Source organism: Rattus rattus, chromosome 1 (genome assembly GCF_011064425.1).
Source record: "Rattus rattus isolate New Zealand chromosome 1, Rrattus_CSIRO_v1, whole genome shotgun sequence".
Taxonomy (NCBI): domain Eukaryota; kingdom Metazoa; phylum Chordata; class Mammalia; order Rodentia; family Muridae; genus Rattus; species Rattus rattus.
In genome coordinates this window covers 256,229,790-256,301,878 of record NC_046154.1, presented here as the reverse complement: position 1 = coordinate 256,301,878, position 72,089 = coordinate 256,229,790, and positions in this window count along the sequence as shown.

Here is a 72,089-nt window from a genome sequence, read left to right as displayed (position 1 = left end):
AGAAAGGGTTTCATCTTATGATTCCACATCACATTCCATCACTAAGAGAGGTCACTGGAGGAGTTCAAGTAGGAACTGATAGAGACCGTGGATGGGTGCTGCTTACTGGCCTGCTCACCATGACTTGCTCAGCTTGCTTTCTTCTAGAACCCAGGGCCTCCCACCCACAGTGAACTGGGCTCCCCCACATCAATTATCAATCAAGAAAATACACCACAGGCCAGTCTGATAAGTTTATTTTCTCACTTGGGGTTCTCTCTTCCCAGGTGATCTAATTTGTGTCAGGTTGACATAAAACTAACCAGTATGTTACCTGACATGCACCTTTGACTTCCACATGCATGCATACATGGGCATGCACACATACACACACACACATACACACACACACACACACACACACACACACACACATGCACGCACAAGTACAAGTTCATTCTCCCTATAAAAAGAAAATAGGCCAGACCAGCAGAAAATTCTGGTATCACAGATACTCTGTTGTTCCAGTTGGTGACCTAAAACAGAACAGCTCAGGGTACAAATCCACACCCCTACTGCACATGGAGTCTTGCCCTAGTGTCTGCAACTCCTCCTGTATGCCCACCCAATCTGTCCAACCTTACTGACTGTGTTATTCGCCAAGATCATCTTGACAGTGACTATTAGCTTGAGAAGACAAAGAACCAGTTCCTTTTCTAGCCCTTCTGGTCTACCATGGGGACAGCAGTGGCATTAGACACCCTGGCAGCTGGTGTTCCTGCACAGTGTTGAGTCATCCAAGTCCCCCAGGCAGCTGGACCTGGTAGAGCCATCCCATATCATGTTCATGTGATAGCACAGGCCTTCCTTCCTGATGAACATGGGCCGCTCTGCACCCAGACACCAGGGCACTCCTGTGTTGCCTAGCTGGTGCCCTCTTGCACTGTATCTCCCCTTCCCATCCCCAAAGGGAAGAGGCTCCACTTCTCCACAGCATGTAACCAGAGTCCCAGTCTGTTCCTAGGCCTGTTCTCTCCTCTCGCACTGTTCCTGTGGTACGCCTACACTCTTCTTCCTCCAAGTTCCCGTACCCCTGGCCTTGATGCCCATCTCACCACTATGGCCAGCCGCTTCCTGCCTGCTCCACAGGCTTAGATCAAATACTACAAATTTGCAAGGTAACTCCCTGCCCCCCGAGTCTTGCCTTCCTCTAAGCTACCACTATTCAGATTCTACTTAAATGCCCATGACTTGGGCTGCTCATAAAGAAAAACAGATGTCCTGGAGTTGCTATGGAGACCAAATGCATCAGGGAAGGGCCTGCTCAAAGCCCAGGCATAACTAGAGGCTGCGTTGCTAGTATTAAGTGTCTCATGGTGTGTTTGGTGGCCCACTCACTCATTCGGGGGGAGACGTTTTATTCTAAGATTGTATTTCTTGGGACATGGGTGGACAGTGACGGGGTGTCTGGTTAACAGTTTCTTTCTGACTAACTGTACACTCTGTAACTGCCAGAACAGACTAGTTCAAACCAGGTATTTTGAGACGGCAGGGATTGATTCTCTACCATTATGAAAACAAGGAGTATATCATTAATTTTCTATTGCTGTATAAAACAAAATGAACAAGGTAACTTATAGAAGCAAGAGTTTATTTGGGACTTAGAGTCCCAGAGGGTTAGCATCCAGGGTGACAAAGCAGAGGTAGAAGGTGACAGGTAGCAGCTGGCAGGTAGCAGGTGGCAGGTAGCAAGTGGCAGGTGACAAGTGGCAGGTGGCAAGTGACAGATAGCAGTTGGCAGGTGACAGGTGACAGGTGGCAAATGGAAGGTGACAGGTGGCAAGTGACAGGTGGCAAATGGAAGGTGACAGGTGGCAGGAACAGCAATTAAGAATTCACATCTTCAACCACAAGTAGGAAAAAGAGAGAGCTAGCTAAAATCTCAAAGCCTGCCTCCAGTAACACACCTCCCTCAGCAAGGCCACTATACCTCCTAGTCATCCCCAAACAACCATCAACTGGGATCCAAGTATTTCATTTCCTGAGGTTTATGGGGCACATTACATTCAAGTTATCACAGAGGGGTAGCCAGGGCTAGACACTATATCCCCTGCCATAGAGGTCCATCCCTCCCACATCTTCCCATCCCTGATGGTCTGGAATCCATTGGCCTATGACTCCAGCCTCAGTCTCCGGCATTACCTGATCTCTGCAGTTTGTTGTCTTTTCCTGTAAGGATTTATCATCAGACTCTGAGCCTAACCTAATCTGTCTCACTGTTCTTAGTTTAAATATATTTGCACAGACCCTGTTTCCAAGCAAGGTTGTCTTTATAGACCTGGGATGCAGGTTTTGGAGGTCTCTTCTGGAGCACATTCAGCCCACCATGTTCCTCATAAAGGAAGAGGATTTTTCATCTGACTCCTTAGCCACCGATGCCTGTTCTGGCCACACCCACCCTGAGCTGAGTGTAGGTGGAAGTGGAGGATCAAGGAAGGGGTGGCTCTGACTGATGGAAGGTGGCCTGATTTGCATATGGAAACCACACCTTGTGGGTAGTTGAACACAGACCCAGGAGGGCTCTGGGACTGAGGTAGTCATGACCTCTGCCTGGGCAAGCCGCTGGGACACAGGACACTCATTCAAAGTGAAAGCCACAGGACTCACAAAGCCAGGCAGGAATTTTGGGGAGTTGCTGGGGAGAAGAAGAGGAGATTGTGTCCCAAGCTAGTGGAGCCCATAGGAAAGAGTTGACCGTGCCTAACACAGAGGCATCAGAGAGGCATACAAGGAATTATATTTTTAGTGTGGAAATGGTAGGCTCATCTGGGGAAGAGAGCAGGTAAGCTTTGTGGTTGCCAACACTGGAACAGTAAGGTGGTATGTGGGTGTATACTGAACACATGTTTCTAGAGATGGATGGAACTGCAGGGGACCTCAGAGGTGCTGCCTCCTCTCACGGGAGCCCACAGATGAGTCCACAGAGCTGCCCGCAGCTGGGACACATGATCTATGTCTTGTAAGGAGCAAGATAGACAAGCCTGTGACAGCAGTTTCCTTGGCTAAGCTGCCTGAGGCTAAACAGTGAATCAGGATGGGACCTTGTCTGCCCAAATACGCTCTCAAGGGTGGTCCGAGCTGATGAGTGAAGGGTAGGTTGCACAAATACGTTTTTAGTATGACAGTATATAAATATTCCATGGAGCACAGAGGTAACCAATACTGAAATTCAAATCTAACTGGACAGGCTATATCACATCTGCCAGTCTTAACACAAACACACCCCTACATAAGTCATGCATATACCAAACACATCACATATAACACACAATCTAGATAATGCACACATACACCTATACCACGAACATAGTACACACAAACATACAATGTACCTAACATACAGAATATGCACAAAATACCACATACAACATGTATATCAATGAAATGTGCATGATGTATAGCTCACAACATGAGGGCACACACACAATACATTCATCCCACCTAAGAAATGAATGCAACACCTGTGTCACACATATGGCATGTAACAAATACACATGATGGTCATGCACGTAGGACACAGAAACACCCATAGAATATCTGGAACACATGGACCCACAACACACATGACCATATTCACTAGACATGTCACAAGCAACACAATAGCACAACCACATACAATGCGCATGCAGCATCCACAACATACAGCAATGCACTAGCAGAAACTGTGCATTTCAGCAACAGCTGAAACTGCTATCTCAGCAACAGCTCTTTCCCTCTGTCATGTGGACTTCACATCACTACTCCACACTGCTCCATGCTCCCCAGCTCTTTCAACAGATGTCGATCCAGGGTCCAACCTGAAACATTCAGATGATAGGTCTAGTCCAACGTGCCCATCCTCCAGTCTAGTGAGAGATTTCTTGGATCTCAGCAGTTCCTGACTCCTCAGTCATCCAAGTCATGGGGTCCCCACTACTGCCCCATTTTTCCCACTTCGCCTGCCTCTTACTTTCCTGCCAAACCCTATCTCTGAGGCATTGATTTATTCAACAAATTCAATCATGGTAAGTCTCATTTAGAAGCTGGGAATACAAAAGATGATATAGGCAAAGTCACTCACTTAGGAACTACGAGCTCCAGGCTCCTCACCAACTCCGCTCCCATGCCTGTCACATAGTGAAAGTGTCATGTATGTAATGTTCCATTCTGCATCAGGAGTTGGGTGGGGGATGTGGGAAAGCTTCTACATTTCACTGTGCCTGACAGTTCTGTAATGCCTCTCTTCATCCCTTTGGAGACAGGGCTCACATGTAGCCCTGGCTGGCCTAGAACATGTCTTGTAGACCCGACTGGAATTACATATTCTCTAGTCCTCCTGTCTCGGCTTCCCTTTTACTAAAGGTAAAACTGGACAGACATCATCAAAGCTGCTGGCTAGACATGCCTGGTACCCTTCTCATGTGTAGAGGAAGAAAACAAGAAAAAGATAACAGCAATTTCTACAGAGCCTGAGGCAGAAGACTTGAGTTGCAAAGCAAAGGGGCAGGGGTGTTTCAGAGCAAGAAGACACATGGTAGCTCACAGAAAGAAACTAATCTTAATATATCTACCTTTATAACACTGAAGAAGTAACCTGAGCCCAGAGGGACGTGGCATGATGGGCAGAGGACAAGCAGGAGACCATCTCCAGACAAGCAAGCAAGAGACCATCCCCAGACAGAAAGCAAACAACAGACCATCCCCAGCCACAGGGCAAGCAGGAGACCATCCCCTGCCAACTCTGTTCTCACCATAGACACCAGGACACTCACTGCAAGAAGTTCCGGGGACATGTGCAGCCTGACCAGACTGAGGAATTAGACTCCATAACTGTGCTGCCCCAGCATCCCATGCAACTCCCATGTTCAGCTGTTGCTACTTGGAGATTCTCTGAGACCATGTTCACCCCTCCCATGGCCTGGAAAGTATCAGGTTAGCCCATCTTGAGACCTCAGTCTGCAGAGTACCCAAAAAACAATCATATGTTTCTACCTACCTGTCCATGGCCCTAACAGCATCTGTGGAATATATCTTGAGTAGTTCAGTCTTGCAGTCATGGAGAAACAGTTCAATAACCTACCCATTGCATGAGAAGCCCCCAGATTCCTCCCCTTCCAATTGTAGGAAGAAGCCAGGTGCCCTCACCCAGACATCTTTAATCCTGGAAACATCTGGACAGACAGTCTTGAGCAATTTTGCTCACAAAAGCTTACAGTTCAGAGGAGTGATCCCACCCAACCATAACCATGGGGGTCAGCTGAGGATCATCTTCCCAATGACTCTAAGAAGCACTACTCAAGTTCCTCTGGCCCCAGAAGTAGTTAAGCTGCCTATTCTAGAGTCTCAGCACACGAAGGACTGAGAAGCAGATGGTTGGTCTATTTACCTGCCTTTGAGACAGGACTTTATGCACATACTAAGCCACACCATCACTGTAAGGCTACCTGTGAAGTCTTGGGTCCATCAATTTGGCTCATCCACTGGTTGGCTTTCAGATACTGAGGAAGGCCAATCAATACCAAGCAGGCTGTGCCACAGCCATCTATGCTCACCAGCCTGCTTTGTTCTCTTAGAAGCTTAGGAAGTGTTCAATATCCAACGTCTGCACCTAAGGAACACCACATCTAGACCTGCCAAGAACTTTCCAGAACCTGAAGAAATTCAAGTCTTCTAGTCTGTGCAACCTGGTCCATGGTCATGTGACATACCACCAGCCTTTACTGCAGTTGAAGGATATATATAGATGCTGCATCCAACCACTAACCAGGAACTGGGGCTAACACAGTCTGTACAGCCAGAATCTACAGCCCACCACCAGCAGAAAGCCCTTTCCTATGACAGATCTCCTATAATATTGGCAATGCCTGCTGACCCACTAGGTGGCAGAAGAATTTGAGAAGCATATAAAAGCACGATAGCTCCAAAGGAACACAAAACTTCTGAAGACAGACCCCCATGCCCCCAAGCAAAGGATAACCAATACATTGCAAAGAATTCCAAAGAATGATGCTTTTAAAGGGAAATTAACAAGACACATGAGGATGCAGCCAGATAACTTACTGGGATCATAAAGCTGGTCACATATGGGGAGAGAAAGTCCACAGAGAGATCACAAAAAGAACCAATTAGAACCCTGAATAAGACAGACAAAAACATGGCGAGCTTCAAACATGGACCTGGTCAGGTAGAAGAAAAAGAAAAGATCTCAGATGAAAGAAATATTTTACCGAGCTAAAATAAGTGGAGGAAAAAAAGTGTTGTGCCTTCATTTGTTTTCTGTTACTGTGATAAATTGCCATGATCAGAGACCAACTGGGAGAAGAAAGGTTTTGTTTCACCTTACAGTTTACAGTCTATTATGGAGAGAAGGAACTCAGTGCAGGAACCTGGAGGCAGGAACTGAAACCAAGACCATGGAGGAACCCTGCATACTGGCTTGCACCCCATGGCTTTCACCCCATCTTGCACCCCATGGCTTTCACTCCACTCTCAACCATTTTTATACAACCCAGGATGACCTGACCAGCTGGGAGCATTCACATCAATCATCAATCAAGAAAATGCTTCACAGGCTTAGCCATAAGCCAATCTTGTGCAGGCATTTCCAATTGAGGTTTCCATTTTTCAAATGAGTCTGACTTATGTTGAGTTGAAGAAGAAGAAGAAAAAAAGAAAACCCTAACTAATACACTCAGAGAAAACCTTTGAAAGCTATGGGAAATCATTAAAAAGCAAAGAGTGTCTTCAAAAATATCACAGAGGGAGAAAAGGATAGGAAAGGTACAGAAAAGACTCATGAGCCAAGTGCTTCTCAAAAGTTTCTGAATCTTGGGGAAGACATTAGTTAGACATGAAGGAATCTCACAGACTCAATCAAGGAGGATCTCCTCTGAGCTGTATCTGAGTTCAAACCCCATGCAGACAAGATACAAGGTAGCAACTGTAATAACAGCCAGAGAGGAAGGTTGACTCCCTTACACAGAACCCATGTTAGACTCATGGCCAACTTCTCAGCAGGAGGCTCACAGGTCAGAAGAGAACTGGATGAAATATTGAAGTGCTGAATGAATGGGAATATCCACACAGGAACTGGAAAGGTCATGTGTTCCAGACTGAAGGAGTTGATTGCTATCTATAGAAAATGGTTACCCTTTAACCTTGAGTCAGTAGGAGAGAAGCCACACTAAAGTAAGCTTCACAGTTTATCGTCAACTGATGGTGTCATGAGAAAATAAGAGTCATGCTTCAAAGAGAGTGATCAATGCTATTAATTTCAAAACTTAATTTTTGTTCAAACATTATATAATCTCATCCAAATAGCCAACCCCCCCCCAGTCTTTTTGTACCTCTGAAGCTTCACTTTCAAAGCATGTGTAGGTTTCTGATGACAGTAGGCTGTCATCCAAGAACCTTGGACATAATCTCACCTTTGCCGGCCATGTCAGATGTTCCCTGGGGAGGAGTCCTTACCACCTAGAGAGGCGATTTCTGGAGCAGGTACTTGCTGAGTTCCATATTCCCATGGCTTTCACTCTATGCCTGCAAGAACTATCGTCCAGGCTAATGTCTTCAACACAATGGCTATTTTAATTAGCTTCACACACATGGGGCATTGCTGACCAGCAGACTAGAGAGCCCAAGCTGAAATCTAGGTTAAAATTATTACGTGTGCTGAACTCTTCTGGATAAACTCCACTGATTCTGACTTAATTATTAGCAGAGAGCATCCAAATGAGTTTTGTGATTTCTTAGGTACATAGGTCAAGTGAGAGTTGTTTCCCACATTTGTACCCAAAAAGTACATGCCTGGACATGGACACACTACTTCTGTGGTCATAAGAGCTGGCACAGACCAACATCTGAAGTAGGAAGATAGGATATAGATCCATTGCCTGGCCAAGCAGGACTAAAGCCATAGGGCAGCTCTCTGAAGATTGGGAGCACACTACGCCTGGAGGGAAGCCCTCCAAAGCAGCTGCTGAGTGATCATTCCTGGGGAGCCATGCAGATGTTTTCTTTGAACCATGTTTTCCACAGTTCTCCTGTGGAAAGAGTTACATAGCAAGAAAAAGCTTAAATGTGGAAGAAGTTGTTTGGACGCAGGGTTTGAGGGGATAAAATCCATCATGGTGGGGAGGGTATGTGGTAGCAGTGGCTTATACCTCAATCCACAGCAGTGTGAGGGTCTTTACACACATGTTGGCTGACCTACCTGGTGTGAAAAAGAAAGAGAGAGAGAGAGAGAGAGAGAGAGAGAGAGAGAGAGAGGAAAGGAGGGGGGAGGAGGGGGAGGGGAGAGGAGAGAGAAAGAAGGAGGATGGAGAGGAGGAGGAAGAGGAGGAAGAAGAGGAGGAAGAAGAGGAGGAGGAGGGTTGGGAGGTTTCTGTTTATGGGACACAGGCCTCGTGGCTTGTGGGCAATTCCTTTGGTAGACTGGCACTTCCTAAAGATGCCACAACTTGTCAAGATAGCATCGCCACCTGGAGACCCGTGTCATCAAACATGTGAGCCTTTGGGGGACATTGCCCATTCAGGCTTTGACAAACCTTAAACAGGAAAGAGAATATAGTTACATGAGGGGATGCAGTCACATCCTGTATTCAAAAAAGAAGCAGTATTGGCTGATGTTGCATGACATAAAGCAAGTCCTGACCTCAATGGACTCATTGGATCCAGTGAACTATGGGAGCCATAGGCAACAAGTGTGAGACAGATCTAGAGCCTGATTTTGGAAGACTGGGGGTGCTGGGTGGTATGATGAGACTATTGAGAAAGAGAAGGAGAGAGAGAGAGAGAGAGAGAGAGAGAGAGAGAGAGAGAGAGAGAGAGACAGAGAGAGAGAGAGAGAGAGAGAGAGACAGAGAGAGAGACAGAGAGAGAGAGAGAGAGAGAGACAGACAGAGAGAGAGAGAGATGGAGAGACAGAGACAGAGATAGACAGAGATAGACAGAGAGACAGAGAGAGAGAGAGAGAGAGAGAGAGAGATCAAATTCTGCCAGTGGTAAATATTCACACAGGAAACTGTGGAATAGTGCCAGAACCCAATGGCACTTGGTATTAGCAGATGAAGCTGCTGGCTGACATTCCTGGTGATCTTGCTGTCCAGACACTTAATATAATTAAGATCCATTGCCATGGAAACAGTAAAATGTTAGGCTCCTATGTAGCTGTGTGTATTCTGCAAAACCGATGTCGGAAGCAGCTCTCTCATGTCTGCACTGGAAAAAGAGAGCTGGTGGGAAATCACAATCCCTCCCTTCGAAGTGGCCCTAGCTCCCCCCATTTCTGCCTGCTGCTTCCTTCAAAGTGGAGAAGGTCAAGACTCACAGCCCCATCGTGACTGTTGCACCTACACTTGCTCACTTCACCTTCTGTTGGCCCTTAAAGAAAGGCTGTCTTTCAGGTAGCCATTTTTCCTTGGGAGACTGACATCCCTAGTACAACAGAGTTGCACAAATTTAAATGTTCACAGCTCTTTTGTTGCCATGAGTCACTCATCCACACACCTGTGGAGCCTCAGGCACCCTCTGCTCTAACTCTAAGCCCCTCCCTAGAAATTTATTTCTGGGGAGCAGCAGAGGATTCCGTGAGCATGCGCATCGCTTGTCTCTCTCCTGGCCTGAGTCTCTGTTCTAGTTTACATCGTCTAGTGAGCATGACCAGTCATGCCAGGGTTCTCTCTCTGGGAAACTCTCTGAGTTTCCATGGCAATAGACCTTAATTATATTAAGTATCTGGACGGCAAGATCACCAGGAATGTCAGCCATGGACATCAGCTCCTCCTCTACACAGGGTCTCCATTTCAGTGACCTCCCAATCTTGGACTGGATCCGCACTGAGCTCTGAACAGATGTGACATGTGGCCACTGTCCTTATTCTACTACATCTGGGCACAGGAGGCATGGCAGGTGCCCCCCAGGTTCAAGGGTTTCATAACGTTATTGTCCTTGTGTCTTAGCTTCTTCTCGTGCCGCTGTGATAACGCTTCCTGACAAAAGAGGCTTAAGAGATAAAGAGTTGGGTTTGGTGCAGGCTAAGACCCATCCTTGAATTCTCGAGATTGTATGGAGATGCCAGAGCCTCCACCATCTTTGCTCTCCCTCAAGAGCTACGTGGATAGACTTCCCAAACGTCTTTGCAGTTGGTTAGACCTGTGAAGGACAGTGGTGTCACGTGGGCTGAGGCTGTAGACATCTGTCTATTTGTCCTTATTAGTCAAGAGTCTCTAGTTAAACAGAACTGGGAGAATAAACTGCACACACACGCACACACACAATCGTAAATGCTTATGTCAAATAACATAAAATGTGAATATATTAATTTATGGTTTACTCATGTGGCTTACAGGCTGTAGTCCAACTATTCCAACAATGGCTTTCTCTCAATGGGCAGTGCAAGAATCTAATAGCTATTCAGTCAGTGAGGCTGGATGTCTCAGCTGGTCTCCAGTGTACACCAGGATCCCAGGAAAGGAATGAACTTACCAGTAAGAGTTAGGGCAAGCAGGCAAAGAGCAAGAGCTTCCTTCTTTCATGCTCTTTCTATAGGCTGCCACTAGAAGGTATGGATGAGATTTAGCATTGGTCTTTCCATCCACATAATTCAATCAAATAAAATAAGTTTCTCATTGGCGTATCCATCCATTTGGGTTTTAGTTCATTCCAGATGTAGTCAACTTGACCACCAAGAATAGTATTCATGTTGTTCAATTCTTACATCAAACCCCCAAGAGGAACATCCTGGATCTCTGAGCTACCACAGGAAGGGAGTGATTGAAAGCCACAGACCCAGTTTGTTGCTACAGAACAGCCAACTCTTGTACTGAGCCATGCAGGCTCTCAAGAAAAGATCCCTAAGCTTTGCATGAACCATGTGACTATGCCTGATGCAAGACATCAGTTGGAGAGCAGGGGTGAGTTTATGAGAGCCCAGTAATAGCAGGGTTGCACTTCAATGATGATTTTATGACATCCTTGGCAGTCTGGTAGGTGAATAACCACTCCTAGATCCATCTATGAGAGGGCAAGTGGGTGATAGACCAGAACATCAGGCCACCCTCGAGGATGTACTATGTCCTGGCAGTTGTGTTAAGGGAACTGAGTCCTTGTGAACTTTTAGTTCAAGACACTAGAATTGAGGACTGTTAAGATGGCTCAACAATAAAGAGAACTGGTACCTCCCGAAGAAGACCAAAGTACAATGTCCATTAGCCAAGTCAAGGTACCTCTGCCTCAGAGGAGCCCCAAACCAGAATTACCCACTTCTCCAACCAGCATCCATCCCCAGCACCTAGCCAAGGCTCCAGACTCATCATGTCTTGAAGATTTCACTTCTCAAAGCAACAAGCTAAGGGATGTGTGTACAAATGCAGGGTGTAGCTTCAATGCATGTCTGTAAATGATTCATGGGTCCGTCTCCCCTAAAAACAAACACTTCTTCAATCAGAGGTGTCCCACACAGATCAACTTTCCAGCATGCCATGGGCATAGGACGGTGTGCAGAAAGGACTCTGCAATGCTACATTTCTGGCTTCTGTGGAGTAAAAGAATATGTAATGAGGGTGACCTCATTGTCCCTTCAGGCAAGGGACTAAGGTATGTGGGTCTCTAAAGCCTTCCAAACCTCTAATAGAGGCTTCAGGAAGTGCTCTTGTAGACTGGGGATACGGATCAGTCACTTCAGTGCTTTCTGTGCAAGCATGATGACCTAAGTTTGATCCACAGAACCAGTCTGGCACAGGGGAAGTGGAGACAGGATTGCTGGAGCTTGCTGAGTACACACATGCACAAATACACATATAAGGGGAAAACAAATGGTGTGACTGTGTAGAAGAATGCAGATGTGAGTGAGTGAGTGAGTGAGTGAGTGAGTGAGTGAGTGAGTGAGTGAGTGAGTGAGTGAATCCTTCCCTCATGCCAGAACAAGCTAATGAATGGGAGACATCGACACAGGGGCAGCACCTCAGATTTCTGAGCTACTGTTCATAGAAGCAAGATTTTCAATAAGTGAGAGATGACTTGGAGAAAAATATCACAGCCAATTCTTCATGGAATTTGCTTTAAAAGTCAGACAGAAAGCCTGCTTAATTTAACAATTATGCTAAAGCCCCAACTGTTCTTGTGGACATGCAGAGTAAGGGAGAAACTGGCCCTGGGGCTCAGGAAAATGACCCAGGGAGAGCCACTACTCTTCTATCTAACCCAGCAGTCCTAAGACCTTCATACTGGCAACTCCACAGTCCCCATTCACTTCGGAGCCTCCACCAAAGTGCTTCCCGAGTGGCCCTGTCATAAGCCTGCATCCCATTCTTTGGATCCTCCTCTCTCAAAGTCCTCTTCCATTTTCCCCCAACACCTTCTGTCCTCAGCTTCCTTCCTGTCTTTCTCATTTGTCTTATTCTCTTCCTTGGGCTACCTCCTCCGGGAAAGCTTCCCACAACTAAAACAGACTGATTTTTCCCATCTGCCGATCTGCTGCTGGAAGGGGAGCCATGATGGGTTCCCATGAACTGCCCACTTATACATTACAACAACCTCCACCCATTGCCTTCACCACACACGGGAGCAGAAACGATGAGATGCAGGGTGCCCTCCTGGAATTGATTTGGTCCTTGATGAGCAAGCAGGAAATGTCAGGGAGACACAGCAGCTGTGGTGTCGGCAGCTGGGTTGCAGGTGCACAGATGCCTGTATTAAGGAGGTTCAGCAGAGCCTGACCTCACAGGTGGAAATAGCGGGGGATGCTCCTGCAAAGAAATTATCAGTGTCAGTATCTGGAGTTGAAAGAGATTGCTTTCCAAACCTGAGGTATCTTCCAAAGGTCCTATCAGGTACCTATCAGGTGGTCAATCTCTCTCTCTCTCTCTCTCTCTCTCTCTCTCTCTCTCTCTCTCTCTCTCTCTCTCTCTCTCTCTCTCTCTCTCTCTCTGTCTCTCTCTCTCTGTCTCTCTCTGTCTCTCTCTCTGTCTCTCTCTCTCTCTCTCTCTCTCTGTGTGTGTGTGTGTGTGTGTGTGTGTGTGTGTGTGTGTGTGTGTGTGTGCACATGTACAGGGACTGACTCCAGGTTTGCAGAATAGGGTGTAGTTGCATTGATCTACCTCCAAATAGCCAGCTTAGATAGTCATATGTTTTCCTTGTGAGCTAGTCCATTGACAGTCTGTAGGTGCTTTACTCAGGCAGTGGCCAGCAGACAAGTATCTGCCTCTCTGGTGACTTCCCAGACTTGAATTCCAACTGGGACAATTTAGACTATAACAGTGATTTGTTTCTGTCTAAACCTAACTTTTAGTTCAAGACACTAGAACTGGGGACTGTCAAGATGGCTCAGCAGTAAAGAACACTAGCTGTTCTAGGAGAAGACCCAGATTCAGTTCCAGGGTCGTGACATCTATAACACTAGCTTTAAGGGATATGATGCCCTCTTCCAGACTCTGTGGGTACTGAATGCACATGGTGCACATACATATATAGAGGCAAAGCATGTATACACATGATCGATAGATAGATAGATAGATAGATAGATAGATAGATAGATAGATAGATAGATGATGGATGGGTGAGTGAGTGGGTAGATGGATGGATAGATAGATAGATAGATAGATAGATAGATAATCGATAGATAGATGGGTGGGTGGATGGATGGATAGATAGATAGATAGATAGATAGATAGATAGATAGATAGATAATTGATAGATGGGTGGGTGGGTAGATGGATGGATGGATGGATAGATAGATGATAGATAGATGATAGATAGATAGATAGATAGATAGATAGATAGATGAAGGATGGGTGAGGGGTGGGGGGGGTGGGGAGATGGATGGATAGATAAATAGATAGATAGATAGATAGATAGATAGATAGATAGATAGATAATCAATAGATAGATGGGTGGGTGGATGGATGGATAGATAGATAGATAGATAGATAGATAATTGATAGATGGGTGGGTGGATGGATGGATAGATAGATAGATAGATAGATAGATAGATAGATAGATATGTGGCTTTAAGTAAACAGATGGTAGAGCTAGCGTTCCAGGGTTCTGACAGGGGTCCAGGCATAGAAAGGAAGAGAGGAGCTCCTGGACCATTATTGCAGCTTTGAGGGTGCCTGTTTCCTCTCAGCTACAATCTTAGCCCATGTAATGCTAATATTACCTCCAGGGCATGATTATTTTAGGCCTCCTTGTAGATCTTGAGTGTGTTCTTCAGCACTTTGATATTTAAAACATGTTTTTTTCTGAAGCAGTGATTTTTTTTTCCTGCGTTACAGACTATATAAAATTTATTGGAGCCCATGTCTTGTCAAAACTCCTTAGGAGGAGAGTTGCTGGGATGCACTGAGACGGGGAGACCTGGGGGAGGGTGGGTTGGCAAAGAAGCTCACAGATAATAGAAATTGACACTCACAATGGCCTGTGCGTGTGGAGAGCCCCTCCAAGGCAAATCAGCATGATTGTCTTTTAATTAACCTTGAAATGGGAATATTCTCAAGCATTGAAATCTTTTTGGGTGAACTGTGATAAGGCAAAGGCCCCATGTTATCATAATAGCATCTTAAACTCACTAACACATCTAACACATGTCTAGTGGACACGTCTGTAGGTGCCACAGCACACTACTGGTAATAACAAGTCCCAGAAAGCCTTTTCATAATTTCAGAGATGAATCAGGCATCTCACCTAAATGGCCTCTGTTCTCCTTGCAGGCAGAGTGTTCTCCTTCATGCTTTTTCTCAGGTACCCAGGATGGAGTCCTGGATCTCTATGCAGTTGGACTAGTCAGTACCCCTCCCTGAGTGCAGGGAACATATAACACGAGCTTCCCACATATGACCAAGGTTGTGCCTCTCCCCACACTTCCCTGTCAGTTCCCTAAAAGGTGGCAGGAGAAGCATTGTGTTCCTAAGAACCATACCCAGACTCAGCACCTCACCTATGCTCCCGGTGAGAATGGATGGAAGGAGCAATGTTGTTCACTGTCTGCGCAAACAGAGAGCCTTAGAAAGACTAGATCCTCAGGAGATAAGCACACGCTTCAATGACCTGGGCCCCCTGGAAAGGTACAGAGGCAGACCACTCCTCCACCCCTCCATCTGAGCTCAGAGGCCCTGCGCCGGGCTCCGCCCACTCTCAGCATGGCTCCTGAGCCAGCACCGGCCCAGCCTCCCCTTGCTCTGTCTCCTCACAGGACCGTCAGTCTGTTCTTGCACTAATTATGGCCTGTCATCCAGAACAAATACCTCATATGACAAGTGAGATAATTAATACGCTCAGAGAAAACTTTCTTTTTTCTTAATTAAAGCACACAATTCCTTTAAAGAGGAAGAAATGTATCTATTGTGGCCAGCCGGCGTGGGAACACTCAAGTATGTATAGAACGGTTGTGATTTGGTTACACTGTGTTTTCCTCAATTTCCTTTTTAAGAAATAAAAACAGATAGACCTTTTTTTAAAAAAATAAATATCCAGGAAGTAACAAACAGACAATGATGGCAGCTGTTTAGTTCGTGTCTAATGCATACGAGTCATTGTTACATCTGTAACACCCAGTTACTGAATTATTATGATCTTGTTTAGTTACAGAGATGGTAGGGGAGGGCAGGGGGCAGGGAGATGGTTCAATGAGTAAAGATTTGGCCATGGAAGCACACTTTCGAGTGTTCACTACCCAGAACCCATGGAAAAATCTAGGTGTGGTGGGATATGCCTATGATCTTGGTCCTGGGGAAATAAAGAAGACAGGAAGGCTCTTGGGACTCCACAGACAACCAGTCTAGATGAACCGTGAGTCCCAGGCCATGAGACCCTGTTTCAAAAGAACAATGTGTACGGCTCCTGAGATGGGACACCTAAGGTTGTCATTTAGTCACCCCAAGTATGTTCATGCACATGACTACATGCATGTATGTGTGCACACATGCCACACACACACACACACACACACACACACACACATTCATGCACACATACACAAAGTCACGAGAGAGCAGGGACCTTTAAGAGAGATGCATGATCCCAGGCTTAAACATGGCAGGGACTCTTCTTCTGAACCTTCCTTTCTGTGGGGTTGGAACTGGAGCTTCTCAAAGCATGTTGTACTTAGAGATATGACTACTGGATCTCAGTGTAAGAGCAAGGAATAGCCAGTTGTGTCAAGATGTGAAAAAGTTCAGGAAGCATTCAACCTGGTAAGAAACCAATGGAGCTCTGAGGGGAGCAGACTTCTTGTCCCCAAGGTCCCAGACAGTGCTGGGTCATCAGCAGGTTGCCAGGGTTCATGCTGGACCTCAGACCAACAAAACTAACACAGAGGTGCATGGGAAGTAGAAGCCAGCAAGTAGCCATGCCGTTAAAGATAAAGAAGTAAGCATGTGTTTGCTGTGGTGCCCCCCCCCAAGAAAAACTGTGCCCCCACCCCTTGGGAAGCTACAGGTGGGGAAGAGTCACCTTAGCAAAGGTCACTTCGATAAGACAGAGATAAAGTTCTCAGCTCCAGGCGTCCATCACTTTATCCTCTCCATTTGGAGAGCAGAAATTGGGCATTTGTTCACTCTGATTTATGCTCCTTTTTTTTTTCCTCCTTGAAAAATGTTCGATTCCCTGGCTTCAGCCATCAGGGGAAAAGAAAGAGCACGCAATTTCTTGTAAAAGGCTTTTTAAGCTCAGTCTCTCTCTTCTCTCTTCTCTCTCTCTCTCTCTCTCTCTCTCTCTCTCTCTCTCTCTCTCTCTCTCTCTCTCAAAACTTGGTAATACAGGACAAGTCTCTGCCTGCAGTAGATCCAAGCCAACCGTACCCATGACTCCCTGAGGAATACACAGGGCAGAGACAGCCAGGTTTAGACACCAAAGGGTGTCTGAAAAAGTGGGTAAGTGTCCTGTCCATATCTGAAACTGTGAGCTGGGTATAATGTCCATGGGAGAGGCCCAGTGCTCATCAGGAGGTTGAACACCTACCTAAAGGAACAGATGCAGGGTGTCTGTTCTGCACCCTAAAAAAGGATGGCTGGCTTTGGCTTCAGGGTAGGAGGTAGGAGAATTAACATGTGTACACTAAGATTTTTCTAGGAGACGGAGGGACAGGAAGGGGATTCATGTCCATGCCCATTGCTTGGAGGAGATGGTGGGAAACAAATGATGGTGAATCATCGCATGCCTGACTGCCAGCTCCAACTCCACCTACCCCCTGTAGAAGATATCGCCCAAGAATGACACCTATCACCTATGAGGAGGTTAAAGGAAGCCTGTCCTGGCAGAATGAGGTATTCTTTCAATCAAGGACCTAACTAACATCAGACCATATTATCACACTTTTTCCTGCAAGGAGCCCCAACCAATCCAAGAACCAGGAAGAGGCAAGGTTGGGGCAAATGGGGCTTCAGGTCTAACAATGATGGCGTAGTTAAGTAGGGACCTCGGTCATGTGTGAAAGTCATGTGTAACCTTCCTCTTACAATCCATTGAGAAGAGCTATTGCCTGTTTTGTGTTACTAATGACCCAATTTCTTTCAAAAATGGATATAGGGCTATTATACATTTCTATTTCTTCTTCTGTGACTTCTGGCAGATCATATCATAGAAAAGAGTAATCTGTGGCCATAGGGTTGTACTTATCTCTCCACTACCTTAGATCTGAGATGAAGACCTTGCTTTCATTTCTGACACGAATAATTTGTATTTTCTCTGTTTTTTGTGAGTCTGGCTATGGACTTACTAAACTACTGGTCTTTCCAATGGAACAGATCCTTATTTTGTTGATTTTTTTTCTCTACTTATTTCCTTTTATTATCAATTTTATCAGCATCTACACTGATTGTTACTTTCTTTTCTCTGATGCTTACATTCCTTTTTAATTCTGATTTTCTATGTTAGGTGAGTCATTTCAGCTCTTTCTCCAATGTGTGCATCCAATGCTATAAACTTTCCTCTCAGTACTGTATTTGCCATGTCCCAGAAATTTTGACAAGTCGTGTTTTCAGTTTTTAATTTACTTCACAGTATTTTTTTTAATTCACTTGAGATTTTTGTCTTTGGCTCCTGTGTTATTTACAATACGTTGTTTAATATCTAAGCACTTCGGCGTTCTTTACAGCTGTCTGTTCTAAGAGTGGGAAGTATACAGTTCTTATTCTTTCAAGATTATTTAGTGACCATCTTATGAGCTGGAATGCAGTCTCTCTTGGTGAAAGTTCCACATGATCTTGATAGAAGCTTATTTTCTCCTGTTGATAAAGTAGCTTACTGATATGAACAGTATCTGGTGGATTGATGGTGCTGCTGATGCTAACTGTATCCTTAGTCACTTTGGCTTGCTGGGTTTACTCACATATGATAGAGGGGTGTGAGTATTATAGCTGTAACAGTGGATTCATCATCTCTGCTTAAAGACTTGTCTTCCGTGTATTTTAATGTTTGTTATTAGACACACACAGTATACGAATTATTATGCCCTCTCTGACAGCTATCTCTTAAAGTACTTTCAGGACCAAACATCTGTTGGCATACTTAATGGAGTCCAGGGAAAAGCAGGGTGAAGGCCAGGGCTGAAGAGATGGCTTGGCAGCTAAGAGCATGTACTACTCTTACAGAGGACCCAAGTTCAGTTCCAACCACCCAGGTGAGGCAGATCCCAACTGTCTGTAACTCAAGCCAGGGAATCCAATACCTTCTTATAGTCTCTGCAGGCACTCTCAACACACACACACACACACACACACACACACGTACATAGATGCAGACATACGTGTGATTAAGAAATAAACACTTTTTAAGAAAGAAAGAAAGAAAGAAACAGAGAGAGAGAGAGAGTAACAAAGAAAGAGAGAGAAAGAAAGAAAGAAAGAAAGAAAGAAAGAAAGAAAGAAAGAAAGAAAGAAAGAAAGAAAGAAAGAAAGAAAGAGAGTGAAAACTATGACCTTCACCAGGGGCTTCCAAATTTTCCATTAGAATAAAAACCTGTTCCCAACTCAGCAATTGTAATCTCACTCCAGCTCTTCACTGACATTACATTACCACAGACTAGTCAAGCCACGCCCTCAAACCTTGTGCAATCAGTTTCAACTACTCTCCTCTCGTGGGGCTCCTCTCTTTCCCTTTAGCCCACCCAACCTGGCACCTGACGTCACCTCTCCTTTAGCCCACCCGGAACCTGCTTATGCCCTTCTACCGCCAGAGATGCCAATCCACTTTGCAGGTCTCTGGCGATCCCTCCTACTTCCCACTGCGCCTTGGTGGCTGGACAGCCTGAGATTCCACTATAGTTTCCCTGAGCCCTGGAATGTCATCTGGGTCGTGTTGCTTTTGTGACCCAGGCCTGCAAGAAGGGTTCAGCAAACATGCTTTGGGTATGTTAGTGTGTGGAGATAGCTTACAGCAAAAAGGTGGGAGGAGGCCCTCTTGGATATGAGGGGCTCAAGGCAGCAGTTGATCCTCATTCAGAACACTGCATTCATATGCACCTGCAATCCTGAGGTGGAGGCGATTTATTTAGCAAGTTCAAGGCCAGCCTAGAACACATGAGAATTTGCCTAAAATAAAAATCCCCCCGGACAGTCCCTTTGCTGCTAAGTAGGCTCCCCTCATCTGAACTGTGATGACAGCTACACCCACCCAGATGTCATCCTGACCCTTCCTCGATGTTTCTCTGCCTTTAACACTGGCACAGCTGACTCTGCAGGAGAAGCAAACTTCCTACGCAGCAAGATACTTTTTGGTTTCCTAGTCCTGTTCAATCCTTAAATAATTCAAAGCACACAGCCCCTTGCAGATCCCCGCAGGCTGGGCACCCTCTCGGGAAGCAGTTGGAATGAGAAGAAAGAGCCGCCTCTCAACCCTGAGTTCAAGAGATGACCAAAGCTTTTAATTTAGTTTGATTGATTTAATATCCTGCATCCTGGGAGCTGAGCTCTATGTGATCCTGGCAGATCTCCCTGCGATGCTGGAGCAGCGTCTTATGGGCAGACTCAGAACAATAATAAGACACTTCCTCTTCACAACACACACAGTGGCCAGGGACCATTTGCAATGAGCGATGGGCCCCAGCGATTGCTGGTACATCACCCTGAACTGTGCTCCTTGCAAATTGGAATCCTCTTGCTGTGGGAGCCATCCTCCCTCAGCCTCCCATGGAGGACTGCGCCGTGTCATTTACAGATACAGTTCTGGACAGAGAGCTGGTGCTTTGGAACACCCAAGCTGTGTGCTCACAAAACAGCAAGTTGATGCTTACGACTACTTGGCACTGTGTGTACGGTTCCACTAAATGGTCTCCTTTTGAATCTGTCCTATACCTCCATGTGGTATAGCACACATGTGAGAATAGTTACCATGAGTTCCCCTCTATCTCCACCAGGAAGCCCTTTCCTGCCCCAGGGACTTAGCCTATCTTTTTGGGAGCAGTTGTGACCAAGCATGAAGACTGCTTTTACTTACTGCTCACCTCTGCCCACACCTCCAGAAACTGGTTGGGTTTTTGCCATCTTGACCCAAGGCAGAATATTCTGGGAAGGGGGATCCTTAGCTGGGAAAATGCAACCATAATATAGACTGGTAGGCAAGTCTGAGGGGCATTCTCTCGATCAGTGATTGATGTGGGTGGGCCTAGCACCCAGTAGGTCCTGGGCCCTTGTATAAGATGAATGGATATAGTAACTGAAAATTCACTCTGAATTTGGGGATGGTGTGAAATAAAAATTACAGGGAGCGCATGACACAGAGGGCTCAGTATGTGACGGTTGTATGTCAATCCCAGCATGGGGTGGGTGGAAGGAGACACAACCACATAGGGACTGACGGCCACTTGGAACTAAGTGAAAGGTAAAATTAGTGCCCTGGTGCCTGCAAGCTGACAGAAGCCAGTGTCCCAATCCAGCCAGAGTTTGGGAATCCAGAATTAGGAGGTCAGGGATAGAGGCCAGGGGTGGGAAGCCAGAGATGAGAGTTCAGAAGTGGAAGGCCAAGATAGAAAGGGAAGACTCACTGGTCAAGAGGCTCTCCTCAATTATTAAAAGAGTAACAGACATGAAAGTCCTGGGAGTTGCCAGGTATCAAGGGACAGGGAGCCAAGAAGGCACAGTAGCAGCACAGGAGGGACCATATCAAAGGGATGGGCCTAAGCCAGAAAAGTGTGTGTGTGTGTGTGTGTGTGTGTGTGTGTGTGTGTGTGTGTGTACCCTCCTCCAATCCCCTCCCCCATGATGCTGAACCCCTACATCAACTGCCTGTTTCCCTTTGTATCTGTGGATGAACTGCTTGCCTTGGGATGGGGACTGGGAAGGGTTTTTCTGGCCCCTGACCTGGCTTAGTGCCTGTTCTTCTTGCAGGCCTAGGGGCTGTTTGAGACAGTGTTGGTTTCCTAAGCAACAGCATCCGGGGGAAAGACAGGGAGCCACTTGTGGACAGCATGTCCCAGTCCCATAGGCATGCAGTCCTTGCATCAGCCTGTGTGGGTATTTGTGAAACACAGGTTGCTGCTTTCCTCTCAGACTGGAGTTATGTAACTGTGTATGCATGTGCTGGGTATACATGTGCTCTGTGTATGCATGTGTTATGTAAGCATGTGCTCTGGGTATGCATGTACTGTGTAAGCATTGCTCTGGGTATACATATGCTGTGTGTATGCATGTGCTATGTGTATGCTGTGCTATGTGTATGCTATGTGTATGCATGTGCTGTGTGTATGCATGTGCTTTGTGTATGTATGTGTTATGTGTGTGCATGTGTCCTGTGTTGCATGCGCCGTATATGCAGGTGCTCTAGGTATGGTGCATGAACACTCACTGCAGCTATTCAAATTCATTCACACACACAGAGAGAGAGAGAGAGAGAGAGAGAGAGAGAGGGAAGGGGGGCTAGGGAAGACCCAATCCCTTTCTAACTCATTTCTACAATACAGAGTTGCTGAACCTGAAGCTCACTTTTTTTTCTGATAAGCTAGCTAGCCAGCAAGACCCAGTGCTGGGTTAAGAAAGTACATGGCCAAGTCCATGCAGGATGGAGACATAGCTCAGTAGTTAAGAGTCTGCATTGCTCTTGCACAGAACCTAGGGTCAACAGCCATATCTGGTGGTTTACAGCTTTCTGTAACTCCAGCTCCAGGGGCTCTGATGCCCTATTTTGGCCTCCTTAGGCACCTGTACCCACTTGTGCACAAACGAAGTGATATATATATATATATGTGTGTGTGTGTGTGTATCTATATATGTATAAATGTGTATATATATGTATGTGTATATATATGTATGTGTATATATATGTATGTGTATATATATGTATGTATGCATATATATAATTTTAAATAGGTGTAAATAATATCATACTTGATCATTCTTCTACCTTAATTTGTCAAGACAGGATCTTTCAATCAATCCCAGAGCTGAGTGATGAGGCTTCACTAGCCACCTTGTTCCAGGCACCCCCTATCTTTACCTTCTGAAGATGGGATAAAAGGTAAGCTGCCACACCCAACCAGTGTTCATGTGGGTCTTATGAATCCAAATTCTGGTCCTCTTTTAAGTATGGCAAACAGTTTTAGCCACAGCACCACCACTTTAAAGTGTGATGGAAATTCCTTCCTTCCGCAGACAGTGTTAATGCTGATGGTCTAGTGGGTGCCCATACTGCTGTGGCTATGGTTACAGTTTCCGGTCAAGGATACTGACTGTCCTGGTTAATAAATACAGCAGTCGGAGGACCTCACCTATTCCCTGTGCCCTGCAGCTTCTTGGCTGTGCCTGTGCATTATTATGACAATCTCTCTTACATTCTAAGAGACTGGCATTCTTACTGGACCTCACAGCCAGAGTTAAAAATATACCTTGAGGTCCCTTAAGACTGCTATCCTACTGTGTGCTCAGCCTGTTCGTTTAACCTGACTTTAAGAGAACAATGCAACAGTCAATTCTATTTGCCTTGGATAAAAATCTTATTTGCCTTGGATGTCCTATGTAAACAATGTTTACAACCAAAGTTAATTCGTAGCTGTAATCTTAAATTATGTACTCGTCCATGCCCATGACCCATGAGTGATACATGTGTAGCATGTATGTTTTGATAATACACACTAGAAACAGCAAATAAGGTGAAAGCAAACATATAACAAATAGCCACTGTAAATGCTGGAAGCCGTATTCAGATAGTACTTGATGTTTGTTTATTATCTCTGTCAGCTGTGGTCAGCTGGAATCAGTTACTTAATCCCTTGTTAAACTCTGTTAAAGACTTCTGTTAAGTGTCCTTCATTCCTTTCCTCTGTGATACTCTCCATACTCCTTGACAAAAGAGAGAGAAAAGACATGGGGATAACAGGGATACACAGACAACATTCCGTTCACACAGGTGGAGATTCAGGCTCAAGCAACAGACAGGAGACAACAGAAGACACAGCAAGAGAACAGTAGAACATTCAAATCCAGCATTGCTCTTGGTAAAACTGTTCTGGGAGGAGACAGCTTTTCCTTAATCTCACATCAAGGCATTATCAGTGCCTCTGAGTCGCTAATGTGTTCAAACTGGTGCCCCTACTCCATTTTCACAGTCATGTAATATTCCAAAGCTGACAACTTGGTCCCCTCCCATCTCCATCCCATTCCTGTGGGAGTGCACTGGGGGCCTTGTTCGACCTTGAAAGGAACTAGCTTCCACTTCCCTAAAGAGGTAATATTAGATGGTTGGACTGTGAGGTCCAAATTGAACCTCTACCGGGACCTCCTGAAATGAGACTCACAGAGGTGGTGATCGATGCAAAAGCAAGAGTTTAATCATTCCAGCATGTTGGGATCGTCCCACTTCAAGAGGAGATGACCCCCAGCAGACTCTAACAGGGAGTTATACACCTTGCAAACAATTGGGGCAGAATTCAAACAATTGGGACAGAATTTCCACAATGGTAACTAGGCAGTGTGCTATGCATATTTGGTGGAGCAAAACAACGTTCAGATGGACTCAGTGTACCTACTGTTCAGGACTTGCCAAGGGAAGTTGGTTGGTAGTCACGGGTAGCCTTGTGTGATAGTTTGGCTTGCAGAATTTCCAGGAACTAAACCAGCTTTTTTTTTCTTCCTGGAAGGGAGGAGTCCTTGTGCTCAGAGGATTGTGGTGGAATTTTCCCGCTGGCCTTAGATTGACCCCAACTCTGGTTCTTTCAGGACAAAATGTCTTTGGGAAGGGGCTGGTGTTAGGAACTCATTTAGGAGAGTGCTTGCCTCACAAGCATGAGGATCTGAGTTTGCATCATCAGAATTCATGTACAAAGCCTTGTGTGGATGTGGAACCCCAGTACTGGGGTTAAGCAGGGACAAGAGACACATGGGACTGCTGACAAACTGACCTAGTTAATCAGTGTGGCCCAGGTTTACTAAGAGACCCTGTCTTAAAATGTAAAATGGAAGACATCTGCCATGACTTATGTAATAAGTAATATATGTAATCCTCTCTCTCTCTCTCTCTCTCTCTCTCTCTCTCTCTCTCTCTCTCACACACACACACACACACACACACACACACACACACACACACACACACACACTGCAATGGTTTGTATATGCTCAGCTCAAAGAGTGGCACTATTAGAAGGTGTGGCCCTGTGGGATTGGGAATGGCCTTGTTGTGTCACTGTGGTTGTGGGTCTTAAGACCCTCATCCTAGCTGCCTGGAAGCCAGTATCCTGCTAGCAGCCTCCAGATGAAGATGTAGAGCTCTCAGTTCCTCCTGCACCATGTCTGTTTGGACTCTGCCATGCTCCTGCCTTGAAGATACTGTACTGAACCTCTGAACCTGTATGCCAGCCCCAATTAAATGTTGCCCTTATAAGAGTTGCCTTGGTCATGGTTTCTGTTCACAGCAGTAAAACCCTAACACACACACACACACACACACACACACACACACACACACACACAAAAGCAAAGGAAACATTTTTAAGTCATTCTTGGAATCTTGGAGTTTTCTCTACAGCAGTATGGCTGCTGGTATACATCTGCTTGATTAGTTGTTTATTTGAAAACTAGGGACAACTTTTATTATAGGTTTTAGCATTGTGAATCCTGAGGACTTTTTTTTTTCTCCTTTTATTTCTTAACAGCACCCCTCCCCCAAAGTAAAAATCCTTGCATTCCAAAACTAAAGCCTGGCTCTGTCTGTCGGGCCTGTGCAGATGCATTCTTCCATATGACTGCATTTAATTTGAGGGTGTGGGGGGTAAGCCATGTCTAGTGTCATACTCTTGCAGAATACATTAGTATGCTGTGTTATTTTTACTGCTCTTGTCCAATGTCACTGTCAAGATCGTTCCTGTCTAACAAAATGTTTAGGTGGGTGCTCAGTGTACCTCTGTGTTGGGAGGAATGTTTGTTCTTTGATGGTCTGGGGAAATCATCCTCGACCCCTGCTTCCCAGTTCCCTGATGGTGGTGCTTGGGGTGGAGGAGAGAGGGAAGGTTGTCAAGCAGTTTGTAAGATAGTTATGAGTCCATTTTGGGATTCAGTTCCTCCTATAGTAAATTTTGGTGTTTTATGCTTTTCTATAAAATTTCCATTTCATCATAAATATCAAATTTATGAGCACAAAATTGGCTCTAAGACAAAGCTCTCTCGCTCTAAACTGCACTGTAATCATGAAAGGCTCCGTCCCCTGTAGTTTCAACTGGCGATGACTCTGTTTACTCAACTCTGTCCCCAGAGCTCTGTATTTCATTAATGTTGTCAAACAAGCTCTCTTAGCCATATTGATTTTCCCCATTATTTTGAGTGTTTTATTAATGTATATTTCAAGTTCATAATTTCCTTTCTTTAGGATGTTTTGTTTTGGAATATTCAGGCTTGCTGTCAATTGACTCTGAGGAACATTTATTATGCTTTCAGTTTCCTATTTTTAGGAATAGAATATAGATGCTAAGCTAGCATTCTGTGGCCTTGTCCTTTGGTTCTCCCTTGAATGATATATGGACAAGATGGTTACACACACACACACACACACACACACACTCACCACACCACACCACACCATTTCCCCTCCTAGAGTATCTTCTGTCTGTCCACTCTGTTCTAATTGTCTCTATTTCAACACCCTTTATCCTTCTATAATCCTCAGTAGTTTGGTTCATCTGAACCTGCAAAGGAGTTTTCTTGCCTGTCTGTGGGATTGATAGTCCCCACTTTGAAATGATCAGCACTCGAACTGGAGTTGGTTTTCTAACGAGGCCGAGAGGCAAAAGAGCTGACTTCCCTTCAGACAGGAATCAAATTTAGCAAGATCTGATCAGAGACATTTAACCACACACCTCCAAAGGAACATTTTCCATAAGAGAGAGAGAAAAAGCTTAACCTCAACTGTGGAAGCCATATGTGTTCAGCGTGCCCCTCCCCCATCCCTTTTCCAGTACCCTGCCCCTTTACTGTGTGAAGGTTTTCCCCTTTTAGCTTTAGTGACAAGTTCCTATTCACAGCTATCGCGCACTACTACTAATTTGAGATTAGCAGCTAGGTCTACTTTTTTATTTTTTAACATGTCATCTCATACCATTTGCGGAGCTCTTGATTTTATTTATAGTTATTTTGTTTAGGTACATTTTCGAGCTGTCTTTCACAAAGAGCCTATAAGACGGTAAATTGATTTTCTGTGGTTTCTCATGCACAAAAATCACTTTATTTCCTTCTACTTGAATTTTTTTTTCTTCTGGGCTTAAAGTGATAGAATCAGAACACTTCCAGGCGCTTCAGGGTGTTTTCTTTGGGATGTGGGTTGACGTTATGAACCCGCCACTAATACGAGCTGGCTCGTTCTAGAAACCGCCGTTCTCGTGCGGTTACCGAGCAGGTTTTGATAGGGTTTCTTGATTGGAGTTATGGGACTGCTCCAGAACACATCCAAGCACTTCTATTGCTGGGGCTTTTTTTTTTTTCCTTCTTAATAAAAACATTTCATTAACCACCTAATACAAAGTGATAGGTTTCACAGTCTATTAGGATCCTAAGAATTCTGTTATACAGGACAGAGAGACAGTTCTCTGGACATAGCTGAATACAGTCCAACGAGCTTGGTTTGTATTTTTTGCACAGGGTTTTGCTGTGTGACCAAAGCTACCTTCACACTCACATAAGCCAGGCCGCCTTGGATTCACAGGGGTCCTCTGGCCTCAGCTTCCCAAGCCGTAGCAATAGATATAGATATAGATATAGATATAGATATAGACATAGACATAGACATAGACATAGATAGATAGATATAGATATAGATATAGATATATAGATATATAGATATATAGATATATCTCATAACGCCCACCTGTTCATTGTCTGTCTGTGCCACTAGTGGATCTTTCGAGTTTTGTTTTTGATACAGGGTCTTACCATGTAGCCCAGGCTGGCCTTGATCATGATCCTCTCCCGACTCCCAAGTGTCAGGATTAGAGTCCTGCACCACCATGACTGGCACGGGTGAATCTATCAGAACATATTTTGTTAATGAAAAATGGGGTGGGATATTATGCATTTTGAGTGGTGGTTGCCTTGAGGAAGGGATACAATTTAATTTCCAAACTACATTTTAAAATAGTGTTGAGTAATTAGGACTTAATTGTTTTTATGTTGATGATGTTATTTTTTTAACTTGCTGTGTCCTGCCCCACCCCGCTTTTAACCTGCGCATCATGAGCTGTCAGAAATGTAGGGGGACACGTTTGTGTCTTTCCACGACGTCTGAATTTATCAAATGACTGAGGATTCACAAGCTATGTTGATTTTACTGCGTTTATCAAGTAGTCCCAATCTTTCTTAATAGCCAGCAGCTGGCAATCACGGCTTATTAACACGCCCAGTGGTGGCATGACACCGCTCTTGTCACCGCGGTGTTAGGTGTCTGCCACCCTGTGGGGTCCAGGTGAGGGAGCTATAGGCTTTCTCAGTCTGTTGGGTTCTATAGGTTCTCAGAGCTGATTTTTCTGGTGTGGTTTAATAAACCCATGTGCTCATATGTTCCCAAACCATTTTCCTAAGTTTATAGGTGGCAACTTTTAACTGCTCACTTGTCCCTCGCTGTTGGCATTACACAGCCACTGGCATCTCTCAGGGACATCCCTGTTATGCATTTTTACTCACAGTGGAGCCAAACGGTAGGAGTCACCCTGCATGGGGTATAGCCCGAAGCCTCTGTTTCATATTATGAAGTCACTTAGAACAGGGCATAGCCTGGGAACCACAACAAATGTCGGGCCCCGTCAGTCCAGGAAAACCAGCTCTTCTCCCTAGTGAGCAGCCCTTTTACCTAGCCTCGCACTCTAACTTTTCCTTGAATCCACAGTCCATACCTCCAGGGGAGAGAGGACCACTCGGGTTGGATGGAGCCCCGCTCTGCTGCTCCGTCACGTGTTCGGGGGGAGGAGGGGCATCTCAATTGCTCCAGGTTCCCAGAACTCTTGTAATGCCTACCCTTCCCCATGCTTCCTCAGAGAACAGTCTGGAACTTTCCCCTGAATAGAATCCCAATTTAGCAACTTCCTATGATTCTGTGGGTGGGCCACGCCATAGGAGGCAAACAAGAGACAGAGACAGGCCGTGGTGATTAAACTTGATTGTCAGTTGATCTGGAATCAACTAAGATCTGAATGGGTTTGTGAGGGGATTGCCAGGGACGATAAACTGAGGGAGGAAAGACAGCAGTTTCCAGCAGGCAGCCCAGATACACTAAGATCCAAGGGGAAATTGGTACCTCTGCCTTCTGCCAACCCCATTTACTGTTGGGTAGTCCATCCTGAGACTGCTAACTATCCTTTGTTGCCTCATCGAATTTCTAATGTTGGCCAAAGACTGGAGACTCTTTTGTTTTGTTTTGTTTGGTGTATTTTAATAGCCAACTTACAGGAACCGCACAGAAGACAGACAACATTAAAATCATGTACTTGCGCGCAGGACAGCTCAGAAAAGTTTAATGAGCGGATGGAATCTACTGTACGAGAAAAAAGGCTACAAGCACCATTTCGTTGCTGCCAATAAGAAATTTTCTTATTTTTAAAATATCCAAATGCTGGCATTGCCCAGAAGTTTTCAACAGGTTTATTTATAATGGTTATAAATGTTATAAATGGTTATAAAGTTGAACTGTGTCCACTGAAACTTTTCACTTGCATTAATGCTTTATATTTTGCACTTACATTAAAAATTCATACACAAATGAAAGTAGAGACGTTGCCAGTGCCTGGTTCTGTCCCCTATTTTCCACTCAAAATCATATACTTGGGTACCTTTGACCCCAAGGGAAAAAAATATCTAACACTCGGGACTACTGATAACAGGAAGAAGAGGGGAAAACTTTTTTATTTATTTATTTATTTATTTATTTATTTATTTATTTATTATTTATTTAGTTAGTTTTTGAGAATGGAGTGTTCCCCTCATAATGAACCCTTAAGCACATTTTCTACGTATGCAGCATGCTAGCTGGATGTCTTTTGGCATAATTGTTCCACGTTTGGCCTGGATAGCACACAGGCTGCTATCTTCAGAAAGGCCAACCAGACAGGTCTCGCTTGCCTCCTGCAAAGCACCAATAGCTGCACTCCAGGAGCGCAGGTCTGTTTTGAAGTCCTGAGCAATTTTTCGCACCAGACGCTGAAAGGGTAGCTCCTGAATCAGAAGTTCAGTGGACTGATAGCATCTGACTTCAGGAAGTGTCACAGTACCAGGCTTTAATGATGAAGTTTCTTCACCCCTCCAGCAGAGGGCGCACTCTTGTGAGCGGCTTTTATAGCCAGTCGTTTCCTGGGTGCTTTACTATGGGTGGATTTGCGGGCAGTCTGTTTTGTATTAGTCATGATATGGGTACCTCCTTACTTACCCCTCTTCTTCTTTGGCTGGAGCTCGGCAAGCAAGAGGCGGGGCTGACATTAGAGTGACAGATGGCTTGGCTAGAGACTCTTTTTTTTTTTTTTTCTTTTCTTTTTTTTCCGGAGCTGGGGACCGAACCCAGGGCCTTGCGCTTGCTAGGCAAGTGCTCTACCACTGAGCTAAATCCCCAACCCCTTGGCTAGAGACTCTTAAGGAATCTTTCGGGCCCAGCGAACCAAACGAGGACTATTAAAGTACCCAGCCTTGTATACTGAGTAGTCACAAGGTTCTCCGCCTCTCCAGTATGCAGATAACTATTGTGCTGAGCCCCTTTTGTCTGTAAGTCGTCATAGTAAATCCCCCTTTGAAAACTCTGCCTGACACACAAAGGCAGAAAGACCGTGAGTGTGTTCCCTATGTCCCCTCCATTCCAATCTGTTTCTGCAGCTGGCTCCCTCTGTCTTTCTCTTCAGCCCATCATCTAGTCATAGTGTGGTAAGTGATAACTCTGCCGACATGCCAGTCACCAGATCTTGGCTTACAGAGCTTCATTTTACGGTAAATTTGGGACCAAACATTGCCACATCCAGGCTTCCTCAGCGTTAATATGGGAACAAGCCCTACAAGGAGGGAGTCAGATTATGCTGTGATGGTCCAGCCTCGGCTGCCTCTGCCACCTCTGCTCACCTCTTATCTTGCCCTACCCCGGTGCTCCTGTGGGAGTACATGGAGCTAAGCCTGAGTCACACGGCTGGTCTTAAGCCCCCTGGCTCCTCACCCCTTTCCCTGGAGCCTCTGGCTGTTAGCTCTATTGGTAATTACACCATCCACCTAGATCTGAGATCAGAGTGCCCAGGTTTTACCCCAACTTACCCAAACCCTGGCAAGCACACACTGCTCATCTAGATATTTTCCACTCGCAGCCCCATTCATCCATGGACAGGGCTCAGGGCCCTCTACTGAGACCCGGGGCCCACTCTGATTTGTTGGGGGTACTGGAGCACTACCTCGTTGTATCTGAAGCAACTATCCTAGTTTAGGTACTTTGGTCCAGAGGCTTCTCCCTAACGGTTCTGGAGGCTCTGAGAGCCAGGCTTGGGTCACCTCCATCTAACTAGTCAACCTCATCCCTGGCAGAAGACGGGAAAGGGAGAAGAGAAAATTAGAAGGGGCGGCTAGAAAGCTGGCTATAAAGAAGAAATTGGATGCTTTCTACCCTTTTGACAAGGGCTTGAATGAATCTTCAGGGAACCCTCCATCTCTCTCCTCCTCTGTCTCCAACACCTCTGAGCTGGAGACCTCTAGGGCCTCAGCACCTACCTTCATGAAATTCTCCCTTTCGCTTCATTGTATGAGTTTGGAAATCGCAAGGGGGTTAGGAGACGAGCAACCTGCCTGAGGTTGGGTCAGATCTGAACCCAGGCCTTTCCCCCTCAAACCCACCTCCTAGATACCACTGCTTTGTGCTGAATCCAACAAGCCAAGGCTACAGAAAGCACAGGGTTTGAGGTTCCTTCCTGAATTTTTCAAAACGCTATAAAAGTTTAATACAGAAAAGCATTAAAAACTCCCGCAAAATACTGTCTGTGTCAACCCTGGGATGTGTTTCCTCCCATGGGACCAGAAGGAGAATCATCCCTTGAGTTAAGGAGCATATGTATCTGGCTTGTCTAGTGAAACCTGCTAATAAAGTAAATTAATGATTGAAGGTCCAGGCCTGCACCCTCTCAGAGGTAGGGCTCAGTTTTCTGGCTCCCACCCCAGCCCCTGCTTCTCCCTGCCACACTTCTTCATCAATAAGGACTCAAGACACATAGACGGGGGTCCCTGGAAGCATCACTACTGCAATATGTCTCAAGAAAATACTTGGATGCTTAGTGGTTTTGGTAAGGAGCAAGAGTGGGAGGAGACAGTCCGTAGGAAGGATGCTTTTGTCTCTAAATTCTTATGAGGCAATCAGGACAGAAGCTGGTGGGACTAAGGACACATATTACCATAACACACCATAAAGGGGGCAGTGAGCTCACTTGTATCTTCCATAGGCTGGGGATCTCTCCCTAGAACTTCATCATGCTTTTGCTCATTAAAGAAGGGTGTGAGCTAGTGAGATGATGTGGGGTAGACTGAGGGTAGCAAGGATGATGTAATGAGACTAAAACATATATAGGGGCTGGAGAGATGGCTCAATGGCTAAAAGTCCCTGCCACACAAGCATGAAGGCATGAGTTCAAATCCCCAGAGCTCATGCAAAACTAGATGCATACTGTGGAGGACTGCAGCGCCATTGCCCCTGTGTGGAGGTGGGGGGTAGAGAGAGGAGAATCCCTGAGTCAATAATCCTGAAATATATAGCAGAAAATCAATAAGGAGACTCTGTCCCTAAGAAGGCAGAAGACAAGGACTCTCTTAGTTAGGTTTCCATTGTTCTGGAAAGTAACTATGACAGTGACCAAAAGCAACTTAGGGAGAAAAGGATTTATTTAACTTCAGGGTTTACAGTCCATTGTGAAGTCAAGTCAGAAGCTGAGGGCAGGAACCTGGAGGCAGAAACCAAAACACAAACCATGGAGGAACACTGCTTACCAGTTTGCCCCTTATGACTCGCTCAGCTTGGTTTTGTATCTAATCCAGAATCATTTGCCTAGGGATGGTGCTACCCATAGTGGGCGAGCTCTTCCACATCAACCATTAATCAAGAAAACACTCCCATAGATGTGCCACAGTTCAATCCAATAGACATGTTTTCTCAATTGAGTTTCCATCTTCCCATATAACTCTTGCTTATGTGAAGTTGACAAAAACTATCCAGGAGGAGGACCAATATGCAACGTTGTTGATCTGGACCCTAAATGTGTGCACATACCTGCATTCACATATGTACATGCACACACAAATACTCCATACATGCACACATACATCACACAGAGGGACACACTAACAGAGAGACAAAGATGGACCAACAGAACAGACATGTCCAAGTATGATCATGCAAGATTACAGGGAGAAGACCAGCACCATGAGCCTTGAATTTCTAGCATCCAGGCTGTATGTTGGCACATGTCCTTGGCTTAAGCCATCCAACAACTTTATGGCACCTTCCTTAAAAAATAAATATGGGCCCCCTCAGAGGTTCTTGCAGGAGGGAACAGCACCTATGTTCCTTCCCCATGTAAAGAAAGTCATTGTTAGAAGAGGCATCTGATTTTGTAGGGCAAGTAAAAGGTACTCCATTAGGGAGAGACACTGAGATCTGGAAGTTCAGTGGTGGGTAGATTCCAGAGGTACAAAAATTCTAGCCATGGGGATATCTAAGGGACACCAGGATACCACTCAGTAGGAAATGCAAAAGGGAAATTGGGGATGTTATGACCTGATGCATGTGCCACTATCACTTTGAGGCTTATGGGACAGTATCCACCTGTGACCTGGGCAGTGTAGAAAATGGCCCCATTGCACTACATCATCTACATTTGATCCTCCCTATCCTAGAACTCTCTACAGAAGAGAAAGTCACAGTGTCCTAACCCTCGGGGACCATGAAGAATGACCTGACTCCCCAAGGTCTCCAGTCACAGACATCCCACCCAACCTGGCCATCACCTCTGATCTCCCAGCTCCATCATTTCCCTGTACTCTGTATACCCCCACCCTCGTTGTACATGTGAGGAATTGCTGTCCAATGCAATCAGAACCTTGTAGTCCCTTGTCTCACAGTGAGTTACCTGGTTGATTCCCTATCTTAGCCATATTTCTTCTCCTGTTCCCTAAGGTGTCACTGAAGCCCATGGGCACTGTTGTGATCCAGCCTCAAGCATAGATTTCTTGGTCCTTGAAGCCCTTCAGCTTGGAAACAAGGCAGTCGTCACTGGGGTCACCTTCTCTCCCTTTCACTATCTCTAGGTAGGCAAGCTTCCCGCCCTGTATCTCCTGAGGCTCCCTATAAGCGGAATCACCCCCCCCCACACACACACACATACATCTCAGACACTTGTGTTTCTATTCTTTCCTCTAAGCATCCCTGCTTCTCTCCACACACCTGTCTCATTAATGTCCCTTTCCTCCAAGCCACCAGAGTCTCCTCCAACTTCCTCTGAATATCATCATTCGCTACTACTTCTGCATCCCCGGTATATGTCCCTTTCCCCCAAGCCCTCCACCACCAGGACTACCTCATGAGGTTTTATGTGGTCTATCAGTACCACCCTCTTGCTGTAGGAGCGGAGGCCACATACAGCTTCAAGGCTGCTTTACCCAGAACCTGGCTCCCAGCTTGAGATGTGTGAGCTGATCTCAACTCTCTGAACGCATGACCCTAGTCTCACCCGTGTCATTTCTAATGTGTGAAATGGTAACTGATAATCCTGTTACATTGCACATAAGATTGGATGGCTCTGTTCATGTGAAAAGCATGGAATGACATTTGGTGCATCTCAAACAAGCAGTTGATGCTAGGTGCAGTTACTGGACAGCATGACTGAACTACCTCAACACCACAAATATCTAAGGCACTGCCTTTCCCTCTCCCACTGCTGAATTAATCCAAATGCTTAAGTGTAGCTCATTCCCCTGGCCACTTCCCATTCAGCAACTAGCTGCTTCTCCTGCCATAAGCAGATACTGTCCATGCTGCACACACCTGTCACAGGGTCCCTCCTCACTTAATGTACATGTAATTTAAATGTCTCTCCACCTGAGTGATATCTGCCCCCGTGTCCTGTACCCAAGGCCCAGCCCACCCCAGGAGTCACAGTGCAAATATGAGGAGGCCACATCCTGTTCAGACACCTAGAGGCAGGAGAGCAAGGAACGCTCTTATCAGGATGTCACTTACAACGTGCAGCCTCAATGCATGCTGGGAAGAGTGGAAGAATGACATGCGGGCTGCCTCTAGGCCTGAAGCAAGACGTGAGACCATGCCCCAAGGTTGACATATAGCAACAAAGGCAAAAACATGGCCTCAGCCTCTACTGGAGAACAAAGCAGCTTGCATTTCTAGGACATGGAGTAACTCAGTTTTCTGGGCTCAGGGAGCTGTCTATGGTGCTGAATAGAGACCCATCTCACCTCCTCCCAGAAGAGCCTGTCTTTGCATTCAGTGTCTATCTCTCCATGCAATTCTGTGGGCATTCCCTAAGGCTCGGAACGATGTTTAGCATGCTGCCCACAGTCGCCTATTCTCAGGAAGGGGGTAGGGGACACACTGGCCTCCCTACGGTGGGGAGGTGACCGTCTTCTGAAGCCATCTTGGCTGGCTTACTCAGAAAGTGATTTCCCCCAGGATCAGATAAAGTATGTCTGCACAGCCCTGGCCAGGCTGTAGCGGGGAGATATCCCCAGCCCCACTCTCGGTTGGCAAATCCCACAGATGGCAACTTGATCAAACGGCAGTATCTGGGCTAAGCTCCTTATCACACCCCATCTGTGGGGGCTCTTGACGCTTTTCTGTGGGAGGATAGCATCCTCTCTTCATGTCTCCTTCTGCTCACAGAATTCCAGTTACTCTGCCAGGGGGAAGCTCAGCTTTCATTCAAGCCACAATCCCTAGGCTTTGGGTACAGGAAAGTCCCACTTAGACAGTGTGGCTGCCTGCTCTCCTCTGCCTGTGCTTGCTCAGGGATCGTCTGTCAGCTCCCTGGGAGCACGTGAGGGGACATGCAGATGGGACGGTGGTCTCTTTATGTCTGCAAAGGTCTGCTTGGCTACACTGTAGAGAATCACCCAGCCAGGAAGAGGCAGGACCTGTGACTTCCCAGGCTCCCTGGAACACAAGCCATCCACAAACTTTTTCAACCCATTGTAACATAGTCACTTCATTTGTCCCTCCACTATTATTGGATTTCTACCTGCAGTGCTGGGATTCATGAGGTAGACCAGATGATTCTAGCCTTTTAAAAACACCATATAAAGGCTTACAGGAGGTTTTAAGCTGTGTTTATTTCCCGGGGACTGTTTAAAAAAAAGTTTGATTTTTATTTTCTTCATCTTCCAATCTTATTTTGGGGAAGCTGCGATGCCCCTACTTTTTAGTCCAAGAGCTTGGAGCTTGAAAAGCTACACAGTGCTCTTGGTCCGAGCAGGTGTAGAATCTGGAAACTGTCAGAGAACCCTGGAGCCAGTACTCCTCTGCATACAGCCAGACAGAAATAAAGCATGTGATAATTAATTCAAAAGGAATTCCTTTCAAGGTGCCCTAAGGAGAGCATTTTGACAAATCCCTCCCTTGCTGAGGCAACCATTTAGCCCTCGTGAGGGACTTCTGGGGACATTTGGTGTCTCTTTGGCCAACAGGGCTCAGTAGATAGTATCCCATGTGTGCCCATGGACTCAGAGACACCAGAAACCCACAGGCAGGCTCAGGTACAGAGGGGCACTGTTCTTCACACTGACTTGTGTGCCTCTGGACCTCTTAGAAGCTGCCCTAATATAACTGCTGTGCATCCCACATGAAGTCTTGCCCTGTGCCCAGCTTTCAAGACTCACAATAGATGGCTCCTGGTCCTACCACCGAGGGCTGAGAGCCCAACACACTTGGCAACTGATGTCAGCCACACTGTGGCTTAGCCTCCTCACACGTTCAAAATCTCAGATAGCACGGTACCCACACAGCATTCTCTAGTACCCACTTGGGTGTCTCTGGAGCATCAGAGAAGAGAAGACAGAGAGATGGAAAGGATTGCTTGTGTGCCACTCACAGGCAGCTGCTGCAGAGTAGCAAGCATTCACTTACAGAAGGGGATAGGAGCCTTTCGGGCAGGACAGAGATATGTACGTGAAAACAGCCGTGAGGAGCTGGGGGTGTGGAAGGGTCTCCGATACAAGCAGCCAACAGTTCCTGAGCTCTTGCTCTGGCTGTGTAACTTGGCAAGAAGAGGAGAGCAGTCACAGATGATAACAGCAAAGCAAGAAGGAGCTCCTGCAAGGGGCTGTCTCCCTTCATCCCATCAAAGCGCCTACCACTCAGGTGACAGGGTAGGAAGCACGGTGCTATGCTGTGTCACAGATAAGAGCATCATTGAAACTGTCTCGGGACACAGCTAGTTCTAGGCTGGGTGTGGTCCACCAAACAGCACAGCCGGTCCTCTCAACGATGGCCCTGCTCTCTGAAGCCAACAGTGGGATAGACGTTGCCCCCATTGCCCGGTCCTGCCCCTTGGTCTGCCACAGCTCAATCTCATTACATTGACCCCATCCCTGACTCCACCCCAACCCCTGGCTCAATCCCAGCTCTGGCCTGGCCCAACTCATGTTGGGCCATGGCTACCCCCACCCATGGCCACTCTCAGAGGCAGCAGCTACCTTCTGTCACTAGGGTGGCATCCACCAAGCCCCTTCTCATTCCTCCCATGTCAGACTGCGGAGGTGATCACTTGCCTCAGCCTGGTCCATCAGTTCATGGACAAGAACTTAATATTCCTGGGAAATACAGTGATGTCAGAGACTGGCAAATGACGGGGCAGGGTTTGTTTCCTTATAGATGAGCTGCCTCTTACCACAGCCGATAGACTAGCCCTTGTGGTGACCAGTATCCATCTTACTCCACTGTGGAGAGAGCTGCTTTTAGGATGAAACCAAACCATCAAATGGAACAAATGAATAGAGAGGTGATCAACCTGTACCTGAAGACACACCATCTTTGGACACTTTCAGTTATAGGAACCAGTAGTTAGTAGTCGGGGGTGTCAGGGACTTGAGACATAGATGTGGGGGTCACAGTGGGGGTCACCTGAGCTCTATTTTTCATTCTCTTAACAATGTCTTTGCCACAACTGTTGCAAGAACAATTGTCCTTCCTACGATTTCAGGTGACATTTTTTTTCCTTCTATAGGTTGGATTATGTTTAATCTCCAGTAGTGTGGCCCCAACATCGCCCCCTCCCCGGGGCCCTGGTCACAGTGACTTTCTGCTGCATCGTGCTGGAGGTCTTATAGACTGCCTTGACAGTGGAATGGCACAGTCAGGGAGCTGTTGTGATACAGGCTGTCTGTCCACTTGCCTATGCTGAGAAGTGGGTTCTTTCTCCTGTGTGTTTTCTTATGTTTCTTTGTCTTGTGGTAATGATAGTTGAACCTCAGTCCTCAGGCATGAAAGGCTAGAACTCTGCCACACTGCCACAGCCTTGGCCTTTGTCCTCTAAGACAAGCATGAGACCTTCGTGCCGTCTCTGCGCAGGTCCTTCTAGGGAATCCGCCGTCTAGTCTCACTTCCTACTGCCTTGTTGACAGTTCCTTCCAGTCAGGCTCCCAGGCTGGCAACACAAATTCTGGTTTTATTGCCTTTCATGGAGCTTTGATCTAATTTATTTGGCATCTCATATAAATTTTTAAATTGTCTTGTCTTACAAAAACTCCGCTGTTTTCTTCTTATACAATCCCATATATGCATAGAATGTACTTTGATCACTCTCGCTCATCATTGATTTCCCATCCTCCCCTCCTACCTCTGCTGAACCCCCTTATGCTTCCCAACAAATCCTCCTCCTACTTTTTTCCTGGTTTTTGCAATGCACAGAGTTTATTTACAAGGGCATGGGAGGAGCTCAGGTAACTTACCACGAGAGAAAACAAGCTCTCTACCCTACTATTGCGAGCCACTGAGGTCCTCAGGAGAGGGTGGGGCTCTGCCGAGACCCTCCCCCACCCATGTTGCAATGTTGAGGGGTTCACTGTTAGGCTGGTAACAGCAGCAGCTGTGAGTTTGCGACTGCTGAGGCCGTGTCATGCCTAGAAGACAGCGTCTCACAGCATTCCATCCTATGGCTCTTAAATCCTCTCCGTCCCCTCCTCTGCTATGTCCTCTGAGACTTGGAGAGGGTGATGTTGACTTGGGATATAGGGTATAGTGTATAGGGTAGAACATTCAGCAGCCACTCATTCTTAACATTTAAAGCAGCAACGGCTGCTCTCCAAACAAAAGTCCTCTGACCAAGGCTAAAGGCAGCACTAATCTGTAGGTATGAACAACTATTTGGAAGGTGGTTTCACATGTCTGCTTAGTAAAACAATAGTAGATCTCCCCCACCTTTGCATCCCCCACTGCAGATCCTAAGACCTCCCTAAACTAAACCGTGGACCATGTATACTGTAGGAGACACAAACTCCCTCCTATATAACAGGTCTCAAGTCCAGTCAGAAAGCAGTCAGTTACCCTCACATCACTCATTATCACATCCGTGGGCACATCTTGCCTGCCAGGGTTGATATTACAGCATTCAGGGCTTAGCTGTGGATAAGACCATGGCTGCCTGTTTGCCTTCAGCAGCCTGCCCAGAAACTTCCAGCATTATGAAAACAGTCGCTTGGGAAGAAGCTGCTCAGTACATTCTAGATTTCTCCATGTCCGGCATGTGGTGTCATCAGTAATAGGGTCTTACCATTTAATTCAGATGGGCAACCAAAAGTGTTAAAATCAGCCTGTTTTGTTGTTGTTGTTGTTGCTGCTGTCATTGTTGTTTGTTTGTTTGTTTGTTTGTTTGTTTGTTTGTTTGTTTATAATGTCAAATGAGGCTGAGCAGTGAGAACATTTTAGTCATTCCCGTTTTAGGGAGAAGTAACTATGCCATTGTTAGGTAGCACCTTAGCTGTACATTTAGACAAATAACCCTTCAACACCCTTTGCTTCTTAGTTTGTTTCACTTCTTTTTTGTCTTGTAAATAGATTTGAGTTTTGTCCAATGATTGTAGCACATTGTTTCTCAGAGAGCTATTGCTATTCATGATATTGTTACCGTTGCCTCAGTTCTGAATTCCTGCCACAAACTCCAGTAGATGATGACAATGATATATTGTTAGTTTGTTGACAAGATCCAGCAGTTTGTCCCGTAGAGCTGCAGAGGTGGGCAGTACTGACAATTTCATCTTGCTTTACTTCTTTCCTTCCCCTCCTTTCTCCTTTATCTGTTCACTTTCTCTCCCTCCCTCTCCCTCTCTCTCCTCTTCCCCTTCTCCTGTTTCTTCCCCCCAACCTAGTTTATTAAGTGTCCATGCAGGTCTTACTTACTTTATAAAATGAAACAAGAAGTTTTTCATTTTTTTTTTTATGTCTTACAATGCCAATGGTGACTTAAATACTGGGTGGATTTTTCCTTCAGCTTGGAATCCATTTCCTTGATGGCACTATGACTGCCAATGTTTTTCTCTTTCATCTTGGGTGAATTCTAGGTAATCTGGGTTTCAAGGACGTGGTTCATTTTCCGTGAGTACCATTTACTTGCATGTATGGAGTTCTCTTCTTATCTCATTCTTTTATTAAGCAGGAAAACAAGCCCTTGTTTCCAAGGTGATAATGGCTTCCTTCTCTACTGCCCTTGTGAGCCCTGCACTAACAGAGCTGATCTTCTCAGAGAACTTTTCTGCTACTGTTTCCATCTTACCGACCTCTGCTCCTGCCCTGTCATCTTTCTTACTTTCCCTTATGTTTAGTCTGCTCCTCGTCCTCCAGTTTCTCAGGTGAATTTAAGAGTATTTGTTCAAAAGCATTCATCTTTTCTAACAAAACCATTAGATGACTTAGATTTCCTCCCAGGCTTCAACTATAGCTCACAAAATTTGAGACACTTTGTGTTCACTGTTACTCAGTTAAAACTGTTTCTAAACTCCCTTAAGACTTCCTCTTTGACCAGTTGTCACCTCAGCAGTGTTGATGAGTTTCCAGGGGTCTGTTCATAACTCTGCTGTTGGTGTCGAGCTTAATTCCATTAAGACAGGAAAGAGGACTGAACGAGACCTCTGGGCCAGCCGAGCGTCTTCCTAACAGGAGCGTGGCATCTCCTACTGGAGCTAAGAATCCACATCTTCCTCCTGGTTTCTGCGGCTTCTGTTCCCTGAAGCTCTTTTGTTAGAGGCAGATGCTGCTGCCATTGCTGTGTCCCACTGGTGGATTTATTCGTTTATTGTTCCTCGACACTCTCACATATCCTGTATTAAGTCCACATATCTGATATTTGTAGCATAAGCACAATTTCTGTGATCAGTACTCAGAGTGGCAACTTCTTCCCCCTCTCTCCTTCTCTGTTCATATTTGAAGTGAGTTCCCTCAGGGCATTATGAGTAATATTTACACCAATTTCTTATAAATGAGGGGGTTTTTGATGATATATCATCAAATATACATATATGATATATATCATATATATTATATTGTTATATAATATGACCCCCACTGTGACCCCCACATCCATGTCTCAATGTACTGACAATATTCTCTATTATATATATATATATAGAGAGAGAGAGAGACAGAGACAGAGACAGAGACAGAGACAGAGAGAGAGAGAGACAGAGACAGAGACAGAGATTTGATAATATATAGAGACCTGGGTTTTCTCTAATTGTCATATTTGGGCTTGATTCCACCACTTTTTTTTTTCTGTTTGTTCTGTCTGGTCTTCATTTTTTCATCTCCTTCCTCCTTTGGGGTTATTAGAACATCTTTAGTATTCTGTAGTCAGCGATTCTGGGGATGTTGCTTTGCACAGATTAATTCCGAGAACAAGAGGATGCAGCACACCTAGCTTCTTAGTCGCCTTAGAAACAGGATGCCATCTGGTCAGAGCTCAGCACAGAAAACTTGCCTCCTCCGGGGTCCCCTCCCTGTTCCCCTGTGATCATTGTCTTACCTATTATGCCACCCACATGGGGATGGCACCAGGCAAGGGCACAGTATCTGTTCTCTCAGCATCAAGCATGTTTTGAAGGCTGTAAAATGAGAAAGGACCTTAAACGTGTGTTTTCTCCTGATGATGCTTCATGTCTCTTCCTGCGATCCTCTCTCTCTCTAATTTCAATGCCCAGGTCTCCTTCCCCATTCTTCTCCTCAGTCTAAAGCCTTCCCCTTGAGAATCTCCTGGAACATTTCTGTAGACCCTGCTGAATTCTCAGGTGGGCTGCTTAATTCTGATTGCCAATTTGACTGGATTAAGAGACATTTAGGGTATGGGTGTCTGTATCTGTCTGAGCCAGGGGCTGGGCGGAGCCTCTTGGAGGACAAGTCTGCAAGCATAACAGAGCATCATTAATAGTGTTAGGGATTGGTGCTTGCTCATGGGTTGGGTCCCTAGTTGGACCAGGCATTGGTTGGCCATTCCCTCAGCCTCTGCTTCCTCTCCTGTGCCTGCATGTCTTGTAGACAGGATAAATTTGGGGTTGAAAGTTTTGTGGGTGGGTACGTGTCTGGATTACTCCACTGAGGTTCCTGCCTGGCTACGTACGGGAGGTGGACTTTTCAGGTTCCATATCCTCAATGTAGTGGGTCATAGCTAAGGTCACAGCCAAACAGCGGATGAAGCTTCGGAACTCTTATGGAAGAATAGAAGGAAGGTTTGCAGGCCTGGAAAGATAGAAAAGATAAAAAGTCAACAGGAAGACCAACAGAGTCAAATAACCTGGACCCTTGGGGCTCTCAGAGTCTGACCCACCAACCAAAAAACATACATGCGCTGAACCTAGGTCTCCTCGCTCATATGTAGCAAATTCACAGCTTGGTCTTCATGTGGATGGATCCTGAACAACTAGAACGGGGCTATCTCAAAAGCTGTTGCCTGTCTGTGGGATATGCTCTTCTAACTGGGCTGCCTTGTCTGGTCTCAGTGGGAGAGGAAAAGCCTAACCTCACAGAGACTTGAAGTGCTAAGGTGGGGAAATACCCGGTGGGCAGGCAGGGGTCGGGATCAGAGGAGAAGGGGAGGAGAGGATGAAGATGGATTGTGGGAGGGTGTGACTGGGGGGTGAGCAGTGAGTACAATGTAAAGTGAATATCTAAAATGATATAATAAATTTAATTTAAAAAGAAAAGAAACACCTAGGGAACTAATAAGGAAGGCCTTAGTTCTCCCTGTGACAGTATTCCAGAGAGGGTTATGGGAGGCAGGGAGACGGGGAATGAGTGTGGCACCGTTCTATGGGCTGGAATCCCAGATTTAGTAAAATGAGAAAGGAAAACATTGAGGGGTAACCACCCCTCTCCTCTGTTTCCAGGCCCAAGTGTAAGGGAGCAGCTCCAGGACTCTGCTCCTGGGCCGAGAATGGGTCCCACCACCATGCCTGGCCCCACCCACATCCTCAAACTTTGAGCCCCAATGAGCCCTCCTCTCTCGATTCTCTCAGGTGTTTTATTCGTGTGCTACTAACACACCAGGGCTTCCTTCAGCTGAGAGTGTTCCGTTTCATCTTTATTCCTAAAGGTATTTCCTGTGGCTATGTATTTCCAAGGTAACAATTCTCCCCTCAGCGCTTTTAAAGGTGCAGCACCACTTCCTTCCCTGCGCAGTGGCTTCGGAGAAGCTGCTCGAGCGCTGTTGTATCCCTGCAGGGACTACAGCTGACACTGAATGCAACTTTCCAAGCCCTCCGCCCCCCGCCCCCATCCCCACCCCATCCCTGCCGCCCCGAGCATCTCCTGGTCTGCAGTTTCTCTGTGTTTCTTTGTGTTGTTCACTGTCCCTGGGATTTGATGAATTGATTGTGTTAGTTTTCGCATTTTCCCAAGCCTGGTGAGTTTTCAGCAAACGCTTCTTGAACTCGTTTTTCTCTTTAAGTTTCACATTCCTTCTCTCAAGCTGTGTCAGACCTCACAAACCCTGGGCACTCCACCTGCTCTCAGGCCCTGGCTTTCTCTTTGTCATGTGGTCCTTCCTCCTGGACACTCCCTTCCCAGCCCTTTCTGTGAGTTCTCTTCCCTTCTGCTCTGGAGCCTTTTGATTTCGTGCAAGTTTTTATTCCCCAGAGCTTAAGGTTCAGTTTTCTAATTTTCGTTGACTTCCGGTGTGATTGTGCTGTGTTTGCCAACGGCTATTTCGAGTCTGTCAGGTAATCCCAAGAGCATTGTGTTCTGGGTACCAATGTCTGCCCACTGTTTTCCCAGATCTGAGATAGTTCGGTTGTTCCTGTGCCAAGGGACCTAGATTTTTCACCCTGGACACTGTGCACCTTCTGATGTGAGGCTCTGACGAAAGGAGGACACCAGGCTGTCTATGCAGAGAGCTTAATGCAGTCCCACACTTTCAATTCCTTCTTTAGACTCGTCAGTTCAGTTTCCAATAGTCTACTCTTCTGCTCAGATCTTCCTCTGTGTGTCCTTCAGTGGACAACAAAATATCTGCTTTACGGTGTCCACTCAGCCTCTAAGCATTTGGGAGCTTCTACCAGGGCTATCTAACCTTTAGGCTACAAGACCCATGCATCCCAGAAGAGCCACAAAAGTGACTTAATACAGATTGATAAGCCTACATGTATTCTGGGCGGTGTTTGGTTTTTTGTTTGTCTGGTTTTTTTGTTTTTTAATTATTTTGTGACTAGATTGCACGGTTCTCAATTATGAATCCTGTAGATGACAATGTCTTCTGATCTTAAGATTGGACACACATGCCTGTAAATGAGTACAGAAGATGGCACCGCCCCCGCCATGTATCTTGGTTTTAGGTCCAGCATTGTGCAAACCCAGGTTTATACTCAACCTTGCTAGGTTCCTATGCTGGCTTGAGCTTCATGGTTCCTTGGGTCTCAAGGACCTGATGATGTCCACAAGCATAAACCAGGAAAGATCTGGGACTCTGAGTCTAAGAAGATGCTTAAACCAGAATGAAGTCTTTTTCCCATGGAATACTCAGAAGGACACTCAGGACCTTGGGACACTGACCTCAGTCCTGGAGGTGGGGCCTGGGAAGAAGTTGATCCTGAGGATGTCAGACCTGAGAAGGTCCTACCTAGGAAAGATCAGGCCTCTGGTATCCTGGCTTGGGGAAGCCAGGCCTGCTGCTGTCACTCACGGAAGGTAAGACATGGGGAACTCAGACATGGGGAGGTCGATCCTGGAGAAACTGGACCTTCTGAATATGGGACATAGGAAGATCTGATCAGGTGAGTTTAGACTGTAAAAAGCAGTGCCTGGTATAGGAATGGTCCACCCTCCATAACACTGGAGCATACTGGCTTTGCAAATCTTCTCTATTTGTCTATTGCTGAATTTCCAGGCTCTAATGTTTGCTGCTCAGTTTTCTGTTCTTCTGACTATAGTCCACTGACCCCTTGCCCAGGTCCAGAACTGACCCTGGACTTTCCAGTTTCTCTCCCATCCATCTCCCACCCAGAGCGCCTGAGCATGTGCTGCAGCCCATCAGAGCTGCTCTACCTGGCCAGTCAGGCAGTGGGTTTTGATGTAACTTTTACATTTGTTCTTTGTAACATTAAACAGGGTGTCGTGTGTTTTTATTGATCTGGATTTGGGAAACATTTTTTGAGCACTTTTAACAGAATTCTGGCTCTTGTGTCCCAGACCCAAGTGTCTGGTAATAAGCTGAGGGGGAAAAAAATGAGAAATGGATTTACTTTTCTTTTAAGAAAATCAATAAATCACAAGAGATGAATTTAATAAAAAATCAGAGCAGAATGAAGGGCTTTGCCTTATTAGAACTTTCATGTTGACACAGGGAAGTGGCAGATGTAAGATAATCCCCAGGGGCCAGGACAAGGCAGCCTGGGTTGGGAATGCACATGCAGGGAGCAGGGTGGTGTGTGGCCTCAGTCTTGCTAGGGAGACCTCACTGTGAGGCCTGGTCTTCCCACTGCAGTCAGCCACTCGTGCTTCCTAAAAGCTTCAAGCTGGTGCCTGCCTTCCTCAGGTGATGCTCAACCTGGGAGGCTTTGGGGTTTCCGAAACTCACTGTTAAGGAACCTCTGCTGAGATCCTGAGATCGGGGCTCTGCACAGAAGCTAAACGTGGAAATGTGGATGGGGATTCTGCTGCAAGCCTGGCCTTCACACTGCATCCTGAAAGAGAGGACACAGGGAGGAGGGCACAGGACACAGGTAGAATGAAAGGGGGCACATTTGAGATAGAAAAGGGCCAGGCACCTCCATTGCTGTGGTGGAGAAGTCTAGGGCACGTAAAGAAAGGTGAGTTGCTTCTGGATCTTGGAGTATAAAGGGGAGGCAAGATTTTCTGTCACCATGGAGAGAGGAGGAGAGGGTGTGTGAAGAGGGAAGGTTGGGTACCACTCTAAGAATTGGGTGTCATGGCAGAGAGAGGAGGAATGGATGTCATGCATGGTAAAGTGAGGCTTCAATGGCAAAGTAGAGAGAGGAGAAGCTGACCATCACAGTGCAGAGGGAGACAAGCTATGGGAAGTCACAGTGCAAGGTAGTGTAGGATGTCACAGTGAAGGGTGATGGGGGTGGATGTCACAGTGGAGAGGTGGGTGCACTTTCAAAGTGGATGTAGGTAGAGAGGTAAACTTAGAAATATATTCATGATGGGCTCTAAGAAAAAAAATGTATCCCTGGTTTTGCGTGTATATATACTGTATAGTAATGAGAGCCACATATGTGTTGTGCATACTATACAGGTTCATATGTATGTATTGTACATATATATATATATACACACACATATATATATATATATATATATTTCCCCCACATACTATGTATTTGCATTTTCAGATATGTTATGGAATAGGATGAGCTTCATTAGATAGAGTCCATTGATAAGACCACTTGTCAAGTATGGTCAAGGTCTTGGTTTCTTCTCCAAGAACATGTAAACATGCACACACTAAGGCACATTTGAGCATGAGTGCACACACATACTCACAGAGAGATATATATCTAGACATGCCCAAACATATACCCACTGAGACACATGCACAAACATAACCACATAGACACAGACATATACACTTACACATACACACATACAAATATATCTAGACACACATTCTGAGACACATGCACACAAGAGAGACATAAATCCAGACACACACAGTCACACATGCATATACACACTGTCACACACACAAATACACAAAGACATATGCACACACAGAAAGACATATGTACAGATACACTTAGACACATGCATGCACAGAGAGACGCATACCCACACATTAAATGCATGCAGACACACACAAACATACCCACGCACACATAGAGAGCCATAGGTACACATAGACATGCAGAAGTACATACACAGACATTCAGACACAGACAGAGATGCATACAAACACAGGCAGACAGACGTAGACACGGGTATACATTGACATAAAGGGACGCCAAAATGGTAAGCGTTATGAAAAAGTATCACCGGAATACGGTCAAGGAGGCATGACCACACGATGGCTAACCCTGCTGCCGACTTTAGATGATGACAAGCCCCTGAGCATGCTGTAAGGGATCACTTACTTAATTTAGGTTAATTAGGGATGAATGCCTGCCCTGAGAATGGTGACACCAGCCCATGCTTCTAAGTCCTGGGCCTTATTTTTTTAAAAAAAAATTTAAAAATGTCACCTGAGCACCAGCATTCAACTCTCTACTTTACTGAGGACAATGCACTGTGACCAGCTGCCTCAATCTCTGTCACCAGGTTCCCCACCCCTCCATGATGGACTGTACCATTGATAGCCACAATACAACCTTTTTTCCTTCAGTGGCTCTACTCAGGGTATTTTTATCTCAGTCAAAGCAACCAGTGCAGCCAGTGTGAAATCAGTGGCAGAAAAGCTCACCAGGGAGGCTGCATCCCAGCTCACAGACAGTCTCTGCTTAGCTTCTCCTTCCTTTCAAACTAACCTGTATTTCCTGATGTGGAAGCTTTCTCCGGAAGAGGCCTTCCCCTCTGGGAGTAAGGACTCTCCTGTTGCAGTGCAAACAGGAAGTTTCTCCTTTGCAACCTCTGGGCTACAACTCTAAACTTGCCTGAACTCTTTGCCACATTTTCTGTATCTTTCTGCCCTCTGTAACCTTGGACAGTGCCAGGAGCGATAACTATACCCCAGCCTGAATGCTCTCCCCTCTTGAAATTTCCTGAGCTAAACACCTTAGCAATTGCATTATTAGTCAGGGCTCTCTAGAGTCACAGAATGTATGGGGAGTCTCTATTGTAAGGGAATTTGTTGATGATTTACAGTCCGTAGTCCAATCCCCAACCATGGTCAGCAGCAGCTATGAATGGAAGTCCAAGGATCTAGCAGTGGCTCAGTCCCACGAGGCAGGCAGGCAGGAGGAAAGAGTCTTCCTTCTTTCCTTGTCCATACGTAGGTCTCCAGAAGAAGGTGTCCCAGATTAAAGGTGTGTACCACCACACCTGGATCTGGGACTTGCTTTGTCCCAGATGACCTTGAACTCAGAGATCTCCTTGCCTTCAGCTCCTAGGATTCACAGCCACTTTGCCTCAAGATCTCCATGCTAAGATCTAGGTCAGGAGCTTGTATCTCCCAGCCTCAAGTTCAAATCACAGGTGAGCCTTCCAATTCTGGGTTGTACTTCACTCCAGAAATAGTCAAGTTGACAACCAGGAATAGCCACTACATTAATTTACTTTTAAAACTCACACTTCAATTTTGATTTAATTTAAATTTAAATTTAATTCTCAGGGAATGGACAGAATGCAGCCAGGTCTGTATCCAGAACAAAGCTTGCCAAGTTACCTAGTCTGGTTCCTTCTAGTGTCTTTGTCCTGGCTTCATGAGCCAGGCCTCTGCCAGCCACATTCCTCGGATCATTCTTGTCTTCCGTGAATCTCTGCTTATAGGATTCAAAGGGCTTTTCTAGCTTAAAGTTCCAAATTTGTCACATCCTTCCCACAGACCAGCTCTGGGGACCTTAGAATCATCCTCAAGTTTTCTACAGTGATGGTCCCACAGCTCAGCACAAATTTTCTGTATTATGACTTTTTGTTTGTTTCTTTGTTCAGCGTTACTTTGTTTTATTTGTTTTGTTTTGTTTTTAGCTGCTACTGGGACAAAGTACCCATCATGGTAACTTAAGGACAAAAGATTCACTACCTCTCAGAGTTCCAGGGCACCGCCCACCTTGGTGGGGAAAGGCCCAGCTTCAGTAGCCCGAGGCAGCACTCCCACAGAGTCATCCATGGTCAGGAAACAGAGACAAACGCTGGTGCTCAGCTCACTTTCTCTTTTTGATTCAGTCCAAGCCCCCAGGCCACAGGGTGGTACATTTAACCCAATTTAGATAATGTCTCACAGCCACGCACAGAGATTTGTTTCCATGGTGATTGTACATCCCTTTCTGGTTGACAATCAAGATGAAACCACTGCGGATACCCGTAATGAATAAAGCAGCAAAGTGTCCCGGAGTGGGAGATGGACAGCCTCTGGGAAGGCGCTTCAAGCCACATCCTGAAGCAGGAATGAGCACAAAGGGAACGGACAGGACAGATTACAGACATGACTCACGGGGTTACTACTGGGGTATCCTAACCACACCACGCAATCCTGAAACCATCGCCTCTGGTGAGAAAATGAAGGTTCAGAGGTATCAACTGTACTCAGGGCCTCTCAGTACATAACTAGGGGTAAGAGGTCAGGGGAGCACCCAGGAAGCTAGGGGTGGAATGTGGCCAGGATGAGGGAGAAGAAAAGCTCACGATTAACACTGCAGCCTGCAAGATGATCATGTTTGGCGTGCATGTGGCTGGTCCTCAGGGTAGGGAGACGCACTGAGCCAGCTCAGAGTAGTGGAGTACTTCTTCTCGCACTGGGCTGCAGCTCCTCCCCAGTACAGATGCTTTCTGAGGTTCGGGCTACCTGCACATCACCTGTGTCTGGTTTGGCACTATGAAATGAAAGAATCCAAAATGAATAATTCACACATTAAAAATTCTGTACTCTTCTGGGTCACGTGATAAAGCCCCACATAACCATGCTCCATAGCTGAGGAGAGGAGCACAAACCAAATATCCTGTTTACTGCTCCCGATGGCCAGGATGGGAAGCCATTGAGGGCATCCTGTAGGTGAAAGGTCAAAGTTTCTGCCTGAGTAAAGAAAGGGTTAAGACCAGTGAAATCTAGATAACACAGAATCTTCTGTCACAAAATCATGAAGAGAGATATACTGTGTCTCACAAGCACACAAGTTAAAACTGCAGACATTACATGTGCAGTACGTGATGAACTCACTTTTGACAGAAGAGGTAGAAGACGTGTGTTGGAAGACAGGAGCCTAGGATGACTCTGATTGAGAACACTGTTCATTTTACTATCAATTATCGCTAATCCATAGGGTGCCTAATTTGCAAGGTTTAGCCTGTTTCAGATAACACACGAGATACCAAGCCCCAGTATTACCTGGGCTGTCAGGCGTTCTCTGTGGGTCACACTCAGATCATGCCCTAGGCGGCTTCCCGTTGCTGTGGTAAGTTGCTGACCAAAAGCAACTCATGAAAGATAGGGTTTACTTGACTTACAATTCCAGGCTATGGTCCATCACTTCAGGGACAAGGCAGGAACTGGAGCAGTTAGTCATGCCGTATCCACACCCATGTGCAAAGGGAGAATAAATGCATCCTTGCTTGCTGTCTGTCTGCTTAGTACTCAACTCTCTCTCTCTCCGCTCATCTCCTATAATGCCCAGGGCCCCAAACTAGGGAATGGTGCCGCTTACAGTGTGCTGGCTCCATTAACAATCAAGACCAATGTCCCATTAGCCTGCTGATAGGCTAACCTGAGCTTGAGATTCTTCCGCTGAGGTTCTTTTCAGGTAATACTAGGTAAGGGCAAGGTGACGCTCACATATTTGTAAAATATATATTTGTGTGTATGTATTATTTTTTCAAGGAAAAATACGCTATCAACTTGACAATGGGAGTGACTACAGTGGGGGAAAGGCAAAAGGGAAAGTGATATAATGTAACTAGATATAGATATAGATATAGATAAGATAGATATAGATATAGATATAGATATAGGTATAGGTATAGGTATAGGTATAGGTATAGGTATCTCTAGTACATGCTGCATTCCCTATAGAAAAGAGGGATGGGTGGGTATGAATGCCTGAGATTTACGTCTGCAACTGTGAGGGTAGGTCAAACTAAGTTGTTGGCTTTGGATTCTGCCATGTGGCCTGGAGATGGCCCTGGAAGGACTCCCAGGTGAGGGTGAGCAGAGATAGGGCCTTGAAAGGAATCAGAAATGCCCAAAAGGGCTTGGCCTGTTGCCAGCCCTGGCTCCTGATGTCTTTGAGTTAGAGAGGATTCAGAGTCTCTCCTGGTTAGTGAGGAATATGAGTTTCCATATGCTCTGACCCTGGCCATTTTCACGGTACGAGAAGACTGTATCATCCTGAGGTTGTGGTATGGTCCGGTACAGAAAATGGCTGTGGTACCAATGTGTGTACCTAGAACTTGTTCTGATGCAGGTCTCTGAGCCTGTAATTCCTGCTGCTGGCCCATTGCAAAGGCAGCCAAGGCTATGACAGCACATATAAGACCCCAGAAGACATCCAAGGGGAACTGTGGGGGCCTCATCTGCACGACCAACATTCTGACGGTTAAGCTTGCCTGCCAAGGTGTGTCCCCGTGTGCTCACAGAGTCACCTCTCATTTCGCTAGAAATCCATCATCCGGAGCTGCTCCAACACAGCCTGTCACATCGCATTCCTGACAGGTGTGGGCTAAAGACAGCACTAAATCTTATATAAGAGCTGCGACTGGTCAGCACCGGGCTATTTTCAGCAGCATCTGATGGGAACAGACTTTGAACACAGAGGCACTTTGACAGTCTGTGATGGATTTGAGGATCTGGATTTAAAGGTACACGTCTCCTTGCATTTAAGAGTATGCAAAGCCCTTGGCGAGAGGACCATCATTTTCACTTTCCTTCCCCTGCCTTGGAGAAGCATCCCTTACCTCTAGCACTCTGATTCTCATGGACTTCCTAATCTAATGTCAGGAGCAGACTCAGGGTGGAGAAGGGCTCATGATGCATATCTACCCACATCCAGAGGTTTATAGTGATTGCTGTGGCCCATGGATGTCACCCTTTCTCCCACTCAGAACAATAACTAAGTATTTTATGTTCAGTATACATGAGACGTCTCCACTTCCAACCCTGGCTTGAGGCTGAAGAGAATCCACCTTATTTCAAGGCATCTGGAGAGCCCAGGGGCATTGTCCACTCCTATATGGACAATGGCCTCTCTCGCCGTGAGGAGAAGCTCTTCTCTGCCATCCCACACTTGAGTTGGGTTCATGGTACACACCAGGCTCTAGACTCAAATGATGATAGGTCTATCTGGCTGCTGTCTCCAATGGGATAACTACTGGAGAGTCCTCGATTCCTCTCTCCAATTCAATTCACTATGGCAGTGACAAGCACAACCCTTCAGGGGAATGAGTCAAGAATCCAAGCTCACCATTCATTTCCTCCTCCTACACCCCAAGCCCAGTGTGTCACCAAGCACCAACTTGCCCTTGCTGTGACATTCTATTTCACAGGTCTTCTTGACAGCATACCACAGATACTCAGCCTCGCTTGGCTCTTCTGTAGAAAGGCCTGTTTGTGTAAGCCATGAAGGCAGATGGTTTCTGGGGCTGCAAGTGAACCAAAACCCCAGTATTGACTTCCCAGTAACTTGGCTTCCCTTGTTCCATCTGGTCCCTCTCACCTACATCTCTGGCCTGACTTGTAGTATCATTCTGAGGAGAATGTAGACATACATTACTCTTTCATTTCCTTTTTTAAAAAATCTGGAGAGGGTCTCATGTATTCCCAGAATGGTCTTGAAATCATGATGTAAGCAAGAATGACCTTGAACTTCTGATTCTCCTATCCCTATCCACTACAGATTTAGGCCACCATGCTTGATGTACGTAGTGCTGGGGATTGAAGCCAAGATCTCAAGCATGGTAGGCAAGCTCTCTACCATCTACGCTACATGCCCAGTCTGAGCCAAGTGTCTCTCCACACTCTGATCCTGTCCATCTTTTGGTCTAATCCTCTGCTGTCCAATCCTCATGTCGCTCAGTGAGACAGGCAGTTCTGCACCCCCTGTATCTCCCATACTTTGTTGCACCATCTTGACATTCCTTATCTGTTATTGTATGCAAACTTAACACACACTTATCAGCTTAGGTGACTCTGGATTCAAGCTCAGGCCTCAGCTCAAGGTTTTGAAAGTCTGCAGTCAACATGTCCGACACTGCTAGATTCTCATCTGGATGCTGGATGCTGGAGGATCTGCTTCTAATCCCCTCAGGACATTGGCAGAATGTGTGTCCTGTGACTCAGTCAAGCATGTAGCTTCTAACTATAATTTGGGAGTCACCGGAAGCCTTAGAAGCCAGCCATACTCATCACCTATACAAACAGGGCTCATCAGAATTTCTACAGTCAGCCAAGTAAAGAAAAGACCTGAAGTCTGGTGACAAGATGGAGACTTGTATAACAAGACAGCACATCAAGAAACAGCTATCCTTCACCTTGCTCATTTCTGCTTGTTGGGAGCACTGCATATGCAAAGGCAGGAGAGCACTGGAGGCCATGAGCACTGGGAAGTAGGAACGCAGAAGCCACTCTGCATTTCCCTTCATCCCATGGACGCTACATACTTGGCTCACATGTCATCCAGCTTTGTTAAATGTGCAGATCTCTATGGTTGACCTGGGCCAGAGTTGGGCACATGTACCACGTGCTTAAAGCCATAGAGCCAATCTCTGCTCGATCCACACAAAATAAAGCAGCATTCTCTGCAGTATCTACTTCATGGGGCTATCAGAGCCAGCATGGAAGCCTTTCAAATATTTCACAAATACCTCCCAGGGGCTCACTGTCTGGGAGATTCTATTTAGTTCAAGTCAGAGATAACTGGAGTTTTTACTTGCCATTAGCCCTTGTCTAGATCCTGTTGAAAATGGAGTTTGGTGACAATGAATGAGATTTCCAGAATGGCCCTGGTGGTGCTGAAACCTTCTGAGGCTTAAACTTAATTTCACAATATTCTGTTTTCTAATCTCTGTCTGTAGAAACAAATTTTGGAATTTTGAACCCTGGGAATTGCTCGCACTACTCAGCAGAACAGCATTTCTGAGAGGTGTTATTTGCGCAGGGCAGTCAGTCCTATGCATAGAACCTGATGCATGAGAACTCTGGCCCCCCACCACAACAGAGGAGTGGGTGTAGGGAGCTCAGAGGAATCTGTGTTTGCTCCCAAGGTCACAGGGGGCCATCAGGTCTTGGGTACCCAAGTGTCTTCCTCACAAATTGGTTGTATCATCTGATGTCTGTGCCGGAGACTTCTGAGTTATGACCTATCTACACCACGCGCATTTCTGAATCACATCACCTCCCATTTCTGTGAAGTACGGGTGAATGATACTTAAATCAAAGATTTAATTCAATGTGTCTACACCATGAGTGAATTTTAATTTTATTTTTTTTTTCTTAGTCTTCAGAGGCTTAAGTGTTTTGAGGCAAATCCTTTATAAATTTTCTGTGATTTCTTCTGTTAACTTCTTCCTTAGCAGCTTATAATCTAGGTCTAAATTTTACTCATAGTTGAGCATATTTCAAATGTGTTACATTTTATTTATGTGCTTGTGTTCATTCTTTGAGGATTTCATACTACATATTTCAACTATATTCACTCTCTCCTCCAACTGCCCCCGGATCCACTCCATGCTTCCCTAAGAACCCTCTTCATTCTCTCTCTCCTCCCTCCCTCTCCCCTCCCTCCCTCCTCCCTCCCTCCCTCTCCCCCCTCCCTCCTATCTATCTATCTATCTATCTATCTATCTATCTATCTATCTATCTATCTCTATCTCTGTCACACACACACACACACACACACACACACACACACACTTTTGGCTGTGGGCCTAAACATTACAGAATATTGTCATTGTTCTTAATTCCCCGCCAGAACCTGACAATGAGATCTGATTGCTGCAGACACCACACACACAGGAGTCACAGGACATTAAGATACCAAACAGGTACGGACCTGGAAGCAGCATCACCACGCCTATCTTTGTAAGTGCTAGGAGATGCTGTGCGTGCTACCAGGAAAGAAAAGTAACCATCACTCAGATCCAGATGTAAAACCTGCGAGCTACAGAAATGACTCTCCTGGCGAGACATGCCCGCTGGTACAGTAATGGCATAAATGTTACGGGAGTAACCAACAATAACTCACAGTTATTTCAAGTTTGGTGGCTACGGATAAAGATGTGCATCTATGAGACCCAGACTCCTTTCCTAACACAGACATAGCTCCTGTAAACATGAATATAGTTGATTTTTATAATTGTTCAGGTCAACATATATGATTCATCTCTCAGAATTTGTCATTTTAAATTAATTTTGTTTAATTTCCAGGTATTTGGAATAGTATACTCATGTTCTTATTACTGACTGCTTCCTTGATTTGACTGGTTAAAAATCTACTCAAACCACCCCCCCCACTCCAGTTCACTGGAGAGCTCATAATTGGTTTTCATTCCAGCTGAAGGGAAGTTTGGCAAATGGCCCACATGTCCTCAGGAACAATGCGTGTGCTGCAGTCGAGACAGTGTCTTTGGACAGTGTTGGCCCACACTGCTTTCTCTGGTTTGAGTTGTCTGCAGTCTGGTCCGTGCTCCCACTGTGATGCATACAAGAAGATATTGCTGTTACTGAAATGATTCTGTTCCATTTCCCTCTGTGGTGCACCTCTGAGTACTGCTCTGCTCGTTTTGAAGTAGCATCCCCAGGCACTACGATGCTGGGTGTCCTGTTCATGCACGATGCTTTTGCCATTGTTAAACCCGTGTCTTTGCATTTCTAATGCATTTCTTGCCCCGAACCCCACGTTCCTCATTAACACTGGTTTGGCTCTAGCAGCATTTGTTGACAGACTTTGTGTTTTCCTGCTTTTCACTTTTTACCTACACCTTTTCACATTCGAAGAAATCATGCACTTAGGATGTGGTCCCTAATAGATTTGGATTGTCTGTTTTGTATCTGTTCTCAACACGTTGTTGATGATTAAATTATTTTCTTGGATTCTTTCACATCAGTTACATGTATTTTATCATTCTATGTCCCCCTTTGTCTTCCTTCTCTTTTAGCTAATCCTTGAATCGGGTTTTTATCACTCCAGAGAAAATTCTAGGACCTTGTCCGCCTTAATTGCATGTGGCTTCTTTCCACCATATGTCTTGTCACGTCACACACACACAGTCACATACACACACACACACACACACACACACACACACACACACACACACACACTGTGTATACAAGAGGACATCAGGTGTCTTCCTCTTTCATTCCTTACCTTGTTTCTTTCAAACAGGGTCTCTTTTGAACTGAAACCCATCATTTCCATTTAGTTGGCTATGGGAAGAGCTCCTCAGAGACATCTGTCTCTGCTCCCAATGCTGACGTTACTGGTACATGCAGCCAGGGGTAATAAGGAGAAGTTTCTTTGATGAAAAGTGAAGCCTTCACTTATCTAGGTTGTATTAACTCATCTATTTAGCAGAATGTAGCAGATTTTTCCTTGGGACCTGTGACCTAGTTAGTCACACATTTTTGGCCTCATTATCCTTGCCAAGCATGGGTTTCATCTCATGAAACAGGCTTCAAACCCAATCAAAAGTTGCTTAGTTACCCTCTTACCATTTTTACTTCTACTTTACATCTGTAAATGCATATATTTCAGGAAAAAAATTAACTGATAGATGAAGATATAAGACATATAATATGTGGGAATGTTATATAATGTTTTGGCACATATGTTTGTTGCATAATATTTAAATAAGATTAAATATACCTATTAAGACAAAAACATCTAATTCAGGTCCTCTTGCTAGTACAGCAACTGCTCCTACCCACTGAGCCATCCTTCCAGCCTCCCAGTCACAATTTTTTTAAATGATGAATTTAGTAGTAACAAAGGTCACGGGGTATCCACATTTTTACTAAGTTTCGAACCACAGAAAGATTTCAACTACACATGTACCTAACATTGATCATTGCAATTACCTTTAATAAAGGCTTCTAGGCAGGGGTATTCCAAGGGTCCACATACATCTAGAAGGTCAGACATTCTTCTGAAGACAACAGAGTCCTAAGGTCCTAAGGAAGGTGAAGAGAGGCATGGGAGGCAGTTAAAATAGCAGGCGCTGACAGTATCAAGTAGGCACACCCCAAATCATCAGGGAGATATATGGTCACCCTAAGGCCACCATCATCCAGAGAAAAATATAGAAGAGTTGCTAAATGAGTCAGAGTCCAACTGGGATTTCACTGAGGAGAAATGAGAAGTCTTTAAGGATGCCGATACCAGAATAGCATGATCAGGACTGTCCAACTATATTTTTAAAAGGTCATCTGGCTGTTTTGTTGAAATTATGATGGCCAGACTAAGTATTGTATCAGTAAACCAGGGAATTTAGAAGGCCAGCCTTAAAGTCATAATAGCTAGAACAAGGCATCAGCATGGTTATGAGGAAGAATAATAACACGGTAGAGACTGGGAAGAAAAAAGGCCCAGAATGTGGTCATTGATGGTGTGGCTAGAGGATCTATGGTGGGACTCCATTTTCTGGGAAGAAGAACACAGGTTTGAACAAAGCTCCTAGAGACTGCTAGATACCAGAGGTGCTACTTGGATATTCCCAAGTTGGTTTTTCTAATTGGCTGTTGCAAATGCTAGTTTTTGAACTTAAAAGCAAGACCCAAGCTACAGAGGCCTTTAGATGCTGACCGACAAGGTTTGAATTTGTCAAAGGGAAAGGATGAAATGTCAAGAGAGAAAGTAGAAGTGGATTCTGGAGGACCATGCCTGGTAGCACATGAAAGGGAAATGTGGGCTAAACTGTCTGCTTCCGAGGATCACCAGCCTTTCTTCTAAACACCTTTCTCCTCTAACAATGGTGGCGACAGTGAAGATGCTGATGCTGATGATGATAATGTAGTGGTGGTGGTGATGGCGTAGATGATGACAATGATGGTGATGATGTTGGCAACAGCGATGGTGGCGATGGGAATAATGATGCTGGTGGGATGATGATGGTGATGATGATGTTGATGGTAATGGAAAGAGACGTGATGATGGCACCAAAAGCCATGACAACGGTGATAGCAATGATTGGGATGAAGGCAATGACAGTAGTGACGATGGTAATTATAATGAGTTCATTGGGGAATATGGAACTAGGATTCACCTTTCAGCAGCTATCCCTCTGTTCTCTCTAGTGATCCTTTCTTGTTATGTTCCAACATCTGATCTGTTGAATCAGAAATGAAAATATTTGAGATTGTCCACTTATCTCCCCCCACAATCTTTCATGATAGGCTCCTAAAAGGCCCCCCCGTGCCAGTGCACACCCTCAGATGCTTTTGTTGAGTTGCTCTCTATGAATTAAACTGGCTGTACCCACTTTGATTTTCACTCCTTTGTTACTAATTACTGTCCAAGGGGAGGGTCCAAGGTGCCCATTATGTGTGTTCCACAAAGCTCTAGGGTCACCTTCATCTATCCATAGGCTTCTACTGGGCAGCCACAACCATGACCATGACCAGAATGTCACCATGTTACCCACACCTCCAGGTCATTTGCTCCACTGAAGCTTTACCTAGACTGAAATCCCCTGCCTTCCCCTTTGGAGATGATATGTTATGTTTGCCACATGTTTCACTCCATCAGCACCATCCCTGGGAATACAGAAAGAGCACATAACTCATGCCATAGCACTAGAGCCTTATGATTCCACTGGACCAGATAGCACAGTAGTGACACCCCAGCTCCTTGAGGTGCTCTCAACAAGGCCCAAGCCTATCCTCTCTCAGCCATTTCTGTGGCTACCTTAAAGGTCACATTTTCAAAATGGTTCCATTCCAGAGGGATAACAGAGTCATATCCTGGGCTGGGTGCCCACTCACCAGCTATGGTAGGCTCATAATGAAAGTGGGTTGGAATGTTGTGCCCATCTGTAAGATTTGTTTGTTTGTTTGTTTGCTTGTTTATATGGAATACCTGCCTATACCATCTATCTCCCCGGTCCCACTGTTCTTCCTAACCTGGAGCAATAACGATGCTTACCCAGCCAGCAGACTCTAGCTACACACAAGCTTCTCATAGCTCTCTTCCTCACTTAGTTTTGCTCACAGAAGATTTTTAAAACAAGACTGTACACATAGTTCAGTGATTTTTCACGTCCGTCTCTTCTTTCAGGATTCAAAACCCCAAAGGGCAGAGACGTGTTGTCCTTACAAATAGTGTGCTGGTGCCGTTTTTAACTCTCAGCTTGTCAGGGTGTGGGATGTTGAGCCTTGTGTGAGGCAAATGGGAGTCCTTCCCTTTTGTCTGTGGTCCTGACTTCTTAACCACTGAGGAGCTCTTCTCTGGGTGGCTATGCCGGGACTGACAACTCCATTGTGTCATCTCCCTATACAAAGCCCCAGGGACCAGGGAACCAGTGCTGACCAATCACATAGCTTTCTCCTCCTGGAGACACAGTTCAGGGTCAACTTCCAGTGAGCCTCTCTGGGACTTCTTGGATTCATGTGGGACACGGAGAGACATTGCGCTCCTTTCTGCCCAACAATGAGCTGCATAGGGCAAGTGGCCAAAGCCCCAGCAACCGGAGAGAGAGTTTCTACTCCAAAAGCAAACAAAGACGACGGTGCCAAGACAGATCCCAAGACTGCTCAAGTCTGAGTCACCCCTAGGCTCTCCCAGCGTCCATTTTTTCTTTTAGATAACTAGAGTCCGAGATTCACCCAGGGTAAGAGACAGGAGGAATCACTCAATGCATCTCCTCCTACCAAGCAGAGAGCCCTTCAATTCTCAAACATTGTGCTAATGCCTCTAGTTTTTCCTCAGTGATAAATAATAAGTCTTAGTCACCCTTCTGTTTGCCCAGTGTCAAGCCATTCCTTATTTTTGATCAAGTCATTTCTTCTGGCATTCTCAGTAAAGCTTCTTGGGGTCGGGAGCTCTGATCTGCAGTTATTTCCTTTGGGCAGCATCAAACCTTTACAAGACCTGATATTTCTCACATGTGCTCGCACTAGATACTGTGAGTGACAAAAACACCAGGAAGGAAGATGGCTGAGTGTCTCAGCACTCAGAGCCGTCCTTCACCAGAGTGATAAAAAGAAATGGCGTGGCTGTATGCAAGGCGTTCTGTGTGCACAGCATCAAATCTCACCGTGCTTAACAAAAGGGCATGGTTTCTAAAGGTCTCAGCCCTCTTCTGTTCAAACTGAACCACTGAAGCTCCTTGTGTTTTTATCCTCTCCAGGTCCTGGAGACAGACACAGATGCTGGCCCCAATGCTTGGCAGACAAGTATTGAGAACTCAAGGGCCACCCAGAAGGGACGGTGTCCATCTATTCATCTGAGAAAAGAGTCTGAGAGTTGAGCCAACAGCGTGACTTGAGTGGAGAAATGGAGTCTGAACAGCAAAGGTTTCAAGCATGTGAGCTGCACTTAAGAAGCATTAACTGGTAAAAACAAGATGGCGTGCCAAGTGGAAGAAGCCGGCACCTGGTTATTAAAGCATATTCTCCACATCTGACAGCAGTGAGGGACTCTCCCACACAGCCTTCTGTTCTCACAGGGCCATCTGACTGTCCTTTCAGAACTCCGAATTCCTGCAGACTAACTCACTGAGGTCAACAATCCCTGCCCCACAAATCCAGTGGCTCTAGAATATGTCTGTGTCATGTGAACTTTAGCCATGCAAGTTAGTCATAAAAGTGTTTGTGAGGATAAATCAGAAAACTATCCATCGGTATGGGATGACTCTTGAGATAATTTGAAGAATCTGCTCTGAACAAGTCTTCAAACGGAAAAGACCAAATTTTCGCCTCCCAGTTCTCTGGCATTTATTTATTTGTGCAAACACACACTCCGTGAAAAATTGTATTATGTTGAAATGGGCCTTCTTCAGCCAAACCCCTGCTCCTAATGGCAGAGAAGGCATCGTCTTGACTGAGGAGCCTGCAGCCTAGTGGCTGTGTGCTTTCCAGGTGGGCCACATAAATAAATGGCTCCACATGGAGGCCCTCACCTAGGTTTAGAATCCTGTAGGCTTTGAGTCCCTGCTGTCTGATATGAAGACTCATAAAATAATGGAACCCTAGAAATCAGAATCATGGATGACCTCAGCCAGTCAACAGACAGACAGCATCTTGCTGACTCAGTGAATTCTTGTGAGTTTGGGACACCAGTCAACACTAAATTTAGTTGGCCTTTGACTCTCAGTGTCAATAAACTAATTACTCGCATCTAGTATACAATTCAGGAGACACAGAGACTTCGCTTGATAATACTTAATGAGAACCAACAATGACTAAGTATTCCCTGCCCTGTGACAAGAGTCTGTTCTGAGGTCTTGGGGGTTGGACAGATTCACCTGTCAGCTTGGCTGGGAACCCTGCCCACCTGGGAAAATACCAATGAAGGCTCGACAATGAAGGGACCACTCACACCTACAACCCAGGGTCTGTGTGTGAAGGGCGTGAGCTTATCTAATCAGTCAAGCCTGTGGCTGGACAGTTGCTCATCTTGGAGTGAACCTTGGTCTTTCCTCCAAATTCCCAACAACTCCTCACCCTGCTTACTGGAACACGCAGGCACATGCCTAGCCAGAAGTCATGCTGATTACACAAGCAGATTCAGGAGAAAGGCTGGGCTACATGGCTGCTCTTCACTCTTGGCCTGGTAGCTCTTGGCCTGGTGTCCTGCAGACAGAGGAGCATCTGCCCGGGAAGGCTTAAGCGGACTCCCCTTGGTTCTCTGGGGTCTTTTATCTTGACTCAGAAATGGCATTATGACTGGAGAGATGACCCAATGGCTAAGAGTATTTGTTGTTTTTGCAGAAGATTCAGGTTCAGTTCCCAGGACCCATGGTAATCCACGACCATCTGTAACTCCAATGCCAAAGGATCTGAGGTCTCTTCTGACTACAGACTCCTATATGCATGTGACACACACACACACACAATATATATATATATATATGTATATATATAATACATATTATATATATGCATATGTGTGTGTATATATATATATATATATATATATAAAGATAAAAATAAATGAGATTAACACTGGCCTACTCCTCCCTATGGGAAGATGGAGTGTGGGTGTAGTTGCCACTATGAAAATGCTTTGTAGCAGCCAACATGCTGTTCATAGGTCAAGTGACATATGTGCAAGTTTCTCCTTCTTCCTTCCTCTCCCTCTCCCCCTCTGCCCTCCCTCTCCCCACTGTACGTGTGTATCTGTGTCTGTGTCTCCATGGGGGTGGGGTGAGTGTGTGTCTGCTCCGGGAACAGCTGTTCCTGTGATTTAGGGTTTCCAAACACCCATGCTGCTATGGAAGACTTTTCACTTCACATAAATCACAATTAATGGGAATTGAGAGAAGCAAAGGAAATTTATTTGCTTCAGGAAAAAGGCATTTGCAATCAGTAAGCCACCAGGCTGTTGAATGTAGAGGGAGGCATGAGGAAGGGCAAGGAGAGAGAGAAAAGTGGGGAGAGGACAGGAAGAAAGAGTAGGAGAGAGAGGAGAGTGAAGGAAGAGAGGAAGAGAGAGCGAAAGAGAAGATAGATGGAGGACAGAGAGAAGCAAGGAAGACTTCAGGCAGGCAAAGTGGGAGGGAGAGGAAGAGGGGAGGAAGAGGGAGGGGAGGAGGGAGAAGAAGAAGAAAAAAGACAGTGGAAGGGTGGGGCAATAAGGGAGGTGGGTAAAGAGGAAGGAAGAGGGAAAAGAGAGAGGGGAGAAAGGAAATAAAGAGGAAATGCAACAGAAGGGAGAGAGTAAGAGATGGAGGGAGGAAGGGAAGGGGGAGGAAGAAAGTGGGGGAAGGGAGGAGGGAAGGCAGAAGAAGGGGAAAGAGAGAGAAAAGAGGGAAGAAGGAAAGGGGGGAAACCATCCTTCCATGAGTAGCTAGATACTAATTTAATCTTGGCAGCAGAGATGACCACGTGACAGGCCTGGAGAGATTTTCCTACCTCCTAGGCAAGCAGGAACGAGTCCCTCTGTGTGTGCTCAGACACAGACAGTTGAATGTGAGAGTAAGTCCTGGTTATGCCTGTAAGTCAGACCTTGGGCAGAGCTGGCATGCAGAGAGAGGACCCTGGGATAAGTCCAGACTCTCAGGGAGCAGGGAATCTTGGAGGATCAGAGGCTGTGGTGTTTCACCCGAGGCCTTCTGCAACTTCAGAGAGGAGCTGGTTCATCCTGAAGCCTGGAGTCCTGGAACCTGGAGAACAGAGGATTCAGGGTCTGCGAGAGGCTTTTTTGTCTCAGCAGCATCCCAAGCAGCAACTCGGTGGGAAGAGAGTATGTGCTTGACTTAGAACAACCAAGTTGATTCCGTGCAGCCCAGATGGAAGGATGAAGCAGGGGCTCTAACTTAAGACCCCGTAAGCCCAAAACTCCAGGGTACCTTGCTCGATTCTGCTGTCTCTCGGGATGTATCCAGTCCCTTGGCACTTGGCAGGAACAGCTCTAAGCACACAAGTGCATTGATGATGGTCAGTGCTATCCTCTGTGGAGCAGCTCTAGACTCCCCTCAGGCCGGGTGGGGTGAGACAGTCCAGATGGCTGCTGCTGAAGTCAAAAGCCAGTATTTGTTAACAGTAGGTGTTCACAGTAGAGGGAGAGTCCCCTTTAAGCAGGGATGATAAACAATGCTTGCCTAGAGCCTCTGAAGGTGATGAACCAAGGAAGATAAGGAGGAGGATGCGGTCAGATCCACCTGGTGCTAACCAGCCATTCACAGGTATCAGTCAGGCCTGCAGATGGCCAGGGCAGCATTGGAAAGCTCAGGGGGAGGGGTGGGAATATTGTGGGACTGGGTGAAATGCATCGCCCCAGGGTTTGTGTGATGCCAAAAGCTTTGATGTACTGAGAAGGATCAGAAGAATAACTACAGCTTTTCACAGCAATACAAGACTATTTCCGGATAACAATTGTTCTCCTCACCCAGTACATTTAAAAATACTTTTTGCATTGGGATACAGAGCTATATAGTACCCAGAATAGGTGGGGCTTGGAGGGATGCAGGATCAGCTCCCCATGCCCCATGACTCACAGCAGCCCAGCATGGTCCCAAAGCCACTTAAACCGATGCCTTACCTCTCACAAGGGTCGCATAAAGGGACACAGAGATCCCCCTCCCCTGCTCTGGCAGGACATATAGGCTTGCTCCTTGGTGAAACCCTTGAGGGAGCCTCTGCTCATGTATTCTGCCAAGGACCAGCCTCGGCCAAGATGGGGGTTCTGAGAGAAGGGGTGACTGGGAGTAGTAAAAGTAAAGAATTTGAAGTCAAATCCTGGGTCCAAGCTGACAGCCTACGTTCTGATCTAGACGGCTTTCCAGATTGTTACTCTCCTCTCTATTCTGCTTTCTCTGGAGATCTCCAAACAGCGCTCTCTTCTCTCTCTCTCTCTCTCTCTCTCTCTCTCTCTCTCTCTCTCTCTCTCTCTCTCTCTCTCTCTCTCTCTCTCTCTCTCTCCTGCTCAAGATAGTTCTCCAAGCAGTTCTCTCTCATCTCTTGCAGATCTAAGCCCAGTCTTTTATTTTACATATCAATGGAGTCACTTAATTCCAGCTTTCCTTTTGATTTTCCTGCGAATCAGCATCCCATGACCCCAGCCCTTTGATTCTTAGGAGACAGCAAGCCCCCCTTCCCCACCCCTCATTTTAACATTGCAAAAGGATTCAGAGATCTGCCTGCCTCTGTTAAGCTCAGATGTGAAGGTAGCCGGGTGGGACCCCAGGCTGAAATTTCCATTTCTGCCACTTCTGGGCCTTACCTTGTCCTGTCCCAGGCTGATCCTGAACTCAGGAATCTGTCTGCCTTTGTAGGCATAAAAATCTTAGCTGAGTGGGATCTTCTGAGATCACCACTTCCTAAATCTTATCTCCCTCCTTAGTATCTTTCTGACAAGATGGCTCATAGTGCAGCTCCGTCTGTTCCTTTAGATTTGTGAAGCCCCTCATATACTTCATATAGCATCCTTATAGTATTCATGGGGCCAGCAGTAAAATGGGGCATGGTCTCTACCAGAATGACAGCAGGGATTAGGTGGCCACAGCGCTATCTTGTGTTCAGAATCACAGGCATCCTGTGAAAAATATGCTGAGAAGGGACTCCACATGCGCTCTCTCTCTCAATTACCCATCACCCGGAGGAGAAACTCAGGATATCATATCACTTAAAGTAACGTCATGTTTTTCCTATGTTGTCCTTTGGGTGGGGAGTCGCTTGTGCCAGCCTTAGCCAAGCAAAGTGGTTAAAGAGCACAGGACGGAGAAAGAGGACTTACTCTGCTGCAGTAAGATAGCCTCATCTGCCTACCTGTGGGGAGAGCACACTCAGGTACACAGTGTTAGTGAGCTTCCTGGTGCTGTGACAAGTACCTGAACACGTCAACTTTTAAAGAGTTATTTCCACCCTTTGCGCGTGGGGGGGGGCAGTTCATGATGGCCCTGTCATCTTGGGCCTGTGACAAAGCATTACACCACACCAAATTCATGTGTTGGAGCGAAATGGCTCTCCTGGTTGCTGGAAGGCCACAGAGAATAAAAGGAATAGAGTTGGGGGGGGGTCCCCTAATGACCTAAAGACCTCCCATTAGATCCCATTTCTTAAAATTTTCATCATTTCCCAGCATCCTGAGTTGGGGACTAAGCCCTCACATTTCCAAAGCACAGTACAGAGAGAGGAGGGAGAGGATGGTGCCCATCTAAGGGTGAGCAGATCTGGTACCTCTGGAGTACAGCATGCCTGGGGTGTAACCAGGCATCTTCCCCTAAGACTTATTGTTGCATGGGTATTTTCTCCAAACTGTAGCAATCCATCCTAGAAGAAGGCAGAAGGCTCTGCGAGACTCACGAAGGAAGTGACACATTCAAGGCTCGCCGCACGTGCGTGCGTGCGCGTGCGTGTGTGTGTGTGTGTGTGTGTGTGTGTGTGTGTGTGTGTGTGTGGTGTTTGAGGAGTCAGATATGAGGAGATGGAGAAATGAATGGACTGGAGTACGTGATGTGAAACTCACAAAGAATCAATAAAAAAAGTTTTTTAAAGAGTCTGGGCAAAAATGACCCATCAAATGTGTGTCTATCAAGCAGCCCCGGGATGCAGTGAAACACACCCAAGGCATTAATAGCCTCCCCTGTGCACTGGCTGCTAAGGCCACAGCTGGCTGCTAAGGCCACATGGGTGCAGAAAATGCCCTGCATAACCACGACGCCCTGAGTTCCTTTTACACAGGGCTGACCCGTTTCCTTGTACCAAGGCCCATTCCAAGTGTCTCTCTGACGGCAGACAGCTGCATCCCAGCTCTGGACATGCCTCCTGCTCCTCCCTGTCTGGCTTGACCTGAACTGTCTAGTCAGATAATTGTGCTTCTGCTCTCCAGTGTTCCAGTCCCTAAATGTAAGTTAAGTGTGACTCATGCCTGCAACAAACAGAGTGCACATTACTCAGATCCAAATTAAGCCGTGGCAATGCTCAGAAGCTGTGCCCCTGCAACAGGGAAGAAGGACTCAGCCAGCCTCTGCGGGACTCCTTGGACCTAGGGGAAGTGAGGAAGGAGAAAGGGGCCCCCCTACCTTCCTGCTGGTACCCTGGTGGGATAGAAGATCTATTGAGCAAGCAAGTTCTGTGGCAGGCTCTCACTTGGAGAGGGGGCAGGGTCTCATTTAGAACAAATTGTGGAGCAATGGGGGCTTCTGGGAAGTAGAAGTTTCCCCTCCAAGCCTATTCCTGTATTAATGGGCTCTCCACTGCCTTGGCTCAGCAATACCAGGCCAACAGATTGTTCATTTTGTCCCCAGTGGCAGGCATTAAGCAGGGCGATTTAGGATGAGAACACTCATATTTGGAAGTCTTTTCTTGGAGTACAAATGGAAAATTACCTTTTCTTTGGCGCTGGGGGATCCAGCAGCAGGTGTGAACACTTTTCTGTCAACACTCCAGGCCCAGCCTCCTGGCTTGCCTGTGATTGTCCTGTTACTGCAGTAGGGAGGTCCAGAGAGCTGGGTCCAGGAGGGATCCCCACCCAGCCCCCACCACGCCTGTCTGCACTCACTCCTTGTTGGGTAGCAATTTCTAAATTGAAACGTTCCATCCCAGAAAGATCCTCATGGCTCTGGAAGTAAATGAAATCCAGGGAAGCCCTTGAGGCTTCCAGGACAAACAGGGTCAGGAAGGTTTATGAGCAGAGACAATTGTTGAGGAGAGGAGAGATGTCTGTGGGGCTTCAAGGGATGCAGCTGCCCTGAGCTGTCACCCAGCTGGGTTGGGCTTCTCAGAGATAAAACTGCCTTCAGTCATTCACCCTCCTCCACATCCTTAAACACGCCGTAAGGACCCCAGTACTAGTCTTTTTACAACTTCACCAGACTTGGGTTGAATCGCTGTTTTGTGTTGTTTTGTTTGGTCTGTCTTCAGCGCTCTGTCCGGGGCCAACAGGCATCCATTTGTGTCTTCCAGAAGAAGCCACAATACACTCAGGTTCTTCCTGTTTTACCCCAGGCGAGTGAGAGAGTGAGGGCTTAGGGTTTCTGGGTCCCCTTTGCTGCGAGGAGGAAGACTGGACTGGCCTGACCTGATTCTCTCTTCATATATTCCTTTAGGTTATATATGCTGTCTCTGGGCAGGGAGCGAAAAACCTACCCTCCCGCCTCTTAGGCTTTGAGCTGCAAACACAAAGGGCAACTTGGGACTCCAGCACCAGCCGTGATGCTCCAAGGCCCTGCCCCTGTTCCTTGGATGACGATGATGTCCTTGTGGCAGCTTTCTGAACCTCCCTCTGATTGGTTAGCCTGGAAAAATCCCTCATTCTCTTGTTCTCTAGCCATAGTTGGACACAGTCAGCTATGCTGCACCTCCCGTCAGACCAGAAGGAATCTTGGAGATCCTGCTGGGGGTTCTGCGAAGTGCGGGCAGCTTAGCATGTATCCACCTGTCATTAACCACTCAAGTGCATGGTCACTTACAGCTTCCGAGGAAAACCTAACTTAATTGTTTTACATACTTATTTTATTGGTTTTAATTGTGTGTGTGTGTGTGTGTGTGTGTGTGCATGCACGTGCCTATGTGCATATAAGTACAGTACAGTGCCCAAAAGGCTCAAAGTGTAGGATATCCAGAGCTGCAGTTAGAGGTAGTTGGGAGCTACCCCGTGGGTACTAGAACCCATACTTGGGTTCTGTGGATGAGCAGCCAGTGCTTCTCATCACTGAGCTATTTCTCTATCCCTAAACCTTTTATCCTTGTCATACTAGAGATTGATGCTAGAACCTTGTACATGCCAGGCAAGTATGCTACTGCCGAGCTACATGCTTGGTGCACTGGTTTATTTTTCCATCTCAGTGATTGCCCAGGCTGGCCTTCAGCTTCTCTTCTCCCTGCCTCAGCCTTCGGAGTCCCTGGGATTATAGGCCTGTACCCATTCTGTGTGACACGCCCAACCATGAACAGCCCTGAAGGCTGGAGTGGAAGGCTAGCATCCCAGGGACCAGGAGTCCCAGCTGTGTGTTTTGTTTCCACTGTGTCCAAGCGAGAGATGGCTGATGGCCAACATCGTGAGCCTCCTCTCAGCTGTGGGCATTCGCTAATGGCTTGGAAAGAACGAGGTGCAGGGACCACTGACCGCAAAGATGTTTGTGGAACAAAGTCTTGGAATGAAAACAGACCGTGATGATGTTTGTATCTCAAGAGATGCCCACCGAAAGGGCAGCCACCTGCAAGGGACTCCTGGAAGGCAAAGTGGACAGGATGATGCCATCTATGATCTACTTCCCTCCCAGAAACTGCAGGGCTTATTCAGTAGTTTAGGAATAAAGTGGCCATGGTACCAGGAGAGGAAGCTGTGCAAGGGCTCCCTGCGAGGCTGGCCTGGATATGCACTGCCATCTACTCTGCCTAGTTGAGCCCATTCAAAGGCTGAGCCCTGACATAGACCATTCCAGAGAGGACGGAGCAGCCCGCCATGTGATGGAAGCTTGCCTGCATTGGTTATCTCCCATTGTAGGCAAGCAGTCCCACCGGGAGGAACACTGCTGGTGTCCTTGGACCTGTCTTCCCTACCCGTGCTGCCTTAGCCCTCCTCACCTTGCACACGTTTGAGAATACACTTGTTGGTATGATCTCCTTCTAGAAGTCTCTGACTAAGGAATACCTTCCACAGCAGAAGACTTCTACCCATGGACTATCTGTGATTATCACAGATGCAGTGGAGCAAACCGGAAGAAGGCAAATGCCACCATGATGCCTCTGTCAAGCACAGCAGGGTTTTACATCATAGGGTGCAGCTGGGACTGTGCTGTGGTGCATTCTTACTGGGCAGGAATGGCAAGGTATGAGAATGGGGGTGAGAGAGAGTGGGCGGAGGGGGGGGTCTTCTTTCTCCAAGGCACCTCTCCATGTGCATGTGAGCTCACGTTTTATCAGTGACATTGCCAAGTTAAAAAATTGCATGTTCATCTGGCACAGATGTCTTAATAGCATTGTAATCTGTAGACATGATATCTCTCTTTATATTTGTTTCTACGACTGTGTGTTTCTGAGTCAGTTGCGGAACCCAGGGCTGCGCGGCTGGCTCGCTCCCCTTTTTGGATTAGATCGTAGCACCTCTCCTCTTCCACATCCTCCGCCTCAGCGTTGCCTTGCGCTTAGAACCATCCGCTTTGTTCCTGCTCGTGCTATACTTTCTTGTTATTCACAGAAGCTTATTTCCCTTTAATCAGCTCAACCCTCCTCGCATATCTCGTGTCTTAGTGGCTTACAAATTCCACACTTCGGTTTGCAACACTTACTTACATGTTAAACTGCTATGATAAACTCCCTGGATTTCTTCTAATCTTTTCACTACCGGGCACCTAGTGCTTGATATCTCCTGTCCTTTGTGTCTGTTTTTCTTTATGTGGTTGGGTGTTGGTGCTGTGGATGGGTTGGGCATTTTGTCTCGTCTTGGAATTTGGGTTGCCTCCTTCGAGGCTCTTGTGTAAACTAAGATCCGATATTTACAGGATCATGCCTCTCCTGTCTAACTCACTCAATTACCTTAGTCCATAGCGACAACAGCACACCACTTTAAGTACTTCAACTGTAGACTCACATCTTCTAGGACCGCTGTTGTCTAGCTTTGGTTTTCCCAATCAAAGAAGGGGAAGGGGAGGGGGCTGGATCTTGAATAATTTTACATTGTAAACTTTCTCCCATGCAAACTCCAAAATCGATCTGTCAAGCGGCACACAGATATTATTGGACTGGAGAGGATAACACTGAAGCCATAGATGACTTTATGGGCAATTTACCAACTTGATGTATAAGGGAAGTCCATTTACAGGGTCGTAAGGATGTCTTCTCTTCTAAGGGGAATTCAAGTGGAGCCAGGAATGCAGTGACCTAGTGAGCCGTGAAGAACATTCTATACAGAGGAGTAGGACTGTGGGATGGTTTAATGAACAATGTGCCCAGTGTTTGAGAAAAAGCCGCACAGTCAAGGTTAATGTAGACTGAGCAGGGTATAGCAGAAAGACCCCGGAGTGAGACCCCCTGAGTCACTGGGTCCCCAGCAAGGATATTATTCTGCTTTGTCTAATAGGAAGTTCAGTAGATGCCCTAGTCAGGGTTTTTTTGCCATAAAGAGACATTGTGACCATGGTAAATCTTATTTAAAAAACAAAACACAAAAAACAAACAAACAAAAACCAACCTTTCATTGGGACTGGCTTACACTTTCAGAGGTTTAGTCCATTATTGTCATGGCAGGAAGCATGGTGGCGTGCAGGCAGGCATGGTGCTGAAGAAGGAGCTGGGAGTTCTACACCTGGATCTGAAGGCAGCCAGGAGAAGACTGGATTTGTTTCACACGGAGCAAAGCTTGAGCGTGTGTGTGTGTGTGTCTGTGTCTGTGTGTGTCTGTGTGTGTCTGTGTGTGTCTGTGTGATCTTAAAGTCCTGCCTCCATAGTGTGCTATGCACAGTTCTGTCAGCTGTTTGCCTTGGAGATCACTGGGCTGACTGGGAGCTGTGGGGAGATGCCTCTGCCCAGAATTGCAGAAGAGGATGAGTCAGAAGCCACACTGTAGTCCAAAGTCAGGTTTCTACAGGATGCATATTACATTCACAGCAAAGTAAGTCCCAAGTCAGAACCCATATGGAATGAGGTTCTTCTGGGGTCTGAAGCCCCAGAGGCATCATGTTCTCTCCAAGTGTTCGTTTATCCCTCCCCATCACTCGTCTTACTGTTTCAAAGTAGCAAACGTCACTGTCCTGCGTATTTACCACCCAGCTGTCTGGTTTCTCCACTGATGGAGAAGATCCCTGTGGACAAGTTTCCCTTTTTTGTTTTTGTCACTTTGTTCTCGGTGTATCTCCAAGGGACCTCACACCTATTCTCTTAGAAGCTAGATAAAGAACTAGTGGAGAGAGGGAGTGTATTCCTTATTCTCTGTTGCTGTGATGAACACCATGATCAAGGGAAATTATGGAAGAAAGGGTTTATTAAGGCTTATAGTTCTAGAGAGTTAGAGTCTGTGGTGGTGGAGCAAAGGCATGGTGGCATAAGCAAGAAGCTGGGGCTCGCATTTTGAACCACAAGCACTAAACAAAGAGAGCAAACTTGAAATGGTGCAAATCTTTAAACTCTCAAAGCCTGCCTCCAACGACATACCTCCTCCAGCAAGACCACATCCTCTGAGCCTCCCCAACAGCACCGCCAATTGGGAACCAAGAATCCAAATGCCTGACTCTATTGGAGGCAGGAGTAGGGGCAGGCATTTCTCATCCAAACTGCCACAGGGAGGAAAGAGGCATGGAAGAAAGTAGACAATCTTGGTGGCAACCTTTCTTAGGTCAAATGTGTGAGTGTGTACATATGTGTGCACGTGTGTGTGTGTGTGTGTGTGTGTGTGTGTGTGTGTACATAAAGTTGTGATTTTCATATTAGAAAACTTTTGTTTTGTTTTTTTTTGCTGGTCTCCTATCCAGCTTCTCCTCTGAGAACTTTCATGGTAAAACGTATTACAAGTGTACTGGTATTTCTAATGCATGTCCTTGCAAGCTTAGTCTAAAATGCTCTCCTTTATAATGTATCTTTTTTCCCCTTGTCTTATTGCATCAGGCAAGACATCCACAAACACTTTGAAAGGTAGCATCTTGGCTGTTGAGATATCACATTTCTCTCTGAAAACACCGACCTTTGTTCCTATGTGTGCCGGGACTTCTGGTAGACCAACTTGAGCCATTGGCTTTGATCACAGCCAGCGGACTTCACTTGTCACATTATGACTTTTATCTGTGCTGTTGTTTCTGTATTTGAGGCATCCTGGCAGGAGGAATTTTGTCACGGCCACTCTTAGGTACATAATGTCAATTATAGTGGCAACATCTATGCATTCCCAGTGGATGTGGACTTAGGTTCCCAGGAGTTGACAGACAAAACACATCCTGCTTGTGAGAACGGACTTTCTTTGTGGGTTGGTTTTGCAATTAAA